Source organism: Gordionus sp. m RMFG-2023, chromosome 2, assembly GCF_954871325.1.
Source record: "Gordionus sp. m RMFG-2023 chromosome 2, tfGorSpeb1-WG-v2, whole genome shotgun sequence".
NCBI lineage: Eukaryota > Metazoa > Nematomorpha > Gordioida > Chordodea > Parachordodidae > Gordionus > Gordionus sp. m RMFG-2023.
Genome location: NC_088776.1, coordinates 25,546,525 through 25,618,613, shown reverse-complemented (window position 1 = coordinate 25,618,613; position 72,089 = coordinate 25,546,525). Strand labels below are relative to the sequence as shown.

The 72,089-nt window shown below is 26.9% G+C and overlaps 1 protein-coding gene across 1 annotated transcript; it reads left to right on the top strand.

Moving 5' to 3' along the window:
• The first annotated feature begins 14,296 nt into the window (after positions 1–14,296).
• LOC135925557 (rabankyrin-5-like) lies at positions 14,297–49,612 on the top strand. Its single transcript, XM_065460948.1, has 22 exons — positions 14,297–14,334; positions 14,372–14,495; positions 14,593–14,742; positions 14,784–14,952; positions 17,449–17,639; positions 20,801–21,024; positions 21,353–21,582; positions 23,001–23,101; positions 23,226–23,457; positions 23,666–23,778; positions 27,593–27,750; positions 31,593–31,848; positions 32,247–32,365; positions 32,462–32,618; positions 33,439–33,639; positions 34,907–35,083; positions 39,656–39,803; positions 45,602–45,692; positions 45,836–45,960; positions 46,655–46,801; positions 49,095–49,185; positions 49,289–49,612. Exons 2-22 carry the CDS (start codon positions 14,385–14,387, stop codon positions 49,422–49,424), a joined length of 3,327 nt encoding a protein of 1,108 aa, XP_065317020.1. The 5' UTR covers positions 14,297–14,334; positions 14,372–14,384; the 3' UTR covers positions 49,425–49,612.
• Positions 49,613–72,089: the final 22,477 nt, after the last annotated feature.

Here is a 72,089-nt window from a genome sequence, read left to right as displayed (position 1 = left end):
AATATATATAAAATAATATTTAAATATATATAAAATAATATTTAAATATATATAAAATAATGTTTAAATATATATAAAATAATATTTATTTATATATATTATAGAAAGAATATTTAAATTTATAATAATCCTCTATATAATTTTTTATTAATATAAATGATTTCAGCTAATAATCTTACATCTATCATGTTTTGTCAGGTATAAAAGAAAGGTAATTGACAAACTGTCAGATGACAGGCATAAAGATTTAATATGACGTAATATAATAAAAATTTTTATCCACTATATTCTATTTTTATCTAAGATCGATTGTAAAAACATATAGGGGAAAATAGCTTCAAAATATATTTTTTTAATATGCCCCACTAGTATTTTTGAGAAGATATCTTAAAGCTCCCTATCTATTTTTTTCTCTCATTTCCTCATTCTATACTGTCTGTCAGCATTAGACTCCAAATATTTCAATTATTATTTTTATATGGTCATTTATGCCAATTATCCTTACATAATTTTTATTTTAACTAGACCTACAAAAATGCAAATCGAATCGTATAATTGTATTATTCGAAATGGAATTATTCGTATTTGTTCGAATAATTCATTATTCGTATTTGTTCGAATAATTCATTATTCGTATTTGTTCGAATAATTCATTATTCGTATTCGTTTAAATCGAATAATTCATTATTCGTATTCGTACGAATAACAAAATGATTATTCGATTCGGTTCGTCGAATATTCGATTCAATTCAAAAATTTTATTTAACCGTAAATTAAAAAAGATAGCATATTAAATTTATTTTGTAAAATTCAACTATGGATAAAAGACAATAATATTATTAGTAAGATAATATAGAAGCATACATATATAGTATATTATATAATGTAGAAAAATCAATATAATATTCATATCATGTAGAAGACAAATATACCAACAAATTATTTAAACACAAAGTTTTTGCAAAAAGTCAAATTTATGATTTCTCCATCATCAAACAAATAAAAAATATCTGGTTCGCCCGTCATTCTTGACGGGATAGCTACGTTTAAATTATAATATAAATCAACTATATTATTGATATTTAAATTTAATTATCAAGCCTCTTCTTAAAATTATTTTCAAGGTCCAAATCCAAATAAGTATAAGAGATTTATTTATAAAAAGTAAGTAAACATATAGTTTATAATCTCTTTTAGATATAATTGGTTGTAAAATATTAGATTAAATACCACTTTTACAGACGTATTGGTCAGTTATATGATATATTACAGTTAATATATCAATAAATTTTACTAATAAATGCTTTTAATAATAATTATAAGCAATAAAGTGCTTAAATATTTAACGCCATCTATTTATTTACAAAGATATTTATAAATTTAGCATCTCTTATTATTTATTCCAGAATGGATGTAATAAATTAGATAACTTTTCTTCTCTTTTATGTGTTTTTAGGAAAGCTATTTTTTTCTTATTTGAAAAACAGTTTTGAGTTAAATTTTTAATACTAGTATATTTTTGATATTATTACAAACTACTACTATTTTAAGATATAATATACCAACTAGAGGTGGCGCGACAATTAAAATCTTAATTAATTTCTTTTATCATATCATATCACTCTGGTTCTTATTTTATAGTTACAAAATGTTTCATTTCTATAGGACAAGCTGGGGGCTGATAGCTTGATCTGAACGTAGGATAAGATGGTTGTAATAATAATAAGAGAATATATCGTCTTTATTTAACGTATTTATCAAGAATGAATCAAAGTGAATAAATTTATCTGTATATATGACATCAAAAAAAATAACTCTTTTTATATCTAGTAAATCAATTGTTTCCAATCACTTTATACAATTAACAACCTTTAATATATTATTACAATCTTAATATATCCTCTTTTCGTCTTAAGTGAAACATTTGTCAAGGTGCATGTTGTATGATACAAATTACATTATGTATTTAAAGTGGTGTTTTCAATTACATTTAGGTTTAATATTAGTTTTTGACAAATGTTTCACTTAAGACGAAAAGAAGATATATTAAATTGTAATAATATATTAAAAGTTGTTAATTGTAAAACGTGATTGGAAACAAATGATTTCTAGGTATAAAAACAGTTAATTTTTTTAATGTCATATAAACAGATAAATTTATTCATTTTGATTCATTCTTGATAAATACGTTAAATATCGACGATATTTTCTCTTATTATTATTACAACCATCTTATCCTACGTTCAGATCAAGCTATCAGCCCCCAGTTAGTCTATTATAATGGAGGATAGGAATGATGTAAAGATCAAGGTATTATTGAAGACATTGGATCTAAAATTTCTAGCAGAGAATATTATAGATGAAGTGACAAAAAAAATATAAACTATTCGTAACAATGGACAAAGAGATGGCTGTGAGTATTATGGATAACATTGATAATTTATCTTATCAACGAATGAAAGAATTGATACAAAAGAAAGTTGAAAAGAACAAAATTACACGTATTTTTGAATTGTTCAATGCTAAACCTGACAGACTTGAATCTTCGAGAGAATATCTTGACAGACTTAAAAGTAGTGGTTCTGGGCTTAATTCGGAATTAATAGCTGTTCAGTTTATGATTATTGTCGAAATGAAAAACTTAAAACAAGATTGATAGAAGAAAACACAACAGAGCTTAACGTTATTGAGGATATTGTGGTCAAATGTCAGTCTATGGAGATAAATAATAATCAAACCTTTGTAGAGAATATGATAGATACTGGTTTTCCATGACATCCTTGCCCATCATAGATTTTGAAAAGCTGGCCAATTATGAAGATGTTAGTTGAAAAGTTGTTCAAGAAAATTATTCTCATATAAAAGTTCACCTATCACAGTCAGGTTAATGATGCTTGGTACCTTAAGGTACCATCTATCAAATTTGAATTTGTTTATTTTCATTTGGATAGGCACTACCAAATATATTTATAATATATATTTGAAAAATCGTAATTTTTGGAAAGCCTCTATGGCCTAGTCGGTTAGAGCTTCGCTTACTCATCCCATGGTCACGGATTCGAATCCCGATAATAATTATGTTTTTTTCTTATTCTAACTTGGTGATTCCATCCTTGGGGGTATGATATATAGGAGGCCGGACTCGACCACGTGATTCCATATTAATATATTAAAAAATAAGTCTTATTACATTTTAATAAATTTTGGTCGGTATTTAGCAAATTATGTTGGTATTTAGAATATTTCCATACATTCACTTGGTAGTAAGCATCATTAACCTCACAGTCATTGGTCAAGTCAGTAATTGTAAGGTTAAATATTTTAATACGATTAAATATTTAGATTTTTATGTTTTGGAAGAGGAAGGACCACCTTTATATGGTCAAGACTGGATCAAAGAATTTAACATAATTAAATTCAACTCTGATAGTACCACTATTAATAAGGTAGATATAGGTGATAGGATAAATTTTTTAACTTCTGACAATTCTTGCAAAAATAATGAAAAATTTTATAAGGATAAAATCGTTATTCAGCCGATATTTACTGAAGAAGGGTGTTAAAGCGAGTTTTGATATTAATAGATTAATTAAAAGTTTTAATTGTATTTTCAATAGCAAAATTGGCAAAGTTAAAAATTTACAAATAGATATTTTGTTAAAGGATGATTTTAAACCAAGATTTTTGAAGGCTAGGAGAGTGCCTTTTGAATTAGAAGAAGAATTAGAGGTCATAGAACAATGGCGTCAACAGGGTATAATAACCACTGTGAGATTTTCTCAATGGGCCACTCCTTTAGTATTGGTTAAAAAAAAAGATAATGCGTTGAGAGTTTGTGTTGATTTTAGAGTAACAGTAAATCCACAATAAGAAAGGTTTGAATATCGTCTTCCAAGGATAAGTGACATAATTGCTAAAGTAGGAAATGGAAAAATATTCACGAAAATAGATTTTTCCTCGGCATATTTGCAAATTCCTGTTTCTAAAGAAACTTCCAAATTTTTGACCGTTTCAACCCACAAGGGTCTTTTCAAGGTCTAACAGTGTCAACTGCTTATTTTCAAAAGACCATGGACGAAATTTTTTCTGACGTTAACGGGGTTATTTATTATTTATATGATTTGCTAATTTTTGGTACGGATAAAGAAGATCATTTTAACAAATTAAGATAAGTGTTTATAAGAATGTTGGAATATGGTTTGATTGGAAATATTAAAAAAAGTAAATTTAGCAAAGATAGTATTAAATATTTAGGTTACTTAATAAGTGACAAAGGGATACAGCCAATCAAAGAAAAGATTGATCCGATAAGTACCATGACTGAACCTAATAATAAGGATGAATTACATTCTTGGCTGGGTCTTATGAATTATTACTCTAGATTTATAAGAGGTTTTTCTAAATTAGCAACTAATTTATATGAATTGCTTAAAAGGGGTAAAAATTTTCACTGGGTAGTTTATAAAAAAGCTAGTCTTTACGAGATTAGAGAAAGATTGTGTAATGCACCAGTTCTTGCGCATTATGATAGAAATAAGAATTTGTTTATTTCAACTGATGCTTCAAATAAAGGCATGGGTGCAGTCTTATTTCATGTAGAAGAAGATGGTCAAGACCAATTGAATTTATGTCCAAAGCATGGGCTGGTTCTGAAAAAGGTTATTCTATTATTGAGAAAGAAGGATTATCTATTGTTAGCTGTAAGAAATGGAGGGAATATGTAGTGGGGAGAAAATTTAAGATTGTTAAGCAATTCATATAAATTATTTGCTAATTTAGAAAAACCTCTTATAAATCTCGAATAATAATTCATAAGACCCAGTCAAGAATGTAATTCATTCTTATTATAAGGTTCAGTCATTCAGCCCTCATCAGCGGGAGACTCCCGCTATTTTTTAGTTTACACGCAGACATCTCTCTCCCGCAAATCTACCGCAATTTTTTAATTTCTCCCGCAATTTTTTTTAATAGTATTTTAACGTTTTTAATATATAAATAATAATTTTGAAAGACATTAATTGATTATTTTTATATTTTTAAAATAAATTTTAAATATTTATTGGAAAAACATGTCTAGTTTGTAAATTTCTTTCTATCCTGTTTTATTTTTATCCAATAATCTTTCATTCATATAAGTCAATACAGAGGAGTATATCTACATCGATTGCAATACAAAAATATTCTCAAAAATAATAAATAATACAGATGCGCGGAAATCGTATACATCTATCATGTAGTTCAACCACAGAGCTATATCATCACAATGTGGGTCTTATTTTTTTCTCATGATATTTAACGACTCCAATACAAGTGCAAACCTTACTTGTGGCAGAACAAAATGAGCAAGGCTATTACAAGTGTTTTAGTACCTGAATCCTAGAGGTCAATTCTAGACGATTTGAAAGATGAACATCCATAATCCATATGCAATTCTAACAGATGCATCTAATAAGGGAAATATTAAAACATATCCCCCTTCGCTATTTCAACAAGAATAAGAACATTTCAATAAAACTGTTAAAATTTTTTCCTCGGATAGTGAAAAATCCAACAATGTTGCTAGCCACATAATGGTAAATATAGCTGATTCAGGGTTATCAACAGCGTCTACATGACAGAATTTTCACTGGATGCAAACCCCCTTCAAAAACCTTTGCCTACCCCCCTAAAAAATTTACCACCTGCCAAATATCAATATTTTGTAAATATAAAGGATTTATTTTGTAAATATAAAGGATTTATTTTGTAAATATAAAGGATTTATTTTGTAAATACAAAGGATTTATTTTGTAAATACAAAGGATTAATTTTGTAAATACAAAGGATTTATTTTGTAAATACAAAGGATTTATTTTGTAAATACAAAGGATTTATTTTGTAAATACAAAGGATTTATTTTGTAAATACAAAGGATTTATTTTGTAAATACAAAGGATTTATTTTGTAAATACAAAGGAATTATTTTGTAAATATAAAGGATTTATTTTGTAAATATAAAGGATTTCTTTTTTAGATAAATTCAATTAAAACCTCGATTATTTACAATGAATTCATTATTATAGCATTATGAGCTTGCTAAAATATCAATTTAAAAGGATAGTAGAATTTGGAAAACAATGTATTGCAATATATAGATTTGGTTGATGAATTGTATTATAATAGTTCTATAATAAAAGTATTAATTTCCTATTCTCAAATTTAATAGATAACCCCCCAAAAAATTTATCCTACCCCCATTAAAGCCGCTTACCCCCTACTCTCCTCAAAAAAATAGGATGCAAATTGTTCCTACCCCTTGCGCTCATGTAGACTCTGATTATCAATGATTTGCATGTCAGCTTTCTGCGCTGATAATGCCGCTGTAAATTTTGGCAAAAACCAAAGTTACCGAATTGAGGCAGCATAATAATGAATTAATAGCAATTGGATACTACATAATTCTTGCAAGAAGGCAATGAATGTACTATATGATGTCGAAATAATTGTGATGAAATGTTTTAAGGAATTTAGTTCATCAACTAAAAGACTTAATGAATTAAAAGAGTTGGTGAAGTGGTCTGACTTGGAATGGTGTGAGTTGTTGCGATATATACCTATCAGGTGGTTGTCATTAATACCTGCCATCGATAGAATTTTAAAATTTTACAAACTTAAAAGAACTTCTTAAATATAGATTTTAAAAGCTGTCCTAAAATTTTGAAATATTTTTTCGAGTATGAAATGGCAGAAGCATATTTGGAATTCGTTTCACATGTAGGAAATCTACTTCATGCAGTTAATATTCAGTTGCAATCAGAATATTCTTTATTAAAAAAGTTTCACAAAATCCTGCTACAGCTCTGTTCTATCTACAGTTAAAAATTGATAATAAATTTTATGGCGCTATTGCTAAAAATATTATATTAAAATGATTAAATAATACTATAATTAATACATTTTTAAATGAAGCAGATATTTTTATTAAGACAATTTTAGAATATTTACAATCAAAATTTGATTTTAATAACTCAAATGTATAAATATCATGACCTTGGAACAGAAACCATCAATTGATGGTTTTTATAATTTAATAAATATGTTAAAAATACCGAAAGACATTGATGTTTTATTTGAGGAGATTGTAATTCTCTCTATTTTTTATGATTCGCCAAAATACTTAAGGTTAGATGGTCTAAAAGCAGAGGAGAAATGGGTAGAATTTTTTCGTAATAACAATAAATCTCCATGCTTGGAAAAAATATGCGAGTATGTCTTCTCCTTACCTCATTCTAATGCCTCATCCGAGCGCATTTTTAGCCTGAAGAGGACTGCCTGGATAAATGAGAAAAATCGGATTGCTTTAACAACGTTAGAGGCCGAGTTAATGGTTAAACAAATATATAATATCAATATGTCATGCCAGGAATTTTATAAATATCTCAATAACGACGGTAAACATTTAGTTCTATTATTTAAATCTCAAATAAAATATAATTAAGTTTTAGCAATGGCGCTATAAAATTTATTGTCAATTATTAACTGTAAAGATGAACACATCTTCAGAATAATTTTGTGAATCTTTATTAAGATTCTTCTGATTGCAACTACACATTAACAGCATGTAGTAGATTTCCTACATGTGAAATCATTCCTAAATATATCTCTGTCATTCATTATTGAAAAAAGTTTTGAAAATGTTAGGACAGCTTTATAATCTTTATTTAAGAAATATTTTTTTAAAGGTTTATAAAATTTTAAAATTCTATCGATGGCGGATAAGAAGAACATATTCCAACCAACATTGTGCTGACTCAATTCTGTAAATACACTCTGTTTTTACCAAATTCACTGAGGCATTATCAGATCATAAAGCTGACATGCAATTTATTGATAATCTCGAATCTGCTATATTTATCATTATCTCTTTGGATTTTTCACTATTTCCCTTATTAGATGCATCTGTTAGAATTGCATAAGTATGCCCATCTTTCAAGTCGTCAAAAATTGATCTCCTGGATTTAGGTCCTAAAACATTGATGATAGCCTTGCTCATTTTTGTTCTACAAGTATAGTTTTCATTTATATTAGAGTCGTTAAATATGGGAAAAAGATTCTACCAACATTGTGATGATAAGTATCTCTGTGAATGTTGCACTACAAGATAAGTGATTAAAATTGCCGCAGCTGTAGTTACATCTGTATTATTCCTTATTTTTGGACTTATGTATTTAAACGTGATAATTAAGCGCCTATCCCTATAATGTTATACACACACACGGTAGACTTCCAATTGCGTTCGTTGTGCGGGACATTCACATAAAATATATTTTTAATTGTAAAATTAAAATCGCTTTTTTTAATAAAAATTTTTCTTGTTTACATTCTTTTATATTTAAAAAAGATCGTTGGTTTTTTTTATAAATTAATGTATTCTAATAAATCAAGACGTATTTTATTTTGAAAAATAGTTACCGACTTTGTATTTATATAAACTAATTATAAAAATAAATGGCGGATAATTAAGTCAATTCAAAATCCCGGCTGAAGGCAGGCCCAAAATTTTTTTTTAGCAATTTTTATATTTCTACCGCAATTTTCATATTTCTCCCGCAATTTGAAAATTTTGACCTGGCAACCCTGGTCATGGTACTTATCGGATGAATCTTTTCTTTGATTGGCTGTATCCTTTTGTCACTTATTAAGTAACCTAAATATTTAATACTATCTTTGCTAAATTCACTTTTTTTAATATTTCCAATCAAACCATATTCCAACAATTTCTAATATGGCATCCCTGTCTTGTAAATAATTTAAGGCTTCAATACATTTGCATAATATCTTCTATAGTTTTTTAGTGTTTTTGTTTTATCAATTTATCTAGCATAATAAATTCTGATATAAGTTAATATAGTGAGTGTCATGGCTATGACTGCAAATTAACCAGCATCTATTATTTGTGTCCTATGTAATTTAAGATTATTATTACAGCTGCTGAGAGCATATGATTGCATATTTTATAAGCAATAATAGTCAACTGTGTAGTTGTTTATATATCATTAAAAATGGAATATAATCTTTTAGAAATTTAATATATCACAATTTTTTTCTCAATTACTTATCTAGCTTCCATCATGTCATTTAAAAGGAAGCTCTAACCACTATATAGTTTTATGATTTAGATTGGTCGTTTATATTCTCTTCTCCAAGAATTGTTGATTTGGTTAGGCCTATAAATTTTTCCTTATTAGTCCATTCTATAAAACATTGTCTAAAATGGTAACAGAGTGTTATATTAGTTTCTTGACCTTTTGTCAGCGTCTACATCAGCGGGTGGGATGGGAACAGTTTGCATCCTATTTGATGGAGGTAGGGGGTAGGCTGCTTTAATGGGGTAGGATGAAAAAAAAATTTTTTTGGGGGAGAGAAGGGGGGGGGGTTATCTATCTATTAAATTTTGAGATGAAATAGGACAAAATTTATTGCTGTAAAAATTAATACTTTTATTATAGAATTATTATAATACAATTCATCGACCAAATCTATATATTACAAACAATCATACACATTGTTTTCCAAATGGTTTAGATATTTCAGTACGCTCATAATGTCATCCATAATAATTAATTTATTGTAAATAATGGAGGTTTAATTAAATTTATTATCTGTTGAACATGGATTATTATTTTATTATATGGTTATTATTTCGCGCAAATTTTTTTAACACCATTTTTTCATTTATTTGTTTAATAGATTTTTTGTTTATATAAAGGATAAATTTATTATGTTTTTTAGTTAATTTGTAGTTAAACATTTTAAAATATATTTATTAAATAAAAATTTTGTTTAATCTTGCCTTGATCCCTGCTAACCATTACATGGTGGCAGCGGTGGGATATACGATTTTAAATTAAATTTATTTATTTTCACAAAAAAATATAAATTAGATCAAATGGATCCATCAACAATGAGGAGAATTGTTAAACTAGATATCAAACTAGACGAAGCTATCATGGATAATGGAAATGATTACTAAAATTGAGCTATGATGACTTACAAAATATTCTAAATCCACAGACAACATGATTTTAACTACTGAAATATGGTCAACTAGATAAAAAATTATGGAATGTTATATTTATTCTAAAAACATGTAAGAAATAATTAATTTGAAAAAGTAAAAAAAAATTTATTAAAATTTTAATTATAAAATCTCTAAAATATTTATAAAATAAATATATTATAAAAATAAACATTATGATATTATCTTTTCCGGAGTATAGCTGCGAGCAGTCTTATATTGCTGAGGCTGAGAATTTTTTTAAATATAGTAAGCTCAACAGTAGTTGTGAGGCTATGCGATTAACTGTTAATTTACAAGATAATATCATTAGCTTAATTAGAGCCATGTCGACAGATGAGGAGTTTGAATCTCCAGATGCTTTGCTGAAAAGGCTCAAATGGATATATAAAATTAATGATATAAATCTTATAAAAATATTGATAAACATATAATTAATACTTATAAATTAAAGGAAATTTTTGTTGACATAATATCATTTGAAATAATTTCAGTATCTAAATATAAAAATGATGAAGATATAAATATACCCATAAGATCACATGGGGAAATTTTAAAGAGTATTATGACTGTAAAAATAATGATATAAATCTTAGTATTGAAAAAATTAATGAAAATGAAATAGATGAAATTCCCATACACAAAAATTAAAAAAAAAAATAGAATCCAAATCATTAAAGCCAAGAGAGTTAGATTCAAGTTATGATGAGGCATTGTGTACATTAAAATATTTATGTAATTATAAATCGGCTACAGACATAAAAGAAAATTGTTCTAATATAAAAATTTTAGTAAATCTAATAATGAAAATTTTTATAAAAATAGAAAATTAGATAAAGAAACACATTATTATAAAAGAAATGATCATCATAATTGTAAAACTTTTAGTATCAAAAAATTGAAAAATATTGAATTAAAACCCAATATTCAAAAGGAAAGAGATTCTTATAAACTAAAAGAGATAAATTATATAATTTGAAATATTCGTGATTATAGAAAAAAAGAAATAAACATTAAGGAAAACAATGAAACAAAGATTAAAGAAAATAATAAAATTAAAAAAACTTTTACTAAATGCGATAAAAAAAATTGAGACTTATAAATTTGAAGACAATTAAAAGTATCACTAAGAGAAGTCATATAAAAACTAAACGTCTTCATTTTAGATTAATACTCAAGGATGTAATGAAGAGATCTTTGTCTAAAAATTTGAGGTTCAAAAAATTATTTTTTACTAAAAACAATCTTATGAATAATTATTATTTCAAAATAATTTTTAAATTAAAAAATAAGGGCATAAAGTTTAAATTGCTGAAGAGATGTACAGACGTACATATCATCTTATCATCTTTTATTAAAAAAATATATATAAAAAATAAAAAAATTATTATATAAAACGCTACAATTGAAGATATTTAAAAAAAGATAAAATTGAAATTTAATATTGATAAAAATTATTATATAAAACGCTATTATTTAAAACGCAATATTTATAATATAATAAAATTAAAATAAAATGCGACCAATCAAATCATATTATTTCGATTATTCAATATTTGATTAATTTATTCTATTCAATTATTCTTATTCAAATTCGATATTCATTAAATTAATTCTATTTCGATTATTCGGCGATTCTTATTCAATAATACATATATTCTAAAATTATTCAATAACAAATTATGATAATAATTAACAAAAGGATGACAAAGTCGAATCACATACTAAACCGTTTTTTTTAAAGATTTGGAGGGAGCAAGGCAAGATGAGATTTTACAACCAAAATAACTATCATTTGACGAAACTATGACAGATTTTATAATCAAAATAGATGGCTAACTCCTTGAACACGAAAGATTTACGTCTAAAGAGAACCTAGGCGGGGTTCCTGTAGAGGGTGGAATGTTGAACATAGATTATTATTTTATTATATGGTTATTATTTAGCGCAAATTTAATTTTTGTATCTTATATTCATTAAATTAACACCATTTTTTCATTTAATTGTTTAATAGATTTTTTGTATATATAAAGGATAAATTTTTAGTTAATTTGTAGTTAAACATTTTAAAATATATTTATTAAATAAAAATTTTGTTTAATCTTGCCTTGATCCCTGCTAACCTTTATATTATCTAAAAAATAAATACTTTAAAATAATAAAATTAAATCTATATTTTACTTAATAGAATTATAAAAGAAATCGTTCAGGGGTCAATCAAAAAAATTTATTTTTAGTTCAAGGGGTTAAGATTCCATTAAAAAAATTTATTTTTGCTTCAGGGGGCTATTCTAATTTTCAGGGGGCTGAAGCCCCTGCGCACCTCCCTTATTGAGGCCACTGCTGATTCATGATCTAGTATATGCTGTTTAAAAAATTCTCTTTTAACTGCATGGTACCATTTAATTAAAATAGCTTTAATGTTAATTGGAAACCTAGAGAATTTTAAAAAATGAAGCATTTTGATTCAAAGCCACATCCTTTTCAATATGAAAATAAGGTGATCAAGAATAAAAGTAATAGAAAAAAAGTAGTCGGGGATATTAGCATTATATTTATATAATTAAAAAATAGCATATCTATGTTAAAAAATATTAATTAAAATTATATTTTTACTCATGATGATATCATAAAAATCACCCAGATTTTTTATTAATATTAATTCTTTCAAATTAATAATTAAAGAAAAAAATATATATATACACTTACAAATAATTGTTACTTTAATATAGTATTGAATTTTGAATAAAAAGGTATTGGATTAAAAGAAATTTATTTCTTCCATTGATAGTGACATATATGGTATAGTTATAAGAGCAGACAACGATAAAGAAAAATCAAATTTGCTAAATCAAATTTGCTAAATCAAATTTGCTAAATCAAATTTGCTAAATCAAATTTGCTAAATCAAATTTGCTAAATCAAATTTGCTAAATCAAATTTGCTAAATCAAATTTGCTAAATCATATAATTATATATTTTAAAAAAATATATAAAGGGTAAATGTAACGAATTGATATTTAATATTTTTCTAGAATTTAAAACAAAAAAATAATTTGGTACATATAATATAATTTATCGATGATTTTATTTAGGAGATTTAAAACCAATAAATAATATATATTTTATTGACTATTGCGATCTAGTTTATGGTGTCATCAATGTACCGGTCAGTAGTGTTGTTAAAAAGCCCGATTCGTGTCTATATATAAAAACGGCTCGATTAAAATTTTAGCCAAAATAACATTATCTAAGCTTGTATATTTTTATCATAGTAACAACAAGGTTTGAACCTCTATTTGCCTAATTTTGAGGCTTACACAATATTATTTTGTATAAAATCTTAATCGGGCCATTTTCAAGATAAATTTTTAATTCTTTTGTAAAAATTACCCCCACACCCCTCTCCCCCCTTTCTCTTTCTAGAGAGAGTTTCTGGTTATGCACTTCAACATTTAATTTGTTTAAACAAGTTATATTTCTCTCTTAGAATTTAAAATAATATAATATTAAACAAAAAAATGTTATTCAGTCAACGTTAATATCATAAAATGATGCTACAGGCAAATATATAAGCTTTTAATAAATGAATAGCCAATCTAGTAGTTATAATATTTTTGGTTTTCTAACACTATCCATATGATAAAATCTACATTCATTCACCTTTTTATCCATATGATGAGTGGATTATGATGCCTAGTAGTTTTTTTTAAGTTTAACAAGTGTATATACATAATTCATATTAAGGTGAAATAGAAAAATTAAATCATCATATTAAATTGTTGAAAGATGAATATCTTAAGTTACAAAATAAATATCAAGATTGCTGTAAAAGTTTGGAGTTGTATGATGGAAATATTTCTAAAAATGAAATAAATAGTAATTTTGTCTCAAAGGTGCTAGCTTCTATTAGAGAAATGTTTGATTCAGCTGAATACAGGTTCTTATATTTATTTCAAAATTTTTACGATTATATAGTGACATTCAATTGATATTTGAAGATGACCATATTATCAATGCTCATAAATTTATTTTAAAAGCAAGAAATTTTGAATGTTGTGATAATAATATTGATAACATAAAAACTCTACATTTAAAAGGTTAGCAAATATAATGTAATTTTCAAATTTGTCTATAGATATTCCATATAATATGGGAAAGATTATATTAAAATGGACATACACAGATGAAATCAATCTACAAAAGCTTGATTTTAAAGAGATTTTAAATATAATTAAATATAGCAATTATTTGAAGCTTTTACAATTAAAAGAAATGTAATTTTTCATTAGTTATATATATATATTCTTTTAGTTGTCAAAATTATATGATACCTTTGATTAATAAAGAAAATTGTATTGAAATTTATGAAAAATCAATAGAATACAATGCTTCTAATCTAACAAATTATTCATATAAAATTATAGCCAATTATTGGGTATTAACAAATTTATTTAAAATATAATATTAATAAAAAAATTATTAATTTTATAAAACATAATTGAATAATAGTTGATAAATTATATTTTTAATAGAATGAATTCAGTTATCTACACTTTACAAACATTCCTGCCTCATTATTATATGAGTTAATCAAAGTTCACTGTAAATTTTCTTTGCACACCGCTATCAAAATGAAAAGAGAAGATGTTGTCCTTTTATTTTTAGTAGATCATGACTCAAGAGTTGATAAAATCATAATTTATATATTTATAGTCTAAAATAGATTCCTCAAATTTTAAATCAAATGGATGCTGAAACAGGGGACTTACCTTTAGATCTAGCTCTTAATTCAGGACAAGAAATATTGGCTCAGACCTTAATTAAATATAAAGCAGATTTAAATGCCTATGACAAATTTGGCATTCCATTATTACATAAAGCCATGATGAGAAGTTTGACTAAATTTTAAATATAATAATTAATATTATTTTCAGAGTTGAGCAGTCTTTTGTATCTTATCAACTTTGTATCTTATTTTTAACAAGATACTTATATTTAATCAAAGATAATTTATTTTTAAAAGAATCTTGTATAGTTTTCATTACAAAAGTAGCAGATTTTGTTTGTTTTCTTTCTTTCTTTCTTTATTATATTTTATATTTTTAATTATTCTTTATTATTTTATATTTTGACATATCAACCCTACTGTTGTATGCAAATTAGGTAATTTAATTTTATGATTTCTTATATATATATTTATATTCACCATCTTATTAAAATATTAATCATCTTGTTTTATAGGGTGATATAAAATATATTTATTTATATTACAATCTTTTGGTTTACCCCTTGGGCACATTATAATGGTAAAAAATTATAACTTTTGGGTAGATTTGTTGGTTGTATTTGTTTAATAAAAAAGATTTTTCTAATAATGATGTCTCTTTTGGTTTTTAATTATTTATATAAATGACACTGTAGGAATAATTGTCAAAATATCATGGTTTCATTATTGTTTAAGATAATTTAAAAAATTCTAATGATTTAAAAAATTTCATAATAGTTGTCATTTATATTTCAACTCACTGAGTTCTTTATGTACTTCTGTTGGTTGCTTTATACACCTCCCAATTTCCACTTTTAGTGCTGGGTCACTCAATTCTTTTATATAGAAGTCAGGAAAACGATATCAATTATTTGTGAATCACATATTTCTTAGCTTTCTAATTGACTTTATGGCTTATTGTGCAGAAGAAATAGATAAACCTTTTCATAAAAAGTTTATTATATTTAAGATACTCTTATTTAGCAAAAGATACAAGTAATTTATATTTTGTATTTATTGATAATTTTAATAAGATACTTGTATCTATACCTAAACTACTTTTTTAATAAAGAATTTTGATTCTTTTTTTTTAAAGATCTGCCAACTCTGATTATTTTATAAACATAGAACATATTTCAAACTTTTATTTTGAAGTTTATAAAAAAAGTCATCTGAGATCATTACCTAACAGGTTTAAGAGTCTTAAATTTGTTAGAGGTGCCAAATATGCAGTGTTGTTAAATTCTACTTTTAAAAATAGTGCGCTACTGCTATTGCTCAATAAAGTAGCGCACTATTGCTACAACTATTTATCAAAAAAATAGCGCGCTATTAACTACCGCTATTTTTCGGGTTACTTTATTTTAAAAAATTTACAAATTATATTTATTTTTTGTTTGCAATGTAATTGTATATATAAAAATAAACATATAAATATATAAAAAAAATATTTTAATATAGTTATTGATTATAAAGAATTTATTTAAAAAAATGACTAAAATTAATGTAATAAAGATAATTATGCATGGTAATATTTATTTAGTTATATTCTAATATAAAATCATTTTTAGTAAAAGTTTTGCCTTGCTAAATAATCTCTCAGTACTGACTTGAGGAAAAGGAAAATGGATATTATCATTTCTAAGACTATCAACTTCTTCCAGTTTATTTTGTTAATATTATCTGCATCTGACTCACTACATCTATATCCATTTACTTAGACATTCCAAATATTTTTACCAGTTGGTTTGGATTTTAACAAAATAATTATTTGGCAAAAAAAGTAATGCGCTATTGGCTATCATTAATGTTGTTAACAGCTCGATTTGAGCCGATTTTTAAAAACAGCTACTCAATATTTTACCTAGAAAAATATTACAAATTGTAGATATTAAATTTTTGATTTATCTATCATCAAACGAAGGAGAAATATCTTATTCACCCATTATTCTTACGGATTATCATCTAGTTGACATATATTCTTTTTATAATAAATTTAATATTAGTGAATATAAATTAACATACCTTGATTGATTGAATATTAATTATATTAACACTCTTGACCTTATAAAACAACAATAAAAATATAATAAATAAAATAAAAAACTTTGGTGGTCTGAATTAAAAACTCGGCTTAAATTAATTATAAAATTTAAGAAAAATATAAAATAAAATAAAATAAATTCTTTTATTTGTTAAGAAAAATTTAAAGTAACGTTGCCCTTCAAGTCAAGAGGTTAATACCGACTGTTTTTGCTTTATCTGCCACTCACCGATCTCTGACAAATTATTGCCAAATCTTGAAAGCACTTGAAAATTTATTTTATAAAATTAATGGAATGTAATAGTGATATTACTGAGTTAGGGATAATCCAACACGTCTAAATTTAATTAGAGCACACAAATATCTTTTATAATAATCAATTTTTAACTTGCATGATCACATTCAAATTTAAGAAATTGAGAGGCCGGTGGTTAAAAATAATAATCAGATTTCTTTTTATAGAGAGAAAGAAAAGAAAAAAATAACTATTTTTTTACTTCAAAAGATAAAAAATATAATACAATACTTTATTTATAAAGATTTCATGTATTTTTTGACGCTATATTTTACTCAAATCAGGTGACGAAAAATCCTGCAATTTTTTGCTGGACAATGGAGCCGACCCCAACTTGAAGGACCGAAAACTTAGACGCAACGCTCTTCATTTATTAGCAGACGTAGAAAAATATAAACGAGCTAAACATATTTGTTCGCAAAATGACCAATCAAAAGCAGGCACCCAAGATTTAATTGACTTTGGATCATGTGAAGTTATTTATTTTATAGCCTTAATTAAATTATTTTATAATTTTGAATATATATTTTTGAAAAATGATTCAAAATTTGGGCATACATAAATTGTCTTTCTAAATTTAAAAAGTCAATTTTTTATTTAAAAAAAATGAATGCACCAAAATGTCAAACGATGATTATCAACGAAGTCAAAATTATTATTAAGCTCTGGTTGCCCTAAAAATGGAAGTGGTTTTAGAAAATTATATTCTCTAAAAAGTATATGTAAAAAATTACTTTAATAAACAGCAAAATAAAACACTATCAATAAAGTTTTTTTGATTGAATATGATTATGTATTATATAATATCTCAAAGTTTAATTATCAACCCAGAAAATAATTCCCGGGGGGAACGGAAAAATTTAGTCAAGAAACATTTCCAGGAAAAATATCATTTTACACCTTTAAATAATATTTAAAAATTTAGAAAAAAAATTAATTAAAATTTTTTTAAACAATCGGAAAAAGAGTCCCTGGAATAGAATTAGAATCTCCTGGTTCATTTTTGCCAAGCCAATGTATCCTCGAATGAATTTCCCTAATTTTACTGCAAAATCATTACCATGAAATATTATTACTAATGCATTACAATAAAAACCTAATAGCGAATGAGTTTTTCTAAATTTATTATCACGAAAACATTACCGCTAATCTACAAATGCAGCGAATTACAAGTTTCTCATGGATCCCAAATCAAGGGTCTCCTCGAAAATATATTGAACATAAATTTTCATACTCATTCTGGATTTAGGCCATACTTCTTAGTAAGTAGCATCGGTTTCTGATACAACTTTCTCTTTCAGCCTTTATTTCTTCCCATCTAGCCGCTCAAGTTATCATCAATAATGTATTCACTTCTATAGATCCTGACCTATCTGATATTCTTACCTTTTGGGACAGCAACAATTTGCCTACCTTCTGCCATCCAGCCTCCAACATTAAAAAAGACTGCGATGGCCCTCAAGTTAGCTCGCGGACTATAACCCTTCATAAATCCGTTAACAACATTCTTCTGGCTGCCCTCAAAAAGTTAATATCCCATCCACTCTTAGATCAGTGGGCCTTTCAAATGAAAACGCCCTCGTCCAGATGGTATATCCCATATCCCCTGGACGCATGGTATATTACTCCTAGACTCCACCTGTATCTTTTGTAGCGAAGACTAACCTATCATTTACTAAAATCGCAAAGGCAGTAGTCTAAAAAAATAATACGCTGGCCTCACAAACACAGTCTTCATACCGATAGTATCAACTGTTCGGATTAGGTCCTCAATTTTATCAACATAGGCAATAAAGGAGACAAATTACAGACGACCCCAACGAAGGATTCTACCTTCGACAGCAGATTTCAAGAGAAATCTGCCGATTCAATTTATTAAGCATTCATTCATCTCTAGTGTGACATGTTCCCTTCTTTAGTTCCTTTTTATGATATTGTTTATATTATATCTTGTTTTTAAATTGAAACCCTTTTTTAAAATAATATTATTCTACTAACTCTAGCCCACATCAGTCCTTACTTGGATGATAATAAATAAAATCAAAGCAATTGATACTCGTAGCTTCTTCACGCTGCTTTACAGCTCTAAGTTATCTATTTGATTTTACTGATCCAGGCATAACTATTGATACCGACGGGTAATCACCTGGCCTTCGCCTATACCTGGTCTCGAAAGGCAAATTAAATGATATAAATCTTACCTAATATCGAATATAAACTAACCCTAGTAGGCAACACAAGCCATAGTCTATTTTCGGTGGGATTAAGAAAACGATATATTTAATATTAATATCTATTCCTCTTACCCACCCAGTTCGCTTAAAAGATCAATAAATTCAGATAAATTTGATATATATGGCTTCTTTGCCCTGCTTTGCAGCTCTAAGATATCTGTTTGATTTTATGATGGGCCAACTATAACTATCTGGCTAATGATGAGACGGGTAACCACGATACTTTTCCCATACCTTGTTGAAATGCACATTAATGTTTTCACCATACTATAATTGCTGTAATTCATTCTTGATATTTTCGCAGTAATACATTAGTAATAATGATTTCGTGATATATTGATAATTTACTTCTACATTCTCGATATAACTTTCTCAGAAATTTTTGGTATAATGACGTGATACTACCCAGAATAGATGAATACCTTCACCGATTTAGAAGGGCTCGCTTTATACTTTTTCGGAACTCCTTTTTGAGATTGTACTATTTAATATTAATTTGGATAATTTTTTTAGCCAGCTTAAAAATTTCAGCCTTAAAATTTAAAATATTTTATTAAAGTTTTTAACTAAGATTTATTTTAAAATTTTCTTAATTTCCACAAGTTTATCTGTTAGTTTTTTTTTTCCGCGGAATTTTTTCCCCATTTTGTTGATTCTTTAAATGTTAAACATCAGAAAATAGTGAATTCTTCCGGTTCCCTGGCAATTTTTCCTCGAGAAATTATTTTCCTGGAATTTTTTTATCAACGCTATGTCATCTAATTAACATCGTTAGAGACCGAAATTTCTTATATTTTATTTATAAAAACGGATCTTTAAAAATACCACGAAAAAGATAAAAGAAGTTAAAAGATATTTTGAAACAAATAATAAGTAATAAAACTTTGCTATGGAAAAAGAAATTATTCAGATTGATCGGGATTTTTTCCCACGGTATCCGTTTACTTAATTCCTTGAATTTTAGGGTCTTCTTAAAAAATGGTTAGAGAAGAGTCAAGAGCACTTGTGAGCAAAAGCCTATGCGGAGCGACGGGATAAATCTAAATCGTGCCTCGGACAAGGAGCTGATCAATTGAATAATATATTCTATTTTGAATGAATGAATGAAACACAAAATATCTAAGAAATAGGGTTTTTACTGGTTCCAATATTCTTATGAAATATTTTGATAGGTAATAAAATTCTTCATTTTTATATTTTACATGATAGCAGGGTTTCGAACCCGAATTAGGGTTCAGGAATTTTTCATATTGATAACAGAAACCTATTTTGTAAGAGGAGTCCGGGTTTCAACCCATTCCGGTCTTAAAATACACTAATGATGGGTTGTTCATAAATTTATTCCTGTTTGATCTTTGTTTTAAAAATCAAATGCTGAAAATATGTTTTAATTCATTTTTAGGATTTCGGGAATAATTTATCAAAAATCAATGAAACCCTTAACTGTCTTGATATTGGTCAAAATGACGTTCATGATAAACAATCTAACAAAGGCAATAAAATCTCAGCGATTGAACAGCCTTCTATTGATGTCGTGCCCAATCACGTTAAATTTAATATGTTGCGATTTTTGAACAAGTTGTTAGAACTGGGTGCTGACGTCAACGCTGTCGATTTTGAAAAAAAGTATGGCTAATTTGATTTCCAGCTTGAATATAAAATACTAATCAAAATGCATATTATTTAAAATTTGAATTCAACTATCTAAATTTTTTTTATAGTTCATATAATATGAATATATTTAGCGTGTAAAACGGAGACCAAAATGGTTAAATGTAAGATTATTTAGCATATTATAGTGCACTTTGCTACTCTCCCTATTGAAGTACTCATTTACCGACCCTGGTGTGCAAATTTTTTTATTATTTTCCGACCTTTTATTTATTTTCATAAAACAACTAGATTTCTATATTATATTTTTGATATTGAAATTTTTTTTTAAAATGACTCCTAGAACACCTCTTCAACTAGCTATCGAAAACGGTTGTCAAACTATTTTTGATGTCCTTCTTCAAAATCCCAACTTAGAGCTGGTAAATACTCGAGACAAATCAGGTCATTCAATCATATATGCTGCTCTTAATTGCCCCCTTAAGAATAACGAAACAAACCATTACTTTGAAATGGCTTCTAGATTGATAGCTAAGGGTGTGCCTCATCAAGATGTTATCAACACTGTTAATGGTAATTTTTATTTACCTGTAAACCAGTTTAAAAAAGTTTATAAAGGTTTTTTAAGTTTAAAAAAGTCAATTACATAATATGTTATATCTATGTCATTTCACTATAGCATATTTGCCCAAATAAAGTATGAAAGCACTGTTATCCTATCCCAGGGTAGCCAGACCAGAGACTAGAAATTTTCAAATAATGGGAATATACCACTGATCAAATTTTTAAATTTTCACAAATCTACCACATGATTTCCCGCATTTTTATTCAAAAATAAATTATTTAATATGGGTTATATATGATTTCAAATTTTATAGACTTAAAATTTGTGTTGTATTATTTTCCTTTCCGGTTTACTAATAGAAATAGAAGAAATATTAATTTTTTAGATCATTAAGTTAGGTTTTTACCGTTTTTGAATATAATTAATGAATTCGTTGACGTTAAATTTAATTTAAATAGCTAACTACTTCAGGGCAATCAACGATTTAGGGATTTAAAAAAAAATTTATTAGGTTTTTATGAAATATTTTTCTTTTAATATATTTAAGATAAAAAGTATATAAATAAAAATTAAAGGTATCATCGATTGGATTTGGTATGAAGCAGGCCAAAGGTTCGCAAGAGGCAGGTGTGGGGAGCTTAGCTCCCGTATAAATTTATAATAAAATTTCTCCCACTTTTTAAATTTTTTTTTCCTGGCAACTCTGCCTATCCTCTTTTTAACATGTCGTGTTATTTTATTTGAATATTTTTAATTTTCATATAATAGATTATTATATGAATAAAATAACTAGGCCAAAAATTATTTTCTATATATATAAATGATGAATTTATGTATATAATATAGACAATTCACCTCTCACTTATTTATTACTTCAAGTCAAAATTATTATTTCGAGGATACTAATATAAGTAAAAATATGGCACATCGTAATACAAAACACAATTGATTAATTGGTAGAATTACAAATTCCTTTAACTCATCGAACGGTTAATAAAACATCGATATACTTACATATTGGGAAAGAAGCGCAATAGTTGTTTCTATAGAGATTCGTTCTAAAGATAATTTTGAGGATTAAAATATATTCCATCAAAGAGAATAAATTATTTATAGACTTATATATGGATGCCTTGTTTTAAAAAACAATCATTATTAAACCTTTATGAACCTTCATTGAAGGTTTCTTAACAAAAACTGACCTTTTATTATATTTTAATCTTTAACCTGAACCGAGCCTAAACCTTAATATTTTTTTTCCTGAATCTTAACAGAACTTATTATATCAAAAGGTTAGACACTTTGATTTTAATATAGATATATTTTATAGAAATGTGCTATAAAAACCTAATAATTTTTATCAGAAGTTTACAGATAATTTGATGATGTTATCTATCAAATCAATATTAAAAAAATTTTTTTTTAGGTCTACCATTGCTTAATGAATTAATGATGGAGGGTAATCTCAAGGCCTCAGAATTTTTAATAAAATTAGAGGGCGTTAATTTGAATTGCTGCGATAATCAAGTTATTCTTTAATTTTTTTAAAATATATAATATAAATATCCAATAATTTTCTGTTTCTATTGATATGTATATTATATAAAAGTAAAAATAATATTCTTCTTCCTATTTAAAAAACAACAAAAAGGGAACCAGGCCCATCCATATATTGGCCGCCTTCGAGAATTGCTTGAACTTAGCTCAAATCCTTTTAGACTCTACGAGTCATACGAGTTTATCATTGACAGATAAGATGGATTCTCTTGATATTAATGCCACGACATTAAACAAGGGTCAATCTGCTTTACACGTGTCGTTGATCGAAAAGAATTTCGCCTTTTTAAATCTGGTGTTGGATAAATATTGTTCTAATAATCACGGTATTTTTTCCCCTCATATTTACATATATATAATTTAGCAATCATCCCTTTAAATGAAAGCATATGCATTTGTAAACATTATTTTAAAGAAAAGTGTCTTTTTTTAAAAATATATTATATTGTATAAAATTTTAGTTGAACATTTTTCAAATTCAATGCTCAATCACAAAGCAAACTCATTTACATGATCATTTAATTTTTATTATAGGAGTACACCCTAAACTTTTCTCCAGATATTTGGACCTAAATATAATCGATTATGATGATCAAACTCCCCTATCCTTGGCGTTGAAATCTCAAAATTATGAAATTGCTACTAAAGTAAATATATATTTGTTAGCTGAAAAAAAAGAGTTTAAAAATTCCTGAGTTTATGATAAAAGCTCACTGCATCAAATAATTTTTTGATATTTAAAAATTCCCCTTCCTTCTTGTATATAAAAAATATTTAATAAGTATCATGTTGATTGTTTCGAATATGCAATTTTATTAATAAGTTATAGGGTAAATTCTTACACAAGAATGATCGACAAAAGAAATAGTGTGCCAATTCAAATCGAAAATTAATAATTTTTTAAATAGATGCTAGGCCTAAAAATATGTATATAAGTTATATTCATATTTTTTTTAATTGGAAATTTGTTGATCATTATGAGATTAGGTCTGCCGAGACAGCCTATTATGAATTATTTCAAAATGATGAAAAATAATAAAAAAGCGCGAATAATTATAACTAGTGCTGTAAACGTTACTACAAAAAAGGAACGCGTTATCGTTACTCATTACCTTTTTAAAAAAGGAACGCGTGTGACTGATTATTCAAAAAAGTAACTGGTTACTCATTACTTAGCTATACAAAAATGATATATAAGATAAGATCTTTTTATAAAAAAAATTTTCATATATATAATTATAATATAAATAAAATTAAACAAAAATAATATATTATATATAAGATAACTCTTTTTGTAACAATCTTTTATTTATTTTTAGCAACAATTGATTGAAAACACGTTCAATTGGCCCAGAGGATGGGAGAGTTGCATTATATTTAATAAATAAAAGTTTTAATTCGGGGAATTTATTAAAAATATTTAAAGAATTAACTTTATTTTGAAAAAAGACTAATAGATCATCTTCACAAGGATCTTCATTCATTTCCTCATTAAATTTTTTCTATCTTTATCAGAAAATATTTTCTAATATGTATATTGGATAAAGGAATTAAGTGTGCTCTTTCTTTATCAAGATTTTTTCTCAAACTGGAAATAGGTTCTAGTATTCTTCCTTTGTTAACCTCTAATTTTATTCAGGGCCAATCCAATTTAAAGCGGGTGAATTAATGCGGATAGAATAGTATATATTCATCTTTATAGATGTTTTTGAATCTATTAAAAATAAAAGATGATCAAAATATAAATTAAATTGTAAGCAATATTTGAACTGTATACCTTTTATCTATGCTTTCCAGAATTGAATTAATAAGCGACTTACAAAACTTGAAATTATTTAAAGCCATTTTTTTAAGTTTTAATATTATAATAGTTATCGTGGGAGTGAGATATCCTAAATGCATTTTTTCTTCGCTCTCTAAAATTGAAAGAGCCGTAGAAATCGGTTCCATCTTAATTTACACTAACCATACAATATTCATCCATGAACATCTTGTTGTTATTTGAAAATCTCTGTAATTCAGATTTGGCAATTCTCCTTAATAAGACTATCTATTAATTTCATGAAATTATAAAAAGAGTTCCACCTTGTTATAACCGGTTAATCAGATATCTTCCCATGTAATCCTTAAAAATGGCTGCTCAGTTTGAAGATTGCCCATGTTTATTCCACAATAGCTATTTTAATTTTTAAAATGGACATCGTTATCTGCCTTTTCGATGTCAACACTTTCAATGAGATTTAAAGTGTTGCTGAACAGGAATGATGCTTAGGAAGTATACATTACTATCATTAGTATTTTGATTTCCAAATAGATCAAATAATGGCAGAGGAACTATTTCATTGAATCCACTAATTTCTTTGCCATGGTATCATATGCTTTGTTAATTTTTAATACGAAGGTAGGCCTAGGCATCATATTTTTAGTTGGCTGCAATTTTTTGATAATATAATAAATGGAGTTCTTTCTACAATTGAAAATGGTTGTAATTCTTCAATTACAAAATTATAAACTAATTCATCAAGAGCTGATTGTGCTATTTTTATCTTTGATAGATGGATTCTGCATCTCAATGAGTGTGAGTTGATTGGATTCAATTTTATTTTTATTACTATTTAAATGTTCATTAATCTCTTTCATTTTTAAGGAATGAACAGCCTATAATTTTTATAATTAAAATATTATTAATTCCTGATTTTTTTTTAGCTTTTGCAATAATTGAAGATAAATCTTTTAAAAATTTAATTGCATTTTTTAATCCCTCACTAAGCTTATTGTCAAGGTAAACATTAAAAAATTGAAATATGATTGCCAAAGATAATTTTTCAATTTCTTATCTTTTTCAGAATTCAGAATTATCATTTAAAAAGGAATCAGGAAAAATATCTAGGTTCAGTTCTCTAAAACAATATTGCTTCATAGTTTTATTCCATATATATTAATTATTATAACTAAGTTTTTTAAAATCACTTTATTCTTTAAATTTAATAACAATTTGAAGTTAAACCAATAGCAATACTAAAACTAGAAATAGAAGATATTGTTTAAACCCAATATAATATTTTGAACCAATACCAATATTTTGTTAATCTTGGATTTTTAATGTTAGTTCCCAGCCCGTATAATTTAATTGTTTATATTTTAATTTCATGATTACGCTTTTCAAAATATTACGAAAGAATACTTCTTTTAATGGTTATTTTATAATATCCATGATTTCATATTCTATTATTAAAGTAATGTTTAAAATAATAATATATTAATTCATCTTTTTACCTTCATATGCTTTTTAAAATTTTAACTGCTGGATATTGAGGTTGAAATATTTGCGTTGGGACATAATATATATTTACAAAATGCAGACTTTTGTACCCTTAATTTTCTTTATTGGTGTAAAATATATTTCAAATTGGGGCCAGGGAAGGGTTAAATCATCTTAATCTGTAGAAGTAAGTACTATGGACATGATATTCTTAAAGTAAATTATAAAATAGAATAATAATATTATATTAACATTTACTTTGAATTTTGATTGAATATTAATTAGATTAACATTTGACTGAAAATTTAACAATGAGAATTGAAAATAAAAATGAAGAAGGTGGTTGATGTGAATTAAAAACTCGGCTTAAATTATTTATATTAAAAAATAAATAAAAGTAATTTTATAACAATAAAATATGTTTTCTTATTTTAATATTTTTTAAAAAAATATTTAAAGTAACAAATAACGTTTTGCGTTACCGTTACTCGTTATCTCTAGACGAAGGTAACGAATGGCGTTCCTTTTCTTCAATAAAGGTAACGAAGTTAGTAACGATGTTATTTTTTTTGACGTTACTTTTATAACCCATAGTATTTTTGCGAAATATTCTATTTTTTGATAAGTACATATTTTTTTCAAGTTTATATATAATATAAGTATTATACAAAAGGGTCTGCTTTTATATCATTAAATATATATATATAATTTATACAGTAAAAATAATTGTGTTTCTCCTCCAAGCTTTAGAATTTATTTTTTACTGAAATCAACTGGTATATGAACATCTGATGAATTAATTTAAATAATTTACTTATTTCAATATATTTAAAATAATGAGGGAAAAAATGTTTGCTTAACGAATTAATTAAAATATCGTAGAAAATAGAATTTATTGGCAGCAAAAAAAAACACTTACAAATTTTTTATTATACTTGGAAATTTTGAATAAAATACTGGAGAAATTAATAACAGCCTAATAAATATTTGAAATTTATTGTATTACCAATATATTTAAAAAATTTTATTTACATAACAAACCTTTTTTAAAATTTAATAATGAAAGCAGGATTTGCATACATATTTGGTATTCATTTGATAATTGACCTGAATGAAAGTGACTAAGTATTTATTTTAGTAATCAAATTTTTTTTCCTTCTTTTTTTTTATGAATTAATTTTTTTTACAATTAATTATAGCTCATATTCAATGGTTCCGATATTAATCTGGTACATCCTGGTGGAAAGACCTTGTTAGAAATTTGTATTACTGAAAATGATGAAAATGGGGCCATCTTTTTGCTCGAAAATGGAGCGAATCTTCATTCGGCCAACCAATTGGATTTAGTTTCATCAAAGTTAATCTTTTAATTCATGATTTAAATTATTATAATGTAAAATTTGCAGAGGCCGACTGGTAAGGTTTCCAAACTTGGGGAGTTCACTCCCAAGCCCCCCTTTGCGGGTCTGCGGCCCGCTTCAACGAATGATATAAATTTATTAGGTATCTTAAATACCAATTCATATTTTTTATTCTTAAGATTGTTCCCTTTATAGTTATAAATGTATGTCTTACAAATATAAGCATTAATTCACCTACCCTTTCAAGCACAGAAAGGTCTATTTTTGCAAGATTTTATTAAAAATAGAATAAATATAAATGACAAATTGTTTATTTTATATCAAAATTCTTTTTAGCTTATGAAAAAATTTTAAAAAATTTTATGGGTTAGTTTTTGTATCATCATACAAAAAAAGGGTAACTCATAAAGTGGTTTATGTTTTGGCTTAGTGATAAAGAAAGGGATAGAAATAAGATTCATAAGCGATTAAACAGTTTTATGCTGAGTCACAGACCCAACACATTCTTGCTCCACCATATCATTACAGCTCGAATGGACAAGCTGAGAGGATGGTAGCAATTATTAAAAACTGGATTAAAAAAGCTGGAAATCATAAAGATCAGGCTTACATGCCTCGGTTGTATTATTTTAATTCTAGAAATAAAGAGGGAAGTAGTCCTTCAGAATTATTCTTAGGTAGAAGAATTAAAGTGCCCTTAGATTGTTTAAAACAAAAAGGCATTGTTAATATATTACCCCGTGATAATATAAATAAAAAATTTCCTGTGGGACAAAAGGTATAGGCTCGTTTATTTGATATTAAAAATAAAAAATGGGGCCAGGGTAATATAATAAAGAAAAGGGGATATAAATTAAATACGATTAACTTAGATAATGGGGTAGTGATCATTAGACATAACTATCACTTACGGATTCGTTATTAGACACCATTTAAAAAAAATATATAAAATATACATATAAATATATAAGGATATAAGTTATAGATATTAATCGCTTAATTCCAATAATTATTTGAGAATAAGGAAATAATGATTTCCTAGATTTATTAAATATTCCCAAATGATTGTGTATCAAAATAATTATGTGAATAAAGGATTGTCCTTAGTTAATTATCTTCATTCGAGAAAATGGAAATAATGATTTCCTAATTATTCTCCAATGAGTGTGAATAAAAAGGGTTTTGTACAATGAAGGATCGAGCTAATTATCCTTAATGGTGGTGAAAAAAAAGTTAGTACATTATTTTTACTGATTCCAAAAATAGTTAATATCATAAAGATTAGATTGCACATGTTAATAATTTCTCTTATAAAAAAAATGTTCAAGGAAATGTATTTTTTTTTAAAAAGAAGGTATATCCGATATTCGATGTTGCAATGTGGACCTTATATTCATCTTTTCATGATCTTGCACATTCGTATAGCTTGTCGTGGCTTTCATATGCATTTTTCCATGATTTTGCACATTAGTATAGTATATAGTTTGTCATGGCGTTCATATGCATCTTTCCTTGATCCTGCACACTCGTATAGCTTGTTGTTAATTTCAGAACCTTAGTAATCGCTTTATTTGTTCCTCGATAATGCAACGGTGGCCAGACTCGATTTCCATAGAATTTTTTCCTGGACTTCAATTCATTTACTCTATGATAACTTTGATGCGACTTTCCCAAATTCACTTTCTTTTCCTTCTCTATATTATAGTCTTTAAAACAGCTTGGTATATCTTGACGTACCTCTAATTCATCACTATGAACATTAGGTAGACATACTTTTTTTTAAACAGATATGCCGGTACATTACATTCCGCTATTAGATGATACTTGGATTGACATCTAAAACACTTACGTACACTAACGGACTTGGATTTTTGTATTTTATGATTTATATTTGTCACCTTATTCCTGGATTCAAAACATTTTATCACTTACTTTGGTATCTTTGGAATAATGACTATCTGAAGGTAGAATGGACCACAGTCTATGAGAGGTAGCTCATTTTTATATGAATTCATTAATAAAAATATTTAACGTCGCTTCTTTAGTTAAAATTATGCATATTTTTTTTCCGTAAGAGCTGGTAAGTGTATATTCTTTATTAAAATTTAAAATATCAATTCTACACAAAATAAAAGATTTTCATAATAAAATATTAAACTTATATAATTTTAATTAAAAGAATAATTGATTGGATTTTTTTGATATATCGTGTTTTATAAAACTATTGAATGTTTACTAAAAATGAGATTATCAGGGGATCATAATTTCTTGATACCTAGGTTTATAATATAAGGTAAAATCATATTTATTTTAATATATATAATCTAATAGGTTATTTATGTTAATAAATCGGATTAAGAAATTTTTGAAAGTGTGAATTTGGGATTGTTTAGCAATAAATTTTGGCCTAGATTCGAATCCAGGAAGGACCAGGTTTCTTTTGAAACGAACTTAAAGGGTTTTATATGCCGGAATATGACATTTAGTAGATCGGAAGCTAGTGCATAATTCCATAAAAATGAGTCTTTTTATTTTCGTAAAAGTTAGTCGTTGTTTAGCAAATTGCTATATGATGACCTACGGCTTATATCTTATCCAGGCCGCATCCTATTTTTAATCATTTTAACTTACTAAATATTTAACAATTTACCAGAGTTGGGCAGTTCCTTAATCTTTATAAAATAATGTATCATAGATAAGTATTACAAGATATTTTTTATGAAAAATTTCCTAATAAGGCCGTAAAGTTAATGAGAGTAGGAGAAGATAGCCTTATGGTTCACAAATAATTAATATCATCGCTTTCCCACCCAACTGGTATAACGGAATTATGTACGACCCAACAATAAGAGTGTAAATGGAGAGATGTATTATCCAACCAAGATAAATAGATCAAGAAATATCATATAGATATAAGTTTGTTTCGTCGAGCTGAAAGGTGAATTCCGAATAAATGACATCAAATTCTATAGACTATCCTATAGAGGAACTATGTCAAATTTTTTTTAGATTGTTTGAAAAAACACATAATATTTAGATCATTATAATAAAATATTTATACGATATAATTTATAAATACATAAACCAAGTGTAACATCATAGTTTTCTTTTTATTATCAAGAAATCGAAATTGCTCGAATATTACTAATTGTATACCAAAGTTTACTGCTTCAAAGGAAAATCCGAAATGTTTAACAATAAAATTAAAAATATCTTATTCTACCCCCTTATCTTATTCTGTAACTTTTGTCAAGAATATGATAAAAATACAAAAAATTTAGTAAGCCTCTTAGATATAGTTATAAGTATCTTATAAATATCAAAAAGGTTTAAAGTACAAGGTACAAAAGGATCTTGTTTCATATAGAATATTAATATTTGTATACCAAAGTATACTGTGTCTAAAGAGAAATCCTAAATATTGGACAATAAAATAAAAATAAATATATTTTATTCGACCCCTCCCCCTTATCTTAATCTGTAAATTTTATCAAGAATACGATATAAATACAAAAAAAAATTAAGCCTCTTAAGTATAGATACAAGTATCTTAAAAATACAAAAAGGCTCAAAGTACAAGATACAAAAAGATCTTGTTTCATATAGAAATATTCCCAATACTGCATAACTGCAATTAACTTGGGTAAGATAATGTGATAAGATATTGATAATAAATATAAGAATTTGTATACGCGGAGGTTTGCATATTGTTAGCGCTAGATGCACTTGAATATCATCCTCATTTTCTCTAGACGTTGTCTTATTATTTATATATAAACTTTCCTTACTTTTTTAGACTAATTCATAACTATATTAATTAATACACATATATCATTAGCACTAGCCATTTGTTCGAGTTGTCTATCAAGCGAGGTTTAATAGGTGTTGTTAAAGCACTTTGCCAACTCGGGGTCGATGTCAATTGCCTTTTATCTTATAATAATGCGCACGATTTAAATGATGCGACCATTTTAAACGATCACCAAAATCAGAATGGATTCATTAATCATCCGGAATCCGACAAGAAAGGGGATATGATTTGTCCTTTGTGGCTATCGCTTATCTTGAATAAATATGATATAGCATGCGTTTTGGTATGTTTAGATAGCTTCGTTTTTTTTGCTTTAATTTTTTTCAATTTTATATGATGAATTTCCACGACAAATCATCAAAAAGACATGCTTTAGAAAAATGTTTAATTTACTTATATCAAATAAAAATATAAAATTTTAGCTCTCAATTTTAATCTGGGGTATAAGATATTGACCCTCAATTTCTTTTAAACGAAAAATAGGAAAATTATTGTTACTTACAAATATCTCCAGAAGTATTTAAATTATAAATATCTATTTAACAATTTCAAGTAGCTTAATGTTACATTTAAAGTTATATGTAATTTAAGTATATGAACAAAAAATTAAGCAACATTCTTGGCAATATTATGAATTCCTGTTTATATACGAGCAGTTCAAGTTTTATATAAAAAATATAGGTGCAATATGGATGTGACACGACATATTGGTGTGAAGGTCCTGAAGGATGCTTGCAAACGTTACTGCATAAAGCTATCGATATGAATGAAGAAGACATAGCTTGTTTTCTAGTTCGTAGGTAAAAAAATATTGATGAACTCAATTTTTGATTAAAATTTATAAAAAAAGATGTTACTTCGGCTTTGTTATTTAACTTATATCTTTTTAAAAAAAGTAACTGCGAAGTAAATTGCGTCAGGAAGCCAGGACCAAGTGGCCAAGGAGGGGAGGAAGCGACCGATAAACAAACCCCGCTTCATTTATCCTGCGCTTGGGGTTTGGATAAGTTAGTGGCTTGCTTGCTCGAGCACAAGGCCGATATCAATATTATTGTAAGCTCTAGAAATATATCTAATATTATAAACGTCATCTTGGATTGCATTTTCCTAACATCATAATCATCATTGAAAAGCTTTTTATTTGTAGCTGCATTGCGCATTTTTTAGTGCTTGGATGATTATATAAGGATTTAATAGTTATACGAGTCAGAGTCATTTGGTCTGATACGATGGGGAGGAAATGTATAAGATTGTATTTGTGATATTGTTTATTTTGTTCCTCATTAATGTGGTCAAGGAAACCAAGTTGCATCGTTCTAATTTATCGTCTATCGGAAAGTGATATCGGTAGAAATGCTGATTTGAAATTGTTATCCTTTTTTTAATCCGTATAATACATCTGAGACTAGAGGTCTGCAACAGGCTGGTCCAGGCGGGTAAAAAAATATTTTAAACGAAGGACAGGCGAATGTTAAAACATTTCTTGGGTGAAATGAGCAGAACGGGCTTGTAGTTTTTTATTTCCTAATATTGCATATTTTATTAGTTTAAGTTAAAATTTATTAAAATAAAATAAGGAGCCAAACCAAACAATAAAATAATATTTAAACATTGGGTGAGCGGGTTTAATAAAATTTTTAAATAAATGAGCTAGTGGCTGAATTTCACAAAAAATTATAAAAGGATGGGTAGATTAAATTTTTTAAATAATGAGCGGACTAGTGTTTGGGTTAAAAACCCGCCGATTTCAGATCTCTATCTGAGGTAGCCTGATTAATATTTGATACCGCAATAATTAACATATTAAAGTTTTAGGGACTATAACCATTACTTTTATAAATTAGAAATTATTATAAACTTATATGCTTATAAGGACTCCGAATCAAAAACACCTCTCCACGTAGCCATAGAAAATCAACATCAAGCCTTGATACATTCTCTTTTATCTCACCCCTTTATCAATTTGACGATCAAAGATAAGCGAGGTAAAACTGCCTTCGAATCTGCTTTGGACCTCAAAAATCATGAAGCCGCTCTAGCCATAGTCAATCGGGAACCAGGGGCATCTGAACAAGTTTAAGCATTTACTACCCAACTTCATATAAATCTGTCCAACTCCAAACCAGGATTTGATTTATGAATGGTACTCTATAAACAGAAAATAAAAGCCAAAGGAAAATTCATAAAATGGGATATTTTTTAATATTTTATTTGTCATTGTTGCGCCTAACCTTTTCTTAAAACACCATTAACTTTGTTCCAAAAAATAAATGATTACAATGGGTTCTTAAATACGATTATTGAACCCTGAGCAATAGAATACCGTTCTCTCAAGTGAATTCCATTTCGAAGGAAAGAATAAAGCCTTTAATGATTGTATGAGCTGTTAAATATCTAATTATCCATGCCTTATTTTCTAATTGCGCAAGTATTTTTCAACAAGATGGAACACTTTGCCATACAACGAAATCGACTAAATAAGGATACTGGCTGAATTAATATTTTGGATGACCAGTATCAACATTAAATTTAAACTTTATAAGAAATCATGAAAAAAACAATAAAATCGGTCTTATTACTAGGACGAATCTACCATAGACAATATATTTAATTCTATTACATGAGAATCATGCGTAAACATGCGAATTGGATATTATCAAATATTAAAATCAAATGAACGATTATTTGTAAATGAAAATGGACATAATTTATGAAGCGCAATATTTTTTATATAAATTAATAAAATTTTGTATTTTTGAATATATATTTTAGCGTCGTGTTATTTAAGACTGTTTAAATTTTTTTATATATTTGGATAAAATTGAGTACTATTATTTTTATGGAATTAAAATGCATAAAATATAAATTGCGAATAGGCAATATTATATGAAGTTGGGTAATCAAATCTATACTCCTGAGACTCTAATTCGAATATATAAAAATTATAAAGAAAGAAAAAACGTAAATAATGAATTTTATTATGAAAAATTTTAAATATAATTTCTCATCATTAATTTCTACCATGCTATGGTAAACATTTTTAATCATAATATATTCCTTATGCTTTATGAATATAAGTATTTTTACTATATTCTTCAACAATAAAAGGACAAGGAACGATAAAGAAAGTGATAAAATATCATACATATAAATTTTATCATGAGGAAAAGAGTCATCTAATAATAGTCAGCAATGACAGTGAAATTGGGGAAAAATAAGTGATATTGATAATATGGAAGAATTAGACAAAATAATACCAAGACGAGATTATCTGGATAATATTTGATTTAATTTTAATAGCTATATTTTAAAATGCTTAATTTTTATATCACCTTTTTTAGATGGATTCCAAGGGCTTTAATTTTCTACACAACTCGATCAAAAACAAGGATATTGAAAACGTGCTTTTTCTTATCGGCATTCGTGCAAACGTGAATTCCAGGGTTCAGGATTTCTTACAAAACACTCCTTTACATTTAGCCACCTCGGAGTCCTCCGAAATTATTATTCGAAACCTGGTTTTATTCATTTTTATAATTACTCAAAATAAAGATATATGTTATATGACCTCTAGTTTCTAAAAATAAAATCAAATGTTTTTATTTTACATAAAAAATTCAACATAAAATTGATAAGATATATTTTAAAAAAATTTTCAAGGCCCGACTCGGCCCGAATTTTTTTAGAAAATATTAGGCCCGACCCAGCCTGAACCTGATTTTTTTTTTAAAAAAATAGGATCGGCCCGAGCCTACTTTTGCAGATCTCTAATATAATATAATCTGGAAGGAAATAGAAAATTATATAGATAAGAAGAAATGAATGATAGTTTTAGCCAATTCAAACATAGGTATATATTATTGTTATTGTCGAAAAATACATGCGGGGACCCAAAGCCTCGCAGATTTCTCAACTGTTACAAATCAGAAGTTCTAAAATTCTACAAATTGTAGTTATTTTCCATTCAACTAACCTAAATTATGCATAATAAAAAACAATTGTAATCTATTACTACCACTAACCAATTTGTTACATGACTTTAATTTATTGGTGAGTTTGTCCTGCTACTCTCCAAAGATGCACCGATGCCACCTTTTTTTGGCGATACCGATACTGCTGGATTGGACTAATATTTGGCGCCTATGCTTGTATGAAAAAGCACAATAACTTATCCTATTTAATTAAATTCATCAATTTTTAGTCCTGTGTTACATCAACCTCGGTAACTTCGGCCACGAGATACTTTCTTTCCTGAAGGAGATAGGAAGAGAAATTACCCATCTCACGGGCGATCCTAAAGAATATTTCTATATTCACCAGTACAATGACTTTAAAATTTGCCGATTCTTCTCAATTCAATGCTCTATATAGCCTATTATCCATCTTTTATAATAGTATTTTTTTTTACTCTTTTTTAAAATATATATTTATTTTTGTTTTGTTTTATCATATATCGAATGCATATATATATTGTAATGTGCATAATATAATATAATGTCTATAAATTAAAAAAAATTTATTTTTTAAAATAATTATAATAGATATAAAATAAAAATTATCGGTTTGTGTTTTGCTTCCTTTTTTTTTATAAATGTGCCAGTCAAACGGAGAATATAATAAAAAAAATTATTTCTAGGAAGATTAAAAAGCAATAAAATGAGTTTAAAAAATTATTGTCAAATAAGAAATTTTGCAAGAATATATAATTTTTTAGTGTAAATTGCATCGAAAAATTATTAAACCTACCATTAACCAATTCTCTGTTGCATCTTTGAAACCTATTTAACCAACTATTCCATCAAAATTTCAGCTATCTCGTTAGAAATTTATGCATGCTTATGAGACTTCTCCTTTTCACATTTATTTTGTTTGTAACAAATTATTTGGAAAAATTTTTTATAATTCATTTCGATATTTTTTTTAGAGTTTCTATTATCAATAACTTACTTAGAACTGGGGATGCTCGTTCTTTACCGTTTTAAATATTATATTTTGATTGAATAGTACCATCTTTCCCATACCGGGATGTTCGTTCTTTACCGTTTTAAATATTATATTTTGATTGAATAGTACCATCTTTCCCATACCATTTTTAACGAAATCATGTTTTCTAAACCTGATTCTAAGGAGTATAACATTTTCTCCCACCTAATGTTATTTTTTCTTGATTGTTTAGATTTTGAAAATAAAATCTTTAATATTTGGAGCTAAATTTTTTTAAAAAGAAATAGTCTTGATTAAATTTTACATGTGAAATATATTTTGTAAAATTTTTTTATATAATAAGTAAAAAAAAATTTAATTTTCATTCATAAAAAATCTTTCAAAATGAAATCACAATTTTTTTCAAACTCTGGTTTGTTTCTTTTATACAGATATCCACCATATTTTTCTATCTTTCATTAATCATTTCCTATTGGGTTAATTTTTTAAGATGTTGTTTTCTTAATCCCTTTTGTTATTTTCTCTCTGACATGTGATAAGATCCCCGGGTTCTAGGATCTCTTTTGCATCTGTTCTCTTCCAATTCTTTACTCTTCGATTCCCCAGAATTGGATCTATGTTAATTGTGACAATGTCAAAATTTGTGAATATAAAATAGTGCAAAGGATGCCAAGATACTAGTGCTGTTTACTTTAAAAAAGAAACACATTACTCGTTACTTCTGAAAAAAGGGACACATGTCAAGATCTTTTCTCAAACACCTTCCCTGACATCTAGTTTTGCGAGGGCCAACCTGATTTAAATAGCGGGTGAATTATTGCTAATAATACATATTTAAACTAAAATAAAATATCAAAATATATATTATTGACAATACTTCAACTCTATACCTTTTATCTTTGTCTTGCAAAATTGTATTAATAAGTGGCCTACAAAATGAAATTATTTAAAGCTTTTAATATTATAATAGTTATCGTGGGAATGAGATTTCCCAAATGAATTTTTTCTTCTCTCTCTAAAATCGAAAGAGCCGTATGAACAGGTTCCATAACCTATAAAATCGTATATATAGCCATACAATATTCACTTATCAACGAGTTGTCTTTATCTGAAAATCTTTGTGATTTGGAGTTCGTCAAATTTGTGGTCATTTTCCTATAGTAAGAGTTCCATCTTGTTATAACCAATTTAATCAGTAATCCAATTTTTTCCTTAAAAATGGCTGACAGTTAGGAGGATGCTCATGTAATTGATGTTAAAATATTTGAGTTGGGACCCAATTTACCTTACAAAGTGTATAGTTTTCTTTATTGGTGTAAAAAAATATTTCATATTGTAACAAGGCAGACTTTACTCATCTTCATCTGAAGTTCAATTGCATAATATTCTTTATAAAATAAATTATAATATCAATAAGAATATAATTTACATACATTGATTGATTCAATACTAATTTGATTAACAATCTTTACTGAAAATTTAACAACGAAAATTCAAAATAAAAATGAAGGAATTTGGTGGTTGATATAAATTAAACTAGCTTTAATTATTTATAAAATTTAAAAAATAAATAAAAGTAATTTTATATTACAATGAAATATGTTTTTCCATATTTTCAGTAACAATAAGCTGAAACTGATCTTTAAAATTTGAAAACTTTTACGCCAATGAGAATACATACCTCATTATAATATTAACTTTATTAACTATAATAATGGGCATATCGAAAAATATTATTTTTTATATAATTTATTGCCACAAATTTTTTAAATTTTATCACAAATAATATAATTTATAATTGATTATTTAAATATTCGTTGCAAATATTCCATTTTTGGATATCATAGATTTAGGAAAAGGTTAACTATATATAACCGAATTATTTAACACGTCTTATAGGCTTCTGACCGCTCTTTCAAATTTGTTAACATTAACGAAAGTTAATTATAAATAATTTTACCATATTATGTTGATTATTCACAAGGGTCTCTACTATCCGAAGACTAATGATTTAGGGAAACTGACAACCGATTAAATTAGATATCAAGCTTCGAGTGTATTCATAACTAATCTATGATACATTAAATTAAGTAATAAAAATTTATCTTAAAGGAGTTCACAGTTTGATACATTATATGAAGTAATAAAAATTTATTCTTAAAGGAGTTCACAGTTTGACGGGGTGTTCCTCCGCAAAGTTAATGTTGGTGTCTTAGAAGTTAAAAACTAAACTTGATTTGATAAACCAAATTCTAGATGAAATGGAAAATTGTCTGAGAGACGCAGAATTTTCTGTTAGCAAGGCCAAATATCGGGAATTAGGGGACCAAACTTGAAATTTTAAGACAAAAATTTAGAGGTTGGTGTCTTGCCATATAACATGATTTCAAATGGACTGGGCAACAATTGCAAGGAAATGAAATTCTTCAAAAATATAAATTGAAGGGATATTATGTAATTGACCAGAAAGGTTTTAATCTAACCAACTGAACATGTTGTGATTATAATATGTTTCAAAGCCATTACATTTTTTATTATTAAACTTGCATCTAAAGCCTAGTGATTTCACTTATAAAATTTACACTCCTTTCCCCTCTCCTAAACGATCGTTTTCGTTTTAATTCCAAAATAGCAAATATATTTTATTTTTATGGCATTTATGCATAATTTTATTTTAATGGGATATATTTCTATGTAAATCAATGCGATTTTTGAATTACATCATAAATTGGTATCAAATTCTTAAAAATAATATATCTATATCGGTGATATTCTGATCATGCTTTGTTAACATAGTTGTCGAAAAATCTATTTTCTCGACCGTAATTTATCAAATCCTTATTCATAAAGTTTCTTTTTATTTTCCATTATACATCGAAAATGCGTATTTAGTTTAATAACAATTTCCAAATTTATCATCGATATATTCTGCGACAATTTTATTGCAGTTGTTTTTCAATCTATTAATCCACTACAAAATAATTATTCAATAGTAAATAAAATACTAAATAACAATATGTCATATTAACCTTCTTTTGGTTGCTCTTGCACTCTTCAGGCTCTGTATTTCTGACCAATCGATTGTAGTGATAACAGAAATAAGGACATGATAGTTAAAAAATTTATTTTTATAAAATGATAATTAGATTTTGGCCGGCTCGGATGTTAATGCCAAAAACACCAACTCCCAAACCCCTCTGCATTTGGCTGTTATAAGTGGAAACGCTGATTATGTTAGAATAATGGTTGAAAACGGAGCAGACATAGATGCTAAGGACAACAATGGAAATTCGGGTACAGGCTCATATGATTATTGCAATTATGACTAAGGGAATGAAATGTTTTAAAAATAATTAATGAATTCTCAAATGAAATTATCATGATTTAATTAAAAATTTTATTTATTCAATTTCATAATACACTTTCATTCATCTTGGTATATTTTATTTAAAAGATTTTTCAAACATAAAACATATATTTTATTAATTTTTTTATTGTAATTTTTTAAAAATACTAAATATCAGAAACCTGCAGGCCAGGGACTCAGCCCAGAGCTTACAGTGAACAATAGAATATAAAAAAATTATATATATAGATCAAAAAACAAACCTGGGCTAAATTTTTAAAATGAATTTAAACTATAACCATTTAATAGTTGGAAAACATATAATATATCATTTAACAATCATTTGCATCTCATATTTTACATTTCCCTTTGAAACAATTTTCAAGATACAGCCAAAATAATTTAAAATGATGAAATTTTAAAAATCTCTTTACTAAAAATATAATGACACACTTAACTAGAAATAACTTAAAAATAATAACAAGTCAATATCAATTAACCATAAAATCTATATTAATATTTAACTTCATTTTGTTCATATCCAAGACGTTTAAAGGGGTGAAGAGGTGGGGGGGGGGAGGAATTTTAGGGATATTTAATATTTTTTAACATTTATTTTGATTTAACATACTCGATTTGAATTTTTTTATAATTTTTACTCGTGCCCGGCCTGAATTTTTATTTATTTTTAAGCCCGCCGGACTAGATTTTATTTATTGATTCAAGCTCGGCCTGACCCATAATTTTTAATTGAAAATTATGAATTATGTTTTTTTTACTATTTTTATGTGGGAAAATATTATTTTTTATTTACTTTTTATCTTACAAGATACATATTTACTAGGTTTAGCAAAATTTGTAATTTTTTGCAAAAATCAAAAAAAGATTTTTTTTTTGATTTAAATTGCGATATTTTTAGTTTAAATCAAGTGGATATTTTAGGAAGTACAGATTTAGATTGATAAATATCATGCACCATAAAAAAAATTTGCTTCAAAATTCCCCATATTTCACTTTCTAAAATTGATATTAAACAAGATAAGCACCTTATTTCTATTATATAAATACATTATCATTTATAATAAAATATTATTACCTACATTATAAAATTCACATTTCACTTTCTAAATTTGATATAAATTAAACAAGATATTACCTATAAAATTAAATTTTATAAACCAGCTGAAACTTTGAAAAATTTAAAAAAATTGAACCCTTGAATCCTTCCATTTTAAAAGGGTCCTGGTTTGGGTCCAGTAAAAATAAGAAGGTTCAAGGGCCCGGGTTCAACATCCACCCTGAGTAAATTAGACTATTTCGGAAATTGAGAAATACATAAATTTATTTAGGAGTGGGACTGGAAATGATTTAAGAACTAAACTTTATTAACAATTTTGGAACTATAAGAGTGCCTAAATTAATTATAAAAAAATTTAATACAATGGATTATAAATATTCATTTTTAAATGGCGCCTCCGATGCCGCCACCAATTCATTAGGGTGACAGCTAATTCTTCGCACTGATGAAATGTTTAAAAAACCGCCGTAGCCGATTGAGACTTCGGTGCACAGGTCTACTGACAAGTTGCTATGGAAACTTGTCTTCCAACTACAGAAATTTATTATGATAATATTTCTTAATCCTTTGAAACCATTTTTCTTAGAGTCCTATTCCTTTTTAATTTAGTTTTATTTGAACATCCTCTATTTTTGAGTAATCTCAAAACCCTCGATATTTTTAAAGGTACCTAGCAGGCACAAGCATATCACTTACCTGTATCCATTTGAAGAAAATTTAAAAGGGTTATATATTGATTAAATTATTATATTGTTAAAAAAATTAGCAGCCAGTTGTTAATTTATGTTAGAACAGATAAATGAATGTAGGCAAACATTGTGATGAGTGTTGAATTTAGTTTAGTGGCTAGATATCTATGCATAAGATGCAGGCCAGTAGCCAAGAAGTTGCAGCTATGGGAGCAACAGTTTATTTGAGGGCCATTGGGGAAGGGTATTTTTCATAAGTCATTAGAAATAGATTTGGACCCAAAATTTAGTTTGGGAGACTGATAAGATGATGATTTTTAGAACGCTTATATTTACCTTATAATCAAGAACAAGAAACTTGAGAAAAATTATGCCACTATGACAGACGGGGAACGGTGATTTCGGAAAAGTTCCTGAAACTTTCGGAAAGTTCCTTTAATTGTTGTTTTTTGTTATTTTTTGTAAAATGTTTATTTTATTATTATTATATAATTTAAGATTAATTTGAATAATAAAAGAATAAGAAAAATTTACAAATGGCGCAGTCTATAAAAAGTCTAACGGATTCAAACCTGTGTTACAAAGATTGGTACAACTTATTTCAAGAATTTAAAAACACACAACCAAGTTTAACATCATCACAAGAAAAATCTCTGTTATTAACAACAATAGGGTGTGATACTTACAAAATACTGGATTAATTTTTATCAATATAATCAACAAAATGATGAAAAACTAATAGACTATATACAAAATCTATGAAAATTAGCAACGACTTGTGATTTTGGGGAATATTTAAATACTGTATTAAGAGAGAAATTTATATTCGGAATAAAAAATCCAAAAATTTTACAAAGATTACTATCCGAAGACGTTATAGACATAAATAAAGCTATTTAGATAGCTACTGCCTGCAGTAGAAACAGCAATAAAAAATACAAAATTAATACAAAATGATGAAATTAAAATCGATCATTTAGAAGAGGAACATAATGATAATATAAATAATTAAAAAAGTTAATAATGATAATGATAAACATTCAAAATCATATAATAATTATAATTCGAGCTACAAAAAACCAAATCCATGCCACTCCTGCGGCGAAAACCTCAGAAGGGAAAATTGTCTTTTCAAGAATGCCACAAATGCAACAAAATTGGGCACATTTCTCGAGTCTGTAGAAAAGAAATAGTGAATTTTATTAATAATAAAACAAACGAATATAATAAAGAATTTTGGGTGGATGTCAAAATAAACAACAGCTATATAAGAATGAAATTGGATACTGGAGCTGGGGTCAGTATAATTAACGAAATAGATTGGAAAAATAAACTTAATCATCCTGAATTAACAAATTGCATGCTAAAATATAAAAGTTATACAGGAACCAATATACCACTATTAGGTCAGACTGTAGTAAAAGTACAATATAAAGGGCGAACATTAGAACTACCTCTCATAATTACAAAAGGATATACCAAAAATCTAATTGGAAGAAATTGGATAATTAAATTTCCCAAAATGACTGAATTACCTGAAAGGACCATACAAATAAATAATATTAATATACAAAATGAATTTCCTCAATTATTTACCAAAGAATTAGGCTGCTTGAAAGATTATAAGGCACAAATATATATGAAAAACGAGAAACCAATTTTCTGTAAATCACGTCCCGTACCATACGCATTAAAAGATAAAGTTGAAGACGATTTAGATAGATTGCAAAAAATAGGAGTAATAGAGAAAATTAATCATTCACTTTATGCATCACCCATAGTAATTGTTCAAAAGAAAGATAAAACATTAAGAATTTGCGGGGATTTTAAAAGAACTATAAATCAAAATATTAATAATGATTCATATCCAATACCAAGAATCCAAGATTTATTAGCCAATTTGGGAAAAAGAGAGGAATTTTCAATAATGGATCTCTCAGATGCCTATTTTCAAATTAAAATGGAGGAAGAGTCTCAAAAATATCTTGTAATCAATACGCATAGATTATTTAAATATACAAGACTACCTTTTGGTATATCGTCTTCTCCAGCAATATTTCAACGAGCCATCGAGAATTTATTAAAAGGTTTTGAAGGAGTAGCTTGTTATTTAGATGATATTATAATAACCGGAAAAAATAGTGAGAAACACGAAACAAATTTAAAAAAGGTACTAAAATGTATAGATGAAAATGGAATCAAGCTAAAAATAGAAAAATGTAAATTTTTCAAACAAAATGTCAAATACTTAGGACACAATATTTCAAAAAACGGAATTACAACTACCGAAAAAAATACTGAGGCAGTAAAAAATGCACCAGAACCAATAAATTTGAAACAATTACAGTCATTTCTAGAGTCAGCAACATACTATTCAAAATTTATTTCGAATTTTGGCCAAAGCCAAACCACTATACAAATTATTAGAAAAAGCAGTTGTTTGGAAATGGACTAATGAATGAAAAGACGCGTATAAAAAAATAAAGCAAGAAATAAGTAGTACTCCAATATTACAACATTATGACAAAATTACCCATTATATTAGCAACATGTGCATCAGCTATAGGAATTGGGGCAGTAATATCACATATAGAAGGGGGTAAGGAGAGACCAATTGCATTCGCCTCAAGAACACTAAATGCAGCTGAAAAAAATTATAGCCAAATTGAAAGAGAAGCACTTGCCATCATATTCGGGGTTACAAAATTCAAAGAATTTATATATGGAAAAAAGTTCACATTACAAACAGACCACAAGCTATTAATGAGTTTATTTCATCCAAGAAAAGATATACCACTAGATTACCCATAAAGGGAACTCCAATATCAAAAGAAGAAGCGGTAGATCAAATACAGGTGGGAGAAACACCTTTAAATGCAAGCGAAATTGAAAGAGAAACAATGCGAGATGATATACTTTCTAAAGTATACAGATATACAATAGATGGATGGCCAATAAACTATGATGCATGTTTAAAGGAGTATAGCCAAAGGAGAGAGGAAATTACAACAGAGAGAGGTTGTTTATTATGGAGAACTAAAATGATAATACCGAAACAACGTGTTGGACATGATACATCAAGGACATATCGTAATGGTAAAAATGAAGATGGGAGCACGACAATACGCGTGGTGGCTTAATATAAACCAAGATATAGAAACATGGGTCGAAAAATTAGAGAATGCCAGGAACAACACGATATACCTCAAAAGACAGCAATTCAAAATTGGCCAAAACCACCAAAAGCATGGCACCGAGTACATATTGATTATGCTGGATCATTTCAAAATCATTATTGGTTGGTAGTGATAGATGCTAGCAGTCGCTGGCCAGAAATAGTTCCCATGACTAGCACTACAACCGAAAGCACGATAAAAATATTAAGAAATATTTTACAAGATTCGGATTTCCCAAAATAATCGTTTCTGATAACGGACCTCAATTCAGCAGCAAAGATTTCAATAATTTTTGTGAAAAAACGGGATTCAATTAGTGCACGGAAGTCCTTACCATCCTCAGACAAACGGCATGGTCGAACGTTTAGTTCGAACTTTTAAACAGAGTATGAATAAAAGAAACGAGAGGGATTTAGAAACCAGTCTAGCTATTTTTCTCTACAATTACAGAAATACACCAGGAACAGAAACTGAACAAAGTCCTGCTGAAATACTACTAAAATTTAAACCTAGAGGAATGTTAGATCAAATTTTCGAACGGGGAAACAAAAGGGAGAAGTTTGAAAACCACAATAAAAAAAAAATATGAAACAGAACGAGAACGAAGCATATTTTTTTGCCTGTCCATAAAAATGCCCTCGTTCCGGGTCCCTGCTTGTAATTGCTAAAATCAGACTATAAATATTTATTTTACTCTAATTAATATTATCATCAGAAACCTGCAGGTTCCGCCCTAAGCCAACATAACATTTATATCTTGATTTATTGAGAATTTATTTTTATACCAATATAAATTTTAAAAGTTTTGCACTTAGCAATCATGAATGGCAACATTGAATGTCTGGAGTATTTGCTAATAGAGACTGATATCTCTCCCGATACCATCAATTTTAAGTATTCATTATTTTTATTTGAACTAAAAAAATTAATAAATTAAGAAAAAAAAATAAATACTTTTTTATAAAACTTATAAGAATTTTGTAAAAATTTCGATTATTATTTTAAATAAATACGATTTGTTTTTCATCAATTTCTAGGAACAGGTCTGCTCTACATCTGATAGGCATTTACGTTAAAGATAACGGTAGCGCTGTATTTGATTTATTCAAACAACATAGGCAAAACTTCCCAATCAACGCTCAAGATAACGATGGAAACACCCGTAAATAATGAATCACAATTTAAAATCTTCATAAAATTCAACAATGTTTGGATTATGAGTATTAGAGAAAGTCACTTGATAGTGCCGTTTTGTTTAGTTAAGGCTATGATTTTGGCATCAAAACTGGACCGGATAACCTTTTTAACGCCGTGATTTTGTTTCTTATTTAGAGGGTTTAGAGCTAGGATCTGCAAAAGTAGGCCTGGCCTTCAAGCCGGACCTACTTTTTTAAAAAATCTGGTTTGCTGGGTCGGGTTTAATATTTTTTTAAAAAATTAGGGCCGAGTCGGGTTTGGCCTTGGAAATTTTTTAAAATAAAATCTAAATTTAACAATTTTATGTTGAATTTTTTATGTAAAATAAAAATATTTAATTTTATTTATAGAAACTAGACGCCATATGACTTATATCTTTTATTTTGGGTATAATAATTTTTAAAAAATTTAGATTACAATTTAAAAGAAATTAATTTCTATATATAAATAAATTCGGGCCAGGCGACTAATTTTTTCTAAAAAAAAATCGGACCCGGCCGGACTTGAAAAATTAGGCCCGATGCGGATCACTAGTTTAGAGACTGCAAATAAAATATAATAGTGTAAATTTCAAGTTACTAGACTAGCAAAGATTATATAAATTGAGTATCAAAATAATAAAATGACATATATTTTAAATTAAATAACTTAATGATAAGCTTTGTTGTACGCGTATCTAAATGGCAGAGGTAATTTATGCAGATCGTTGGTGAAAGGTGGCGCCTCACTGGGGAACACGAATTTCGAGGGCGTTTCCATATTTAATGCTCAAGTTGCATCTCATCAATTACTTTTTCGCCTACTAGGTAGCTAATTAATTATTTTAGATGTTTCCGAGGATGGATTACATGTAAGGCCTTGTTTATAGTAAGAGCGATATCGCTGAAGTGATGCGTGATTTATTGCTAAACGATAGCAGAACGCATCGATTGAGCGAATCGCGGTATATCGCGCTTGGTATCGAAGATGCCTGCATTCGCATTGGAGCACGAACATTTTGGCATGCGTTGCGAAAAATAAAAATACAAAAGATAATATTTAAATCAAATCATTTATGTTTAGCTTTCGCATCCAATTTTTTTTTCGCGTTGCGTAAAAATAAAAAACAAATCATATTGTTTCGCTTCGATTTTTAAATTTTGATAAATTTGATTAGATAAAACTTGTTCAAGATTCGAAATTTGTACATTCTAATTAATCATAACTTACATTAAGCTCTAGTCCAGCTTAATGCTGAGCTAGCATATGATTACTTTCCTATTATTAATTATAATTTATGCTTTATTTTTTTTTAAGCTATGGGTTATTAGATCCTGAAATCTTAGTATATAATCATTTAATAATGTTTAATTATAATTTATTATAAACCACCTAAAGAGGTTGATGTCAGGAAGGGTATCCGATTGTAAAATCCTTGCTACAAAATTTCCTAATGATGAAATCAGAAGGGAAACTGGCCAACCTGGGTAAACCTGGAAATCGCCATTAAACGGAGAAGAAGAAGAATTATAATTTATCATATTATGATTTTTTGATGATGAAAAACATAAAGATGGGAAAGTAAATAATCAAGGAAAAATCATCATAATTCAAGTGTTAGATATAGAAAGAATTGGATAAAAGATCATTCATAGGAAAAAACGATAATTCTATTTATAATTTAGATACAGACAATTAAAATTAATTAAATTTTTTGTATATGTATTATAAAACATGTCCAAATAAATTCTGTTTCATTAATATACACCTATTTATTAAAATATTTTATGAATTTAAATATTATTTGAAAACAATTTTATAATTAAGATTTATTCATAAATAATCAATTAAGTTCATTATTTTTTTTATTGTACTTTGATTCCAGATTTGTAGGAGTATGATATTGTCTAGACGTTTTAATTTTGATATCTTAAAACAGATAACTAAAATTAAATTCAATGTACTAATAATTTTCATATAAATATAAGATTGTAATTTTTTTCATTATTGGAAATATTTTATTTATAGCGCAATTGAGAATTCTCAATTTAGCCACCAATAGGATTTGATATGTGTTTTTAAAATACAATGTAAGATCTTTTCAAATTTAAATTACTTTTTTTTTGTTATAACAAATTTGTTAGTAATCGAAGCAGTGTTGCACCAAAATATAGAATGGATATTAAATGTCTTCTTTTATTTCGCCAAAATATGGAAAAATAAAAATTTTATTAGTATTTTGAGTAATCATTGTAATTATATATTTGAGCATCTTTAATTAATAAATATAAATCTTTACATATTTAAAAACCTTATTAAAGTTGCAATTTAATCCTGAATTCATAGTTACCTTAAATTCGCTACATACAAATTTTTGTATTTTTCACCGTGAATTCGCTCTAAGAGTGGGGTAATGATATATATATCGATATAAAATATTTAAACAAAAAAAATTTTAAATTAATTGAAAATATTTTTGTAAAATTTTTAAGAAAATATAAAAACTTATATATATATGTACATATATATTTGGTATATATCGATATATATTATATATTAAATATGTAAATATTTATTTATTTATTAATTAAAAATGCTCATTTCTGTATAATGATTGCTCAGAAACTAGAAGTTTTTATCAATAAAATTATTAGTTTTTAATATTTTATAAATATTTTTTAGTTTTTGGTGAAATTTTTTCATGTTTAAATTTTCGCAATAATTTATATGCAACGTGAATGCGTTTTCATATGCTAGTTGTCAGCATTTCGTTCTGATTTTGCTGCAAATATTTTCACATTGTTATTATCAATGTGAAGGCAGTCTTAACGCTCGTTTATAGTAAGTGCGAAATACTGCGAGATCCCTTAGCAATGCGTAAATTACAAAATACAAAATGTCAAATAATACAATTATGCTATCGTTTAGCAATGAATTACGCATCGCTTCAGCCATATCGCACTTACTCTAAATGTTATTGTTATAATTTGAAATGATACAAATTATCTCAATGTGTTTTTGATCCTTTTTTAAAATTTTTATATTAAAAAAATAATCATAAAATGTGTGAATATAATAAAGTAACAAAATTCTTTAATCTTATCAACACTCCTACTACAGATATGTTAAACGACGAGCCAACATGGACAGAATCCGATTATTGTAATGAATGTAACACTAAATTCGGTATAACAATGCGAAAACATCACTGGTATTAAAAACTTTAATTAATTTTATAATCTCATCTGATATATGTTGATAATATTATGCATTATCTTATTTCTTGAAATCTTATCATTTAAAACAAAAATAAGTCGGCATTGCGGTAGGATATTGTGTACGAAATGTTCCGACAAAACAATGCCTATTTCGAAATACAATTTGACTAAACCTGTTAGGGTTTGTTCAGTGTGCTACGATGTTTTAACATCCAAAATCAATTCTAAGTGAGCCCCTCTCTTCATTTTATGCTTTCATTTATTTAAACAAACACCATCATATCATCGTAACGTTTATTTTCATGAATTATTGTCTCTATATATAATTTATTTTTGTAAATTTTTACATTTATTATACATATTTATTGTATATTTATATCTCTTATTCCTATTATTATTTATTATACATCGACACATTAATTGAAACATATTTTCTGAATAAAATGTATCGTAATATTAAAAGAAGTTAATGTTGTCAGCATCCCTGGCTCTGACATTTATTAGGACATTTTTTAAATTTAGGATTGCTCAGAAAAATTTAAGATAAATTTGGGGTTCCTAAAATTTATTTACGAATGCTAAACAACACTTTGCCCCTCCCTTCTGGGCGTATAAAAGAATACCCTATAAATTTTTTTACCAAAAAGAACCCTTTCCTCCCGAGTAGACCAAACTATTTTTTATTTTAAAATCAAAATCATTCTTATTTCGTAAATATTTTCTTTATTTTTCAATTACAATTAAACAATAGTATTAATGGAGGATTACATGAAACATTGCACACTTTATTTTTAATGAATGCACAACCTATGATTTTTAAAATTTTTATCCTAAAGATTAAATGGTTTATCCCCACATTATGTATATTTGTTATCTTTGAGGCCTTATTAACTTCATATCTTTTCGGATATCTCGAAGCATATTTATTTCAGACTGGGAGTGGAGTATCTAATTTTTAATGATAATCACAATATTACGGCTGATCATACATCATTAGATAAAAACAAACTTTTGTTACCAAAGAATTATCAGGGGAAATTCATTCGTACAACCATGTCAAATATTTGCTGAAGTGGTAATATAAACGCTTCCATTCCATTAGAGGATTTGGTAAAAGCAGGCGCATAGCCAGCGGTGGGCGGAGAGGGGGAGAAATCCCCCAGCAAGAATTTTTGAAAAATAATTAAAGAGCTTCATGAATTAGCAATTGCAAAGTATTCTATTTCAAATGGGTAATATTTTATTCTAAATATTAGCTAAAACTTAAATTTAATTTGAATATTTATATCTTGTATATTAATATTTTATAAAATTTAAAAATTATTTTGTTACATTTCTTGAACCTTAAACACTGATGGATAGAAGAAAATTTTATCTTAAAAAAATTCTATTTAATTTATCTTTATATTGTGATAAAATTTCTAGAGTATATGAAATGTTCAGATATCCAAATAGACAGAATTTGCTGAATATAATTATTTCTGAGACTTCTTATGCTACAGGAAAAAAGAAACTTCAAAAAGCCTGCACCACAAGATGGAGCCTTTTACATCATACTGTTACAGCATTGAAATATCAAAATCACCTGAAGCAAATATTTTATCTGAAGTTGATACATTATTAGATTTAATATGACTACCAATATTTTCACTCGAAAGTATTAATAAATTATTTTTTACACAACAATTTTATGCAATATTTTTAAAAAAATGGATTTGGCTGAAGTTATGAGAACCGCAAATATTATTATATTACAACTTAGAAAACCAAAAGATAGTATCAACCAGGAATTTCTTGAGGTTTATGTGATTATTGAGATGAGAACGAAATTATATGATTTTGATAATTCTTAAGCCTCGACTTTCACCGACAAATAAATCGTTCCAATATTAACCTTGACTCATTTGAGGTCATTATAAAATAGCTGTTTCGTTTTTATTCCACTTTTGGAATTAATTTTGACTCATGATTTATCAAATGGCTCTAACTAATTTACAAATATTATATCTCATAACTCCCTATGATCTGAGGATATATCATATCTTGATATTGAAAAATTAAATATTTGTCTAAATTTTATTCTGAGGATATAAACGTATCTGAAGGCCAGTTAATTTCAGAGTTTAAATGGTATAAATGAAAGATAGATAATCCTTCAAGTAACACAGTGGAGCATTTAAAAGTTTTCCAAATTATTAAAATTATTGCATATTTTGGCAATGATACCAATTAGTACTAGCATAAATGAGAGAACCTTTTCTTCATTACTATCAAAATTAAGACATCGTAAAATTGATTGAATAAACTAACTTTACTCATCAAGATCTAATTACCAATACAGAGCAAATTATTTAAAAATTGGCACAATCGTAAAGAAGATTAAATTTTCATTTATGGATATTTTGATTAACTTTTTAAATCAGATTTATATACCTGTTTATAAGCTATAATATTTTTACCGTATTATATTCGCTCTTAATATTTTCAATTTTCCAATATTTTATTATATTTGTGTTCGAAATTATCATATTTTCAAATATGATTAGTTCTAATATATTTTATATATAAATAGTTCTAATAAATTTATATGATTAACTAATAAATTTTTAATGCTTCAAAAAAGAATTATTTCAATATAAATTATCCCCCCCCCCTTTCGGTAGAAAATTCCTGGCAACGCGCCCGGGTAGAAGGGATCCTTAAAAATAGAATTCTAAATTTGCACATTTCTTATTCAATAAAGGACTTCATTATTCGATGTAGAGATGCGCATCGTTACTCATCAGGATCATAAATAATATCTGAAAATCATCAAATTTTTCATGATTCATGCAATATAATTGGTCGTTGGCTAATAGTTGTCTAAACATTGGCTTAGTCTTTCCCACCTAAGATTACATCTTTTTAAATCAAAATATTCCTAATATAAAAAAAATCATCAGTGATTTAATCAATTTTGAAATTTGGTTGTGGTTTAGAAAATTGCTATATGTTGACCAAAGGTATATATCATTTCCTAAGAAATATGTTTGCCATAGTTCTAAGATTTGAATTAATATACTAAAATATTTTATTGTTTATTCTATAAATAATAACAAACGTATACATTTGAAATTTGTACATAAATTTAAGTGTAAAAGAATTCTCCCAGGTTGCAATATAGTAATTATTGAACTCATTTATTCATCATATATATCTTAGAACGTATCACGTCAATACCGCGAAACTTTTACCGCGAAATGTATTATCGCGAATGCATTATCGTGAATGTCGATTACCGCGAAAAGATATTATAGCGAATGCATTATCGCGAATGCATCATAGCGAATGTATTATAGCGAATATATTAGCGCGAATGCATTATAGCGAATGCATTACCGCGAAAACATTATAGCGAATGCATTACAGCGAATGTAATACCGCGAATGCATTATCGCGAATGCATCATAGCGAATGTATTATAGCGAATATATTAGCGCGAATGCATTATAGCTAATGCATTACCGCGAAAATATTATAGCGAATGCATTACAGCGAATGTAATACCGCGAATGCATTATCGCGAATGCATCATAGCGAATTTATTATAGCGAATATATTAGCGCGAATGCATTATAGCGAATGCATTACCGCGAAAACATTATAGCGAATGCATTACAGCGAATGTATTATCGCGAATGTATCATAGCGAATGCATTATCGCGAATGCATCATAGCGAATGCAATATCGCGAATGCATTACAACCAACATTATCACAATGCAATAGTGATTTATATTTGACAAAATTATATTTAACCCATTTTCCAAAAAACCAGAAAACCAGCTTAATTGTCTATATTTATTTAAAGTAGCGTTTTAAAATTATTTACCTCTAAAACACGTCGTTATTTATGAAATTCGTATTTTATTTAAAAATATGTGGAATTTGGTATACTCAATTTTTTTAACGATTAGATTAAGTAGTTTTTTACAATAGACCCTATTAATAAATATTTTAATATTTTAAGATTGATTCTAGTAAAAGTTAATTTTCGCCCCAACAAGCCCCAAACCCCAGGCTTGTAGATTATATTGGTTTATTAAGTCTCCTATAGGATAATTGTTATTATCAATAATACACCATTTGTATATAAATAATTTATAAAAAATTTCAAAATGTGATATTTTATTTTAAAAAATGTTTAAGTTTTAATGAATTTTTTAATTTTTTTCTAATTCTTTTGATTATCAACCACCAGAAAAGGTGAAAGTTAAAGGGGAAAAAAATAGAATTTAAAGCTATAATAGTAGCCAATGAATACTTATTATATCATTATAATTAATTCGACCTAATTCTACTAGCCCCTAGTTACTGATATGATTTACCCTTTCCAGCGCTAAAAAAATATGTTGATAATTTTTAAAATTTTTTAAATAAGATTAGATGAAGGGGAACATTGGATTGAGACCTCTATCTTATTAAATCTTTTGTAATCGTCATTAATTTTATAGCTTTAAAACATAAAATCTTATTTTTTTTAAATTTAAACATTGTTAAATTTAAAAATAATAAATGCCAACTCCTGTTTCAAATATAAATCTTAAAATGATAAAAAATATATTTAATTATTTATTTTGGTGGTTTCAATAGAGATGATATGTGAATTTAGTTCAAATTTAATATTTTGTAAATTATTTTCAAATCATATTATTCTGCCTAAAAGGGAATGCCTACAATAAATATTTTTAAACATAATGATTATGAGACTTTCTGAAATAGGAAAAGAAGATTTTTTAATTTCATATTCTGTCTATTTAATTATTTTTAAATCTCACTGTGTAAATTGGTTTATTATTCATGATACGGTTTAAAACAATTTCAACTTTAAGAGAGACGGAAGGCCACAAATCCATATTTTTATGCCGTTTAATATTATAGTGAAAAACATTTTAATTATGCTTTAATATTATTTACTTATCTTAAATTCCGTATAAAACAATTTATAAAATACAGAGAAAATATTCAAAATAACGAAATTTGAAAATTTAGGGCAGGGCTTTAACCCTTTAGGTTCCCTCATAAAATTAATATGTTGCAACACGATATTTAGTAATTTTTTTATTGATTCTAGTATAATATAATATAAAACACACAAAAAAAGTTTTTTAAATTCAAAATGGCGGCTCTCCCTGGTGGTTTCAAATTCATATCATTGACACCTTATGGAAACTTTCGAAACAGTCTCTATTTTTATTTAGACATAGTGGTACGTTGCATGATTTGCACGACCACCTTGTTCTTCTGGGATTTAACTTTGTACTACAGAAGGTACACCTTAGTGAGGTTCCTGCCTGAGGTTGATGAGCTGAGTTTTTTAGTCTAATTTCTGGAAGGATATAAGCTTTATTATTTTTTCTTTGCATTGATATATAATTATTATCATTATGAATATTATCATCCCTATTAACATTTTTACAGTATGCCAATTCGCTAGCAATTATTTGTCTTCGGAATTCTTTCGATGGGAGTTTATTATCTGTAAGAATATTGTATATTATGAATGAATTGATAATCGCCGCATCTATCAGCCAAAAAAATATTGGTAGTCACCATTTTCGCCACTTTCGCGAAATTTCATATAAAGACTTGAAATGGTCAACAGACCCCATATATTTATTATACATCTTTATCATTATTGGACATTTTACGTCAAATACTTCCCCTTTTTTATTTTTTCTCTTCACAGTATCCACTGATCTCGGATCAATATAATTGGGCATTATAAATACGTCACGATTATCTCGCCATTTAATTATACTTATATTATTTTTGTCACTTCTCCAGTCAAACTCACTTCTTTTTAATTTTGTTTCCATATTCTTTATGGGCAAGTATCTCCTATTTTTGTTTAGTGTTCCGGTAGCATATATACCTTTCTTTTTTAAATCGATCAATTTCAATTTGATAAGGTGTATCCGATTCATAATCATCACTATCAATTTGGTAACGTGTATCCGATTCATAATCATCTTCGGAATCAGTGGATGAGTTGTCTAACGAAGAACCTTCAGATGGAATGTCCAGATAATCATCCATATATATAACAAGCTAAAATTATTGCGAAATGAGTTGGCAAAATTTATCAATTATTTAAAAAAATAAATATTAAAAATATTGTTGTTAAGTGGCAGTGGTTAGTTTAATATACCACATTAAAGAGATCAAAATAATATATAAATATTATTTATTTGAGCAAAAATAAATATTAGAAAGATAGATAAAATAGTGAGGAATATATACATTTAAAAATATTTGATAAATATACTTACTTATAATTAAAATTGGAATTTTAAGAAAAATCACCGTAAAAAACGTATTTTGAAATAAAGGCGCGAAAAAAAAAATTAAAAAATAACTCCTCCACAAACATATGAAAAAGAATATCTTTTAATATATATTCGTGGTGGTTTCATTTTATATGATTAACTCCTTTAGAAGATATAAAGGTTAAAAGGTGGTTTTATATTTGCACTACCGCGACCGAAAGGTTAAATAATCAGAGCTAAAAATGCAGCCAAAGAACACAGGTATATTAATTTACGACATTTATATTATTTATTTTATTACTAATTATGACATTGAAATATGTTAAATTCAATTTTGTCAGGACTGTAAAAAATAGCTAAATTATAATAAAAGTATAATTTTTTTTGGCATTGATAAAGTTATCCTTTCAAAAATAACCCAGCGGCTGAAATAATATTTTTCTATTAAAATCTTTAGACATTTTTGGAATTGGATAAAAATAAAGTTATTACCAAACTATAATTTACTTCTGGCACCTTACTTTAAAAAGATGAAAGGTGCAATAATTTTTTTCAATTTTTTTAAAGATTTATATAAGTTAATTGATGATACTACGAAATAAGATTTATAAATAGATTACATGACTTGTTTATTAACTCATATTTTGTTATATTTTATTACTCTAAAATAATAATTTAATTTTTTTTAAATTCTGGAACCCTAACTGAACTTGGGATCAAGACTAGTGCCTGAAATCTAACTCGTTATATTCAAATTTATTAATGTTTACAACCCTTAATATTTTTGATTAGTAATTTTTTTAAATCTCACTTTCGCGTTTCAATTTATATATAGAATTTAATTTTATTTATAAAACTCTTCATATATTATTAAAGATCAATTCACTATATTGCCACAAAAATGAATTTTTCTAACAAAAATCTAATAGAGAATACAATTACAATCTGCTAGCTGCTTATAGAGTTTTATATTTTTACTAAAAAATATAAAATAATATAAAAATATATATTTGCTATTTTATTTTTTTATTATAATTGAATACATTATTGTTAAATTATATATTTAAATTAATATTGGATGCTAGGCCCTTCAAGTACGATAAAATATCGCGATTTCTGTAATCTGATACTATTCTTTTTAGTCTTACCACACAAAAATCATCTTATATAAAAGAAAAAATCCTATTTTATAGAATAACAATTTACCCGAACAAAATTGATAATATGAATACTTCAAAATATGATCTTAATCAAAGTGGTGCTACTGGGGCTATTTTTATGGGGTTAGGTCGAACCTTTTTTTTTTGCTATTTTTTAAAAATTTGACATGCAAAAAAAGCCAAGGAGAGACCAACTAAAAGAAAAAAAATCGAAAAATGTTATTATATGATAAATAATTGCTTGGTATACAAATAAATTATATCAAGCATAACAATCAAGACTGCTTTCAATGTCCGTTATTAGTTACTACATGGCTTTGCAATTTTATTGTTTTTTTATTTGCAAAGATTGTGAATGTTTTAAATGATTTTATATAACACTTTTATATTTTAAATCATTAAATTTATCCTAATAAAAAAATATATAACTTTTATATATGGAAAATTAAGAAGAGTTTATAATAGCCTCGACCAAGGGCTTGTTCGTCCCCGGGTAGGGTTCACTCGGTTACCAAAAAAAATTCCAGGAAAAATGATATTTTGAAAGAATTATTAGAGATGTATTTTTGAAATTTAAACATATCATAAAACTAATAGAGCTGAACAAAATGAGATATTTTATATTAAAAATGATAAAGTACTTATAATTTGCCTTTAGGGTTCGCCATAACCCCGTTCTCCCCTACAAGTTTTCAATAAATTAAAAAGAAAAAACTTGATGTTTAATATTTAAAATGATTAGATGAAAAAGAGAAATCTATTTTATTACTTAGAATCTTTTTTATATATTTTGAGTCAAAAAAAAGAAAAGCCTTAGCCTTAATTTCAATAAAAAAATGTTTTTAGAGCCAATCCCCATTTTAACTTAATTTTCAGATTTAACTAAGTCAGTCGAAAAGTCGATAAATATAAAATTGTAACTTTCATGAAACTCCATTCGCGATATGATAATGCATTCGCTATAATGCATTCGCTATAATGCATTCGCTATAATGCATTCGCCATAATGCATTCGCGATAATTCATTCGCTATAATGAATTCGCTATAATGCATTCGCTATAATGGATTCGCTATAATGCATTCGCTATAATGTATTCGCTATAATGCATTCGCGATAATTCATTCGCTATAATGTATTCGCTATAAAACATTCGCGATAACATTTTCGCGGTATTACATTCGCGCTAATACATTCGCTATAATATTTTCGCTGTATTATATTCGCTATAATGCATTCGCGGTAATGCATTCGCTATATTATATTCGCGATAATGCATTCGCTGTAATGCATTCGCTATAATATCTTTTCGCGGTAATCGACATTCGCGATAATGCATTCGCGATAATACATTTCGCGCTAAAATTTTCGCGGTATTGACATGTAACCATCTTAGAAGTAAGTACGGTCCCGTAAAAGTTATTTGTTCCCCCTGAAAAAAAATCCAAAGGTTAGGCTGCGCCTATGTCTAATTACTGTCACTAAAGAAGAAATAAGCAACATTAATAATTAAAATATACTATAAAAGCATTAATAATTAAAATATACTATAAAAGTAAAGCAATATGTAATTTTGTCAAAAACATATAAGGCCATTTCCAAGCAGAACGTTTTTTCAAAAGCGATTTTCTAGGCTTTTTTTATTTTTTGCCAGATAAAGAATAATATTTAGTGAAATTAATTTTTTTCATAATATAAACTTGTTTAATCACTAATAAAAATCAAAATCATTTGGATTTTTATATTAAATATAAATCTTTAAAAATATTATTATTCTAATCAATATTATAATATTTCTTTTACTATTATAGTAATATTCATGAATGTTAAAATGATAATTTTCGAATACGAATAACGATAGAATAACCAAAAATCATTTATTAGAATTTAGATCTAAATTTTGATTAGCTTCGTTTGGAATTATTAGTACTAGGTCTAATTACTGCTTTTTCCTGGTAGTTTATTTTTCAAGAATGTTAGTTTCATTTTTTATTATAAAATAGGGTGGAAATTATGATATTTGCGATTAGGATTATTCTTGGCCATTTTCTCTTGCAGTTTCAACCGCTTTTTGGGTACATGACCTTCTGAATTTCTTCGACATTAAACAAAATTTTTTTTTAGTATATTGCAAAATATGATAACACAACTACCTATAATTTTGGAGATATAAAATAATATTCAGTATTCTTTTATTGCGAAAATTTATTATTGTTTAATGTTTAGGTTTCATATAACTGGATGGAACAAAACAGAATTTGGAGGCCGAATGAAAAAAATGCAAAATTTTTTTTGCTTAAACAAACAGTAAATCAAACTGGTAACTTTTTTATAGGATTTATAAATAATTAAATTTTATATGATATAAAAAGTTTTTATGTAATCTATCCTAACATTTTATATTTTTTAAATATTTAAATGCTATAAATGAAAAATTTCGCTATGGGGGAATAATTTAAAATTTTTCTAGAATTATTCTAGGAGTTATTTAAGAATATCTTAAGTTTCAGAAATTTATTTGAACCAGTGACTAAAATATTAACAATTTCTAATACACAAATTTAAATATAAATTAATGAAAAAATAAATGTATATAATTAGCATATGATAAGATATGCGGATGATATTGTAATCAATACGAAAAATCTTGGCGATACACTTTTTCCTCAACATACTCAAGCATTTTAGTCAGGTCTCGATATTAACTTCAATAATACAACAATCCCCCCCCCTCACCTACCATTTAAAATCTCACTATTGATTCAAACAATTAATATCGACACCATAATCAAATACTTAGGCATCACTTTAGATCATAAAGGCAGATTAAGGGAGAACTAAAAATAAAAATAGAGAGCGTAAGGCGCGCTTTCTGCAAATACTTCAAATTATCGAAAACTAAAAAGATCTCGGTATTTAACTCCACTATCATTCCCATCTTACTTTATGGCGGAGATATTTGATATTAAATAATACAATAGGAATACAATCCTTTATTAACAACTATATAAGAGTAATCAACGGTATCTTTTACCCACGGAAAATATCGAATGATAAATTGTAGAAAATATCGAATGATAAATTGTAGAAAATATCCAGACAATATCCCATATACGAGTTCCTAACGGATTCAACTTCTAGCTCCTATTATAAGGAATGCCAACAAAATTTATCTCACGATTCGATAACTTGCCTATATTCTTTCAATGAAAAAACATACAACAATTAAAAGGTTGTGGATGTATAAAACGAAAAAAGGTATAATGGAGCTGAGCTGAACTTCAACATAAAACAATTTATAAACTGAACAACAGTAAAATGTCAATTAAAAAACTTGTGATATCGGAATATCTCAAATGCTCCAAAAGCATCGACATTAAGATTTATCCTTCAATATGTTCTATCCCGATTAGAGGTTTGTATATTCGAGGCTTCAACATTTCAAACCTAGTGACCTAGCTTTTAAATTAACATTATAAAAATTAAAATCCCCCCCCCCCGTAAATGGATTAAATTATCTGCAGGTTATGGGTGTGGCTGTTTTGTCCGACTTCCTTTTAAATTAGCATGCAGATATTCAAATAATAATCCTAGCACCACTATTATGCTTACAAGTGCGTGTGGCTTGCCAACAAAGGTGTAGAGGGCTCCTCATGTGTTTTCACTCTAATTTTTATTTAACATCCAGTTGAAAATGAGAAATACCTAGCGGAGCTCTATTGTATCTGAAAAATATGAAATTACTTCTTAAAACCATTCACAACATTTAATTATATTTTTAATATCCCTATCATGATTCGAATTTGGCTAGTTAAGAAGTCTAAAGAGTTTTAGATAATATTTTGATATTAAACATTATTTTATTTGCCATTTTACCCCCTGACACTTTATCCCGGGAGGTGAGTTGCTTAAAAGGCTCTAGAAATATTTCCAGATAAGCTCCCGATTAAGTTTAATAGGTAGCTTAGACTTTGGGAAATATGACATTTAAATTTCCTTTATCGGAGTTCAACAAAAATAGTAAACAAAAAAGTTGTTACAAAAGGGCTAAAAAATTGTTTTTGATAAATGTTTTTTGAATGAACACAAGGTAGATAGTATATATAGAAAAACATCTTTTGACTAAATTTCAAACGATTAGCTCTAAAAATGATTTTTTTTTTAGATATTTGTCTTTACCCCACTAGCCATAAGACCCCGTTCCCCCCTAATAACAAATCGTTCACAAGCTATGCTTTCTAAAACAAGGTATGCAAAACATCTTCTAACAATATTTTACAAATAAAGAGTAAAAATTTTAGGAAAAAGTAAAATTTCAGATTCATCATCAAACGTAGGAGTATCTTGTGGGCCTGTCATTCCTGACGGGTTAGCCACCAGTAACTTACAATAACGTAATATTATTTTTATTTTTTTATAGAAATTTAGATTTAAATATATTGTTTTTTATCTGTTACTATATAAAAAATATATTACAAAAAATCTTTAAGAATGTAGTTGTTTTTGATTTGGTTGATGATAACAGGTGTATTCAGGATTTACCCAAGAGGGGGGGGGGTGATGTGTTTTAAATATCGGTCTTCTGTAAAATGGAGTAAGAAGTTAGAATAGTGTCCTATAATAAATCAAGCGATTATTCGATTTACAATATTCATAAAAGTAAAATATCTTAACTAAATTTACATTTGAATGTTATCTACTATGACTGATTAAAACTAGAAAAAACGTACTTTTAAAAAATTATATAATCAATAAAAAGAAAATTTTTAATACATTATAAAATAATATGTAAAAATAAAAAGTATAACAATTTTTCTTTTTCAAGGCTATTGAAATAATTTCTCGACAGTCCTTTGCCACACAATTTTTTTTTAAATTTTGCAAATTCGATAAGAAATATATTAGTTTGTCTTCCCCTCTACATCATTAAATAATTTTCAAATTATAAATAAAATATTTTTCCTTTGAATTTACAAACTTCTTAAAAGAGTATCACTCTGTAATAATATCTTAAAAGGATAATCCTATCCAAATTCATAAATTATTTTTGAATCTCGTTTAGTCAAAATTGCAATCATACCCACAAATTAATTTACGTTGGAAACCCTCTACCTGATTCGGTAGCTTTCAAATTAGATTAAAGAACACGTAGTTTAAACTGATAGGCTTATTTTAAAATAGTTTACTTAAACATTTCTCAAATCTACTATTCGAATCCTCTATAGGTTTTCCCTCTTCACATTCGGATCTTGTATCCGACATGAGGATCTTTAAGAATTACTTTAATTATGTTTTTGAAATTCATCAACTGGTTTCACCTCAAAGTTTTGACTTATCTTAATAATAAATAATACATGTTTTTTTAAAAAATATTTTAATTCCAAAAGGATTCACATGAGCACGAATTAAAGGGATAATTAATGCAATTTTAAGGCACTTTTATATGCAAGAGAATACATCGTTGGACAACAATTTTAGCAAATTTATTAATCGTTTACTACTCGGTTCGTGCGTCTGATTGTTAGTTAAGATATAAACTTTTAAAATTACTTATTCTTCTATTGAATCCGAAAGTAATGTAAAATAAGTTTTTGATAACATAAGAATTTTAAAAGGGGGGGGGGAGGGGTGCAAAGAGCTTATAGCTCTTAATATATTTCCGTTTTCTTGGCAAAATTTATAAAAAATTATATCTAGCAGAATATCCAAAATTGGATAAAAGCCATGACACTTACATAATTTTGATCAGAAAAATTAGCAGAAACAACGTCATCCATTCAAATAGTTATTCAAAATGGTATATATTCGTTCTTTTAAAATTTATTTATGTCTGTAATTAATAAGATAAATAATAATCATTTCTTAATTCTGACAGATAAATGGTAAGAGATTAAACATCAACTAATGCTGTCTTTTGATATGTCTTAATCTGATTTTTGAAAAAATTTAAAAATATGAACACATTATTATTAATATTGTAAACATATAATATAATTGTATAGTAAAAATGTTCCTAAAAACAGGTATAATTATGTTTAAAAATTTCTAATTGGAGTTTTTATTCTAATTTAGGACGCAACCTGCATCTCTTCCTTTCCCTCATCAATTAATTCAAACCCTCTTACTAGCGGGAAAAATAGAAAAATTAATAAATACTTAATACTAAATAACTTTATTTTTTAACCTATAGTCATTTTAACTAATGGCAATTTCTCATCAACTTTTTTTTTAAAATCTAGCACGTAAAATTTTTAACATTACAAACGAAAAACGCGAATCTATTTTTTTTAAACAAAAACTCCAATTAGAAATTTTTAAACATAATTATACCTGTTTTTAGGAACATTTTTACTATAAGCTATTTTTAGAGCCATCGATATTTTTAAAATATACATTCACTTTTAATATATATATATATTCATTTTTTATTTTTATATTTTGTTTACATGTTTTAAAGATAAATGAATAATAATCTAAAAAAAATGTATAATTGTATTATAAAATAATGTAGAAAATTAATTCCCTTGCTTTCGCCACATCACTGTGGTCTATATTTCTAGATATGAAATTATTACCGAAAAGGTCATTTTTACCCCCTCTATCGTTTTAATGAAGGATCACCACTGTGTAGAACTCAAAGCATCAATATTTTTACATTTATCCTGTTTTAATTGCAAAGTAATAAAATTTGTTGTTCGGTACCTTAAAAACCTTGGTTTCTCACTGATTTGAAGGCAGAGACCAAGACAAGAGTTAGCTTATGTGCTTAGCAACGCGCATATGTAGTCATTTTGTAAACATTGCGGTATTATTGAACTAATAAAAAATGCCCTTTTATAACATTTACCCCATCAAATACTTAAGCAGTACATTAGTGTTTTTAATTTGCTTGGTAGTAAAATTTACGACTCAATTATGTGCTCAGGCCTGCTCTGAGCACGAACCCGGGGTTACTATCCCAGGCCTAGACCAGGAGTTAAGGCCGGGGTCAATTACCATTTATAGAATTGTAAATTAGAGTATTATTTGTGTTTTGGTCAATGATTCTACATCCAGGTTATCTTTTTAAAAAATTCTTTTGTTTATCTACGTATCTAGCACATACACTAAATTGTGTAAAAAAATTAGCTCTTGAGACAAGGCTTACTGCAGAATGTCACAAAAGATTGGGCATCACTTATGAGCGACAGAGCAGAGCTTACTGTAAAAATCTTAGCTCGAAAGTTGCTTACAGATGAAAACTTAGCAATACACTTTCTTTATATTCAGCTGCCTCACTTAAGAAGACTTTGGAATTTTTTTATATTCAGCTGCCTCATTTAAGAAGACTTTTGTATCCTTTTTTTATATTTAGACGCCCACTTAAGATTTTAATAAAGATGACACAAAATATAAGGTCTAAGATATTTTATTTATTGATAATATTTTTCTTACTCCAAATAAAGTTTATATTCACGAGAGAATAACAAACAAAAATACAATGAAAGAAAGATAGATAAATTATTTAACAAACTAATATAATGATAATCAGGGACGAGAACCCTCCTTCTAAAAAAATGGGTTCTGGGTTGGGTTCAGTGAAAAATCTTTGAACCCGGTTCGGGTTCAGGTGGGTTCAGGGTTCGGAGACCAGAAAAATAATGACTTATTAAAATTAGTTAAAATAAATAATAGATAAATATTACGCCAAGGAAAACTTGAAAATGGTGAAAAAATATAATACCGGGAGAAACATTATATTTTAAAAAATTTATTATAATTAGTATCGCCATAAAAATATCATCATAATTATAATATATTATATATAATATCGTCGGTCTAGAATTAAAGTGCTACACTCGACATTTTCTAAATTTTTGAGTTAGAAGTGGATAATAACTTATTTATTCCCAATATATATAAAAATAAAAACCAGATTAAAAAATATTAATTTTTGCCAAAGTTATTGTCAAAATTGATAAATAAATTTTTCCTATATTTGATTTTAAATTTAATTTTGATTTTCTCATTTTAAACATTCAAAATTTTTGAAGAAGTGGATAATAACTTATTTATTCCCAATATTTATAAAAATAAAAACTAGATTAAAAAATATACATTTTTGCCAAAATTATTGTCAAAATTGATCAATAAGTTTTTCCTATATTTAATTTTAAACTTTAATGTTGATTTTCTCATTTTAAACATTTGCGTAAGTGGAGCACTCCAATTCTAGACCGAAGATATAATACAATGCAATTTAAAAAATTATTAAATATAACAAAAATAATTACATGATTAAATGACAAAATATTTTTTTAAATTAATATTTTTTGAATAAAAAAACAATTGTTTTGAAAAAGAACACTTTTTAAATAGGAAATCTTTTATAAATAAAAATCGTAAATTACATGTTTTTTATATTATATTATTCTTAACATATAATTTAGTTTATGCAAGATTTATTGAACAGTCTTATGGCTGTAGAACCCCTTTCAAATTCGGGGAATATACAATTACATCTGACGAAGGTATTCAACAAGGAGACCCTTTGTGCCCTCTGATCTTTAGTTTAGGTATACATAACCTAGTTCATTGTCTAAAATCTTTTTTTAATTTAGATTTAAACATATGGTATCTAGATGATGATACCATTTGCGGACCTTCTAAAGACCTTTTAAAAATATTTTTGCAGATATAGAATATATAGAGAAGAATTTTCTAAACATAGGCCTTACTCTAAATGAAGCTAAATCTGAAATATGCTAAATTCAAATACTCTCGAAGTCCAAGGGTTTAAAATCATTAAAAAAAGTGAAATTAATCTTCTAGGTTCACCTTTAAGCAGTTTTTCCAACTGTGAGGTGTTCCTGGAAAAATTTTTCCAAGGCTTATTAGGACTTGAAAATATTTTAAAAGAAATTCCTTCACGCCAGAGCTTTTTTCTTTTAAAAAAATATTTATTTTTACCAAAGATTTTACATATTTTTAGATCTTCCTTTTTTTAAATAATGAAATTATTAATCGTGTTCATGAATTTTTTAGAAGTTTATTAAAAAATATTTTAAATATTAAATTGGAAGATTTTAATTGGGGTTTCTCACAATTACCCTCGAAAATGGGTGGTTTATATTTATATCCATTAAATCTTTTATCTCTTTCCTCATTTTAGGCATCGCGTTTGATGAATAACTCCATGATATCTTCTTTTATCTCTCCTAAAGATAACCTTTTAAATTCAGCCTTGGCAGCTTGGGTATCTTTAGCTCCACCTGAAGCTGTTTTACCCACAATCTTAACACATCAATCTATTTTCGAACCTTTAATTAAAAATTTTTTTTAAATAATCTCATCAAACCCCCTTTGGAGTATATTCAACTATTACAGAATGCTGACTGTACTAATGGTTATGAATGGTTGGAAGCATTACCAAGTCGTAACCTAGGTAACCTCTTATCAGATGAACAATTAAGAGTTGCCATAGGCCATCGACTTGGATGTAACATTGTTCAACCACATACATGCATCAAATCTAAAATATTAGTTGACTCCAAAGGGAGACATGGTCTAAATTGTATATATAGTCAAGGCAGGCATGCAGCAATTAATTTAGCTATTAGCCGTTCTCTTACCATGGACCGAGTACCAAACATCTTGGAGCCTACAAATTTATCATAAGATGATGGCTTAAGACCAGATGGCTTAACTGCCTTGGTCTTTAGGTATATCCTTAATTTGGGACTTCACATGCGTATCTTCTTTTCCAAAAAATTTAAGTTCTAATCCGGTTGATATAGCCGAGAAAAAAAAACAATGAAATATTCCAAATTCACAAATTATATTTTTATACCGATCGTTATCTCTTCCCTTGGACATATGCCAAGCGGAACTTTAAAATTCTTAAAAAATATAGGGGATAAGATAAGAGCCCTTACATCAGAACCAAAATAATACTATTTTTTAAAACAAAATCTATAGATAACTATTTTAAAATATAACTATTCATGTTTTTTGGGAACTTGTAGTCCCACCTCCGTTTTTATAAAATAATGTTTTATTTTATTTTATATTTGATATGTTAATTTTAATATAATTTTATTTGATAGTAGTAATAAAAGGAATATTTAATATAAAAAAAAATAAATAAATAAAATGAAAGTTTAAAATTTTTTTTTTTATAAAATTTAAAAAAAACAGGTCCGTGAAGTTGGCCTCACAATTTTTGATTTTCAATGGTTTATCAGTTGGTGTGATTAGTACCCGATTTGTACCGTTTTCAGTTCGATTTGTACCATCACCGTTTTTGAGATATTCAAAGAACATTGGGGGCCAACTTCACGACAGCCCCCCAACTTTTGAATTTAAAAATAAAAAGTGAATAGGTCGATAGAGAATGATTTGTACCGATTTGTACCGTTTTCATTTCGATTTGTACCATCACCGTTTTCCAGCTATTGACCGTTGAAAATATGGCGCCAAAAATAAAAAACACTCAAAATTTATATTTTTTAAAGTTTTTTAACGTACAACGGTAGAGAATTTTTTTCTCTTCCTAATGATGCCCCAAGTTAAGCTTTATCTTCATTATTTAGAAATCAAATTTTAAACCTTATATTATAGCGTGTTGTTAGCCCCCCCCCCGATATTCAAAATTTGAGATTTTTCAAATTTTTAAAACGGGATTGATTTGTACCCGATTTGTACCGTTTCACTCGATTTGTACCATCACCGTTTTCCAGCTAATGACCGTTAAAGATATGGCGTCAAAAATAAAAAACACTCAATACTTATTTTTTTTTAAATTTTTTAACGTACAACGGTAGAGAATTTTTTTCTCTTCCTAATGATGCCCCAAATTAAGCTTTATCTTCATTATTTATTTCGGAAATCAAATTTTAAACCTTATATTATAGCGTGTTGTTAGCACCCCCCTCCCCCCCCCCCCCCGATATTCAAAATTTGAGATTTTTCAAATTTTTAAAACGAGATTGATTTGTACCCGATTTGTACCGTTTCAAACTCGATTTGTACTATTACCGTTTTTATTCAATGCAATAAGCATTTCGTCGAACATTTAAGCAAGGACCCGAACCGTTATTTATAAAGGTTCAGTTTGGTTCAGCTAATTATAAAGGTTTATAAAGGTTCATTACTGTTAGAAATTTTTTTTTATTGAAGCAACATCATCTTCTAATTTATTTTTATTATAAGCATCTATGAATTATATATAAAAAAAATATATAAGATTCAAAATAACTCATTTTTAAATATATTATTTGATTTTTTATGTTCGTTGTGACGATAACACAAATTTTAGTCCCGAAAAAGCCCTTTCTACAGAAACTTGTGTTGCGGGAACCTCCAGTACTATAAGAGCACGTTTATATAATTCTGGATATTCAAATTATTTCCATTTCTAAAATATAAAACTGAACCGGTTTAACCGTTTTTATAAAAGTTCTTTTTACTCCTTCAAAAAATAATTATATCGGTTCGGTTACGGTTATGGTTCAGATATTTAACAAAAATAATTTTTTTTAAAAAAATATTTAAGGGGATTCGGAATCTTGGCCGTATTTTAAATTTTTTAAATATACCCGGGCCGGGCCTAAAAAATTTTTTTTAAACATATCCGGGCCGGGCCTAAGATTGTTAAATCTGGGCCGGGCCTTAATATTTTTTATAAAAATTTTTACATTATGAGTTAATGGTTATAAGATTATATTATATTATAGTTATGATTAATATAATATTGGGTGATGGTTAACACTACCTAACAACCCACAGATCGATCTAATTATTAATTTCCTGCAAAGTTATTCAAAGTATAATATATTTTTTTATAATTCATATCTAAATTTTTAGAATATATTTTACCAAAACAATCAAATAAAGGAATATCACTTCTTAAAGTTTGTAATACCTTTCAAAGCGAAAAGGAGAAATAAAATTGATTTTACTTAATACAAAGCATTTTTTAATTTAAAAATTTGTTTTACACAAGTATCATTTTATTTATCTTTTTCTCTGTCCCAAATTCAAGCAATTACATATATAGTCAGGGACAGATCGCAAAATGACGGAAAACTATATAAAAGATTATATAAAATTACAAGAGGGTCAGGAAGTAAATGAAATACCATCGACCAGTCAATTTACGACTGTTGTTAAACAAACTGAATCGTTTTATGACAAATGGGGCGATGGTAATTCTGGTATGTCAATACCCGATGATGAATATTATAATTACATAAATAATAGATAAAACATTTAAGGTAGATAATTTGTTAGAGTGGTGGGCGGCTCATCAAAACGAATTTCCAATTTTAGCAAAATTGGCAATTCCTGCTTTAAGTGCAAGCTGTGAGCGGAATTTTTCCACTACTGGGAGAATTCTTGAAGAAAGAAGAAGTTATCTTCAACCTGAAAAGGTAGATATGCTTCTCTTTCTTCATGATAATTTGTGAATTTTTAATATCTTTCTTGAGTATAGGGTTTCGTCAATCATGCTGGCTTTTTACTTTGCAAACTGTCAAATATTTATTGCATTTATTATATTTACCTTGAGTCTTGAAAGTTTTTAATCCAACATTTTTCATTATTTTTTTTTACAATATTATATAATACAATTATCTTCTTTTGTTAAAAATTTATATTATAAAATAAATTATATTAATATTGTGCAATTAGATTATATTTTCAAAATACTATTTATTATACATGCATTTTTTTAAATAGCGATTTATTTTTATTTTATAAATTAAATACAATATATTATATTCTCAAAATATTTTCCATTTTTATAAATTAAATATTAGTTTAATTTTTTTTTAATGTAATATAAAATATAGTATATGACAAATAATATTACCATTTTTATGAATATTACTTTTATTTTTATAAATGCAATATAAAATATAGTATATGCTCAAAATATCCATTTTTATAAATAACAGTTTTATAATTTTTATAAATTCAATATAATATTCTCAAAATATTAGCTTTTTAAATGTATTTTTTAAATAATAAGCGATAATACTCTCTGAAAAATATGGTAAAATACCTCATAGGTGAATTTTTGTATATACCAGGTCGAATATAATTTTAAAAAATTCCGAGCCGGGCCTGAAATTTTTAAATCCGGGCCGTACCGTAAAAAATTTTTTTAAAAAATATCCGGGCCGGGCCTTAAATTTATAAATACGGGCCGGGCCAGGCCTAAAAAATTTAAAACCGGGCCGTGCAAATGGTACCTCTGCAGGTTCTGATATAAATTAAATGTAAAAAATAAATATTATTTTTAAATTAATAATTTAGACAAATTAGAGGAAAAGAAAGCGAAGAGAGGCGCGGGCCTAATTTTTTATTCACGGCCCGCCCGCTCACGGTGGCAATAATCACGCCCATTCACGCTTACCACTATAAAAATTTCGACTCGACCCGCCCGCTCACGAAAGGCAATATTTTGATTCACGTCCGAAAATTCAACGGTGTTTTTAAATTTTTCTAAATTTTAATACTATAATTTTTTACATTTTGAATTTACTCTATTTATTTCTTTAATTCCATAATCCATAATAACAAAAAATAAATACATATTATAAATCCAAATTTTTACTTAGAAAAAGAAGAATGTCTATTTTTAAAATTTCAATTATGTACGCCTTTCCTCTATTAGGCGATTGGCTACAGAAAATAACCTTTCACTAGAAGCCGAATTTGCCAGGACTGACAAAATTTTACTCTCTATTTTTTTCAAAAAAGGAAATAAATTTTCCTGCTTCCAAAACTTCAAAATATTGCCATTGTTATTTGTTTTATTTTTTAAAATTTTATTTTGATAATATTGATATTGGTATAATTATAAAAAAAATCAGACCCGATGGCTTAACTTGCACCCTCTGGTCCAATGGGATATCCCTTATTTGAGATGCAATCTGCGTATCATCCTTTTCAATTAATACAAACCCTCTTACTTGTGGGGAAAATAAAAAAATTAATAAATATTCAAAATTAAATAACTTTATAATTCGCCAATAGTCATTTCAACTAATGGCAATTTTTCACAGTCTACATATATATTTTAAAAAACTTTATCACGAAATTTTTTTAGCATAACAAACGAAAATCGCGAATCCTTATTTCTTAAACAAAAACTTCAATTGGAAATTTTTAAACACAATTATGCTTGCTTTTTAGGTATATTTTCATTATTAAATTAAGCTCTTTTTAGAGCCTTCGATGCTATTAATATATATTTTTATTTAGTAATTCTATATATTTTTACATATTTTTCTATAGTTGTTTTAATATTTTAGTGTTTTATCATTTTTTTTATAAATGTGCTCTTATAGTACTGGCTGTTCCCGCAACACATGTTTCTGTAGAAAGGGCTTTTTCGGGGCTAAAATTTGTGTTATCGTCACAACGAATAAAAAGGAATCATTTATACTTGAAAATATATTACTTAAAAGTTCAAATAATATATTTAAAAATGAGTTATTTTGAATCTTATATATTTTTTTTATATATAATTCATAGATGCTTATAATAAAAATAAATTAGAAGATAATGTTGCTTCAATAAAAAAAAATTTATAACCGTAATGTACCTTTATAAACCTTTATAATTAGCTGAACCGTACCTTTACAAATTTCTTCTCAAGAACCGTAACCATTTAAATTTTTTACATACTGAACCGTAACCGAACTGAATCGTTATAAATAACGGTTCGGGTCCCTGCTTAAATGTTCAACGAAATGCTTATTGCATTGAATAATTGTTGCAATAATTCGGATATTTTATAAATATATTTTTTAAAACAAAAAAGTCTTAACCTCATCCTTTTTCATTCATTATATGCCTTAATTTAATACTATTTACTTTTTTTTAAATTCTCTTTTAAATCCCTTATTTTGGCCTTTTAATTATATGGTGCCAGCCGCAAAAAAAAGAAAAGAAAAAGTAATTATATTTATTTATTTTTCATGGGGATTCGGAATATTTTTTAAATATTTTAAAAAAAAGATCCCGAATAAAACGTGGGGATTTAAGATCTTGAATCCCCACGTTGGGATTCCGAATCCCACATGATTCCATATCCCAATACGACATATATATACACTATTTGATATCCAATCATTTTTATATTGAATATTTATTCTCAATTTATACATGATATTATTTGATATATTTTTTATAATAAAAATAAATTGCATAATTATTTGGATTTGATGTGTCTGCTATATAATTATGATGATAACAATAAATGATTTATTATTTATAAAATTTGGAAAATAAAATAAATAATATATATGTTATTTTAAATAAAAAGTGCGAATGGTAAACGATAATGGTACAAATCGAGTTTGAAATGGTACAAATCGGTATAAATTAGGTACAAATCAATCCCGTTTTAAAAATTTGAAAAATGTCAAAATTTGAATATCGGG

Coding starts and splice junctions, on each gene's coding strand:
- LOC135925557 (XM_065460948.1), top strand. CDS start 14,385: ATGATACCTTTGATTAATAAAGAAAATTGTATTGAAATTTATGAAAAA. Junction 14,743..14,783: donor TAGTAGATCATGACTCAAGA/GTTGATAAAATC, acceptor AGTCTAAAATAG/ATTCCTCAAATTTTAAATCA. Junction 14,953..17,448: donor ACATAAAGCCATGATGAGAA/GTTTGACTAAAT, acceptor TACTCAAATCAG/GTGACGAAAAATCCTGCAAT.